Source organism: Erpetoichthys calabaricus, chromosome 2 (assembly GCF_900747795.2).
Source record: "Erpetoichthys calabaricus chromosome 2, fErpCal1.3, whole genome shotgun sequence".
Lineage (NCBI taxonomy): Eukaryota > Metazoa > Chordata > Cladistia > Polypteriformes > Polypteridae > Erpetoichthys > Erpetoichthys calabaricus.
In genome coordinates, this window is record NC_041395.2 from 135681683 (window position 1) to 135753771 (window position 72089).

At 37.1% G+C, this 72089-nt stretch overlaps 1 protein-coding gene across 1 annotated transcript; it reads left to right on the forward strand.

The window, feature by feature from the left end:
• The first annotated feature begins 26955 nt into the window (after positions 1–26955).
• On the forward strand, positions 26956–57493 carry LOC114645427 (immunoglobulin superfamily member 10-like). Its single transcript, XM_028793284.2, has 7 exons — positions 26956–27701; positions 32346–32598; positions 33089–33218; positions 37593–37983; positions 41256–45968; positions 46093–46987; positions 55460–57493. The coding sequence occupies exons 2-7, from the start codon at positions 32396–32398 to the stop codon at positions 57366–57368; spliced, it is 8241 nt and encodes a 2746-aa protein (XP_028649117.2). The 5' UTR covers positions 26956–27701; positions 32346–32395; the 3' UTR covers positions 57369–57493.
• The last annotated feature ends 14596 nt before the right edge of the window (positions 57494–72089 follow it).

Sequence of the window (72089 nt, forward strand, 5' to 3'; positions counted from 1 at the left end):
AATTCCTGCAGGTTGAGGTTGAGGATATGCTTACTCCATAATTTTGAGCTTAGAGTTTCATTTATAATTCCAATGTAATTGGCAAAGCAGGCCAAGTACTACCAGAGCAACCACAGCACAAATCTCATTAATTAACTAAATGTCTACATATAATAGAAAATTAGCCTGGTGATTTTTTTTGTTGTGTATTAGTTATCTTTTTAAATATTAATTGACAGGCAGGTGCCTGCAGAATTAATGCAGGAAAATGCCATCAACTCTAACCCTAATCCTCTCTTATTGTGTCAATGGTAAGAATTTTGCTTGATGCAAAATGCTATTTGTTTCAGTTTTGCACAAATCATTTCACTCATCACAAGGTTGCTTTTGACTGTCATGGTGTCTACCACAGAACCTGTTGATAAAGTAAGAGGAGCAGTAAGAGGAGCTGTCTATCTTAAAAATGAGGTTCTCCTTGCTATTTAGCAGGAGGGTCCCTAGATTTAACTGTGAGATAATAGCAGGCCCACTAGACAGTAGCTACTGTAGCAGCAAAGTGAAAGCTTGTGTGGGAGGAGTGTAAGAAGTTCTGTCAAATAATTTTACAACCAAGAAGTGGTGGACAGGTGTCATCACATTGACTTTTTCAAACATGATTGGGAAAAAGTCAACTTTAACTGGGCATATCATGAAGAGTTAGAACGGGTCATATCTGATTATGATGCAGATGGTATGAGAATTAGTTCCTCCAATTATAAGATCATGGTCCTTTTTCAGAAAATACTTTTTGTGTTTGGGTAAGGAGTGAGCAGCTGTCCTAGATGAATTTCAAGATACTCCTAGTCTAGTTTATAAGTGAGGTTATCATGAGGTAAAATTAAGCAATTGTTATGGATGTTCTTTCTGCACGATGGAACTTAACAGGAGGTTAAATTCTCAGACATATAATATCTTTTGAGTTACTAGTTAGTCTATATCCTCATCCTCACCTATTGTCACAAGCTCTGACTGAAAGAATGAGACAGTGAGTGCAAAAATCTGAAAGAGGCTCCAATTCAGTGTTACTGGCATCACTCTGCCTTAAAGGTAATATGAGAGGATCTTGTAGTAGAAACGCAGCTCCTCCAGATCAATCAGAACTAGCTTAGGAAGTCTGAGCATGTAGAGCAGTTAAGATGCCCCTGGGTGCCTCCCTCGAGACATTCACAAGGCACAACTCACTAGGAGAAGAGTCAGGGTCAGACTCAGGTCATGCTGGTTGTATTATATCTTTTAATTTCCCTGGAACTGTCTGGGCATTTCCCAGAAGGATATGAAAGAAGTTGCTGAGGTTAGGCTAGCCTTGTTTATGCCCAGCTCAGCATGTTGCTACATTGATCCCCAGCAGGATAACTGGTATAAAAATGAAGGTTTTTATGTACTCATTTGTTTTTACAATTGGTTCACAGGCAGATTAAATAACTTGCTCAGAATCACAGAGGCTGTAATTAAACTTCCTTATAATTTCTAACCTAAATAAAAGACAATTTGCCTGAACCACAAGAGGTGGGGATATTCTGATGTGTTAAAGTGGACCTACTGGGCCAGGTTTACGCCTCAGTGGTTGAAGTTTTCAATCGGACTAATCCCATGAGGGTAAATGGCATGTGGAAAATACTATTTGTTCACCTTACTTGAATAAATTGGCTAGTGGGTTATACTGTTCAATGGCTAAAAGTAATCATTGTAAACTGATTTTTTTGTTCACGTAGGTCATCACATTGTACATTGGGGCTAAATGTGTACAGAGAACTTTAACCATTTAAGTAGGATATGAACCACCAGTGGTGTTGCTTGAATGAGGATTTGGTGAAGTAGGTAGGACAGATGGAGGTCAAGAAAACAATGTACAGGAAAATATCAGTGATGCTTTTGCAATTGCAGTAGATGTCACTAACTCAGTTACTTTCATGGAAGTAGGGAGTTCCCTTAAGCACAACTAAATAAGCTGCCTCTTTTTGTGGCTAGCCTGTCCATGTGAAATGAGCGGTTTCTCCTAGTTACAGTCAGTAAGCTGATCCTTCAAATCAGGGAGAAGAACTTTAGAAGGAAATCTAAATATGAATGAGGCATAAACCATGTAAAGAGCTCAGCAAAATTAGAGTCAACGATTTAAGAACAAGAGAAAGCTCCACTGTAATTATGTTGTTGGACTTAAGTGCAGCATTTGACACCATCGACCATTCTATTTTACTGCACAGGCTAGAAAATGATGTTGGGCTTACAGGCCCTGTGCTCGCTTGGTTTAGTTCTTATTTATCAAATCGATTCCAATATGTACAGAAATGTGCTGACAGTACTCTATCATTATACACAGAAGTGAGATATGGTGTCCCGCAGGGCTCAGTACTGGGACCTTTACTGTTTTCACTTTACATGCTTCCACTGGGATCTCTCATTTGGAAACATAATGTTAATTTTCACTCGTATGCAGATGACACCCAGTTATACCTTTCATTTAAATCACATGAAGTTTCTCCGATGTTGTCTTTAATTAGTTGTGTTAGTGAATTAAAGGATTGGATGAGAATTGAATGAGAACTACTTGTCTTTAAACACAGATAAAACAGATGTTAATTGTTGGAGGGAATGACGCTGATCACAATAATATCTTGTCATCATTTAACTCAGTTGGAATCCCCATTAATTTTACTGAATCAGCCTGCAATCTAGGAATTATCTTTGACTCTAGCATGTCATTTAAAGCGCATATTACAAAGTTGTCCAAATCATGTTTCTTCCATCTTAAAAATGTTAGGAAATTAAGGCGCTTTCTAAATAAACAGGATTCTGAGATATTAATTCATGCATTTATTTCTAGTAGGATTGACTACTGCAATGCGGTGTTCGCTGGATGTTCAAACTGTTCTTTATACAGCCTCCAGTTAATCCAAAATGCGACTGCAAGAATTATTACAAGAACAAGAAAATACGAACACATAACTCCAGTTCTTAAATCCTTACACTTGGTCCCGGTTATGTTTAGGGCAGATTTCAAAATCACTCCTTTTAACATATAAAGCATTAAATGGTCAAGGTCCGGCTTACTTGTCTGAACTTATCATGACTTACAAACCAGAGTGCACATTGCAGTCATTATGGAAGCGGGAAATTTCCAAATACATAAAATAACACAGAGAGCAGGAATCAAAAGCCAAAAAAAATGCTGTAGCCTCAGCTGCTTCACCTGGTGGCCCCACCCCATTGGACTATATATAAAGGGGGCATTTCAGGAAACAAATCAAAACACTACCTAAATATTAACATAATTTAAAACAGCCACAATAATGAGAATTTTCATTATATTACATAAATACAGTATAGACAAAATAAATGGAAAACAGAATTAATAATATAACAGGAAAAATAACATTGAAAAAAGCAAAAATGTTAAACAAAGAATGACTGTTGTTAAGGGGAACCACCCTGGCTGAACCATACCAATTAGCACTGGTTAATGAAATAAATTAATACACAATTTTGGCCTTTCAGTAACACACTGTATAATGGATCACCAGAATACTACACCCTAAAATGTTTTTTTGTGTGTGTGTGTGTGTGTTTTACTTAACCACCGCAGTTTGTAGTGGTTGAGAAAAACTTTAAATGTAATGTTATTGTTGGGAACAAATATCACAGTTTCTGATACATTAGGTTTCAATGGAGGCCCTTCTTGAACAAACCTTAAGCTTTTTAATATAACATACCATTGTTAGTACTTATTGTTTTTGTATTACTTGTTAAGAACTCATTTTGTAATTTTTGCTAAATTTTCCTAGTTGTTCAACTGTTCCCAGTGTCAGCGGAGATACTTGGTCTTGCCAAATTGAATACCCAGAAAAAATCAGAAAATGCAAAAGCAAACTCAATATGCAAAAACAAATTTAATATGGAAAAACAAACCAGAAAATGCAAAAACAAACGAGAAAATGCAAATAAATGTTGAAAAAGTGGAATTGAATCATGATGAACATTTAGTTTTCGTTTTTGGCCTCGATTTGGGTTATGCACTACTCTTTTTGTTTTTATGCTTCTCAATTTGTTTGCACAGTCATTGTTTTGTTTGTATGCTGCTCCATTTGCATTTGTTTTTTCTGATTTGTTTTTGTGATTTCAGTTTGTTTTTGTGTTTTCTCTTTTGTTTTGTGTATTCAATTTGTTTTTGCAGTTTCTGATTTGTTTTTGTGTTTCCAATTTGATTTTGTGTTTTCTGATTTGGTTTTGTGCATTCTGATTTCTTTTGCATATTCAGTTTGTTTTTGTGTTTTCTCTTTTGTTTTGTATATTCAATTTGTTTTTGGATAGTCAATTTGTTTTATGCATTTTTAATTGTTTTGTGTATTCAATTTGTTTTTGCATTTTCATATTTGCTTTTGCATATTCAATTTGTTTTTGCAGTTTCTGATTTGTTTTTGCGTTTCCAGATTTGGTTTTGTGCATTCTGATTACTTTTGCATATTCGGTTTATTTTTGTATTTTCTGATTTGTTCCTGTATATTCAATTTGTTTCTGTGTTTTCTGCTTTGTGTTTGTGCTTCCAATTTGTTTTTGTGTTTTCTGATTTGTTTTTGCATGATTTAATTTGTTTTTGCGCATTGTACTTCTGGGCCACCATGCACTGTTATTGCTTATCAGAAAATACATTGTCCCAGTGCATCTTCAAAGCTAAAAGGGTTGGAGACCAGATAGGGAGAGGATGGCAGGAATCCTAGGGTGGTCTTCAAGAGAGTTCTTCTGGGTTGTTGTCCTCTTGACTGTGGAAGAGCCAAACAATCCAGTGAACGTTGGTGCAACCCACAAATTCTTGCCTGTTTATCACCCAATAGTCTTCTACACATGACTACACACGTGACTACCGAGTTCAATAGTTAATTGTACTGCTACTTATTTTTGAAATAATATTTATGGTTTACTATGAAAATCAAAAACCTAAAACCATTACATAATTAAATTGTTAAGCTGATGCATCTATCCACTGGCAATTCCTCAACTGTTTACAGATGTTCACACAGTGAGCCACAGGCAGTAACTAGTGACATCAGGTCTCCATTCAAAGGCTGTAAGAACAAGAGGACACAATAAGAAGGGTTAGGGCACCCATGGGCAAACCCAGCATAATTGTAATTTAAAAATTAGTAGAACACGATTAAGTGCATTAAGGAAATGTCTGGTTCTGTCTGCCTTGAAGATGGTGAAGCTTGTGTATTCCTGACAGGAAGAAGGCAGGCCTAGACCAGAAGTGTAGTGAATTTTAGGATAGCTGTCAATCTTCCAGTCTGTAGATGGAGGATAAGAAAAGGTGTTATCAAACAGCACCAACCCCTGGAGTGGCAGAGAATTACCACCGCCAGTGCCCTTAAACTATCTTCTATGCACACATGCATGAGAAGGCCTATTACCTGTTCAATCTCTTCTTCAAATACTTCTTCATGTTCTAGTTGTTGTTCATGAAATCTTCTAAGCTTTAATAAACACATTTAACACTGCTAAAGTGTGAATGTTAGAAAGCCACATCACATACAGTATTTATTTCTGATCAGATGAACAACACCCATCCTGCACTGAGGTATTCCCTCCTTATACACAGAAGCATCTTACCAGGAGCGACTTAGCAAAGTGGTAAGTAGCCTTAATGAGAATTCCACATTCAATTTTTTGTTGAGTATTTCAGGCAATCAAAGGCACATACCGTATCAGTATGCTGAGATTTAAGTACTAAACTCAAGGAACTGTAAAAATAAACTGGTGGATTTAATCAGCAAGCTGTCAATATAGCTCATGCACACATTTTCTGATTTATTTCTGGAATCCTGGTTCTTTATCAATGATCTGTGACATTTAACATTACCTCAAATGTTGTAACACTCCTGGCTAGGAGAAAAACATTTACCTATTACATTCTGCACTGCCAGTTGTCTAACATGGGTCTTCCGCCTACACCCCAAATGTAAATAGGAATTCTCAATCCTGTGTGGTAGTACACATAATGAAGTGTCTCACACCATGAGCCGTCACCGACAGTCAGCAAGTCTTGAGAAATGCTTCGCACTAAAGATAAAAACCCAGTCTTGTTTAAGAGAAGGTCAGACAAAAGAGGCTTTATGTGGTGACAGCGCTACAGATTTACAGCACAAATGAACTCTGAATTTTAAATATGTGGGAAAGTTATGTTCAAAAGGGCAGACGGTTCGCTTTTTAGAGCTATTGGGAAGCATCTGCATATGAAGAAATATTGAACAATTGTAGATGTTTTGTAACCTAGTCTTGCTTTCATCCCTCTCCATTCCTTAAAAACCTTTTTATTTTATTAATAATAATTATAACTAGGTCGTAGGGTCTATAAAAGATTAATCACCATTCAACACTCTTGCATTCCTTCCATATTACTGATATCCATTGAGAAATGACACGCAGCCAATAAAATTAAATACTCCTCAAGTGTAGCTTGAAACAGAAACATTTTTTAGTCTGTTTGCATTCACTTGGCAAAAAAGAGAATTTTTAATTGATCAATTTCCCAGAATTCAGTGGTGTGGACACTAGAAAGATCAAAGCTGTCTGACATTTCCTGTTCTCAGGTTACCTAGACTACATCGCGATGCTGACGCCACCATTCGCTTAGAGTAAGAAAAGGCAGATATTGCTGTATGAAAGTCAAAAACTGACAACATGCCATATGTATTTTTGCAACAGCAAATTCAGAAAGACAAGAAGAAGGTTTAAGGATCAAAATCTGCTAGACCATCACATTGAGACTTCAAAATAATAAGTGAAATACAGTGATACCATAGTGGAGGTATTGTAAATACTAGAAAATTTGATGACAAGGGGAGAGTTAAGGATGGCAGATTGCTTAGGAAAAATAACTTCTGACTCCCAGACTGCAGTGAAAACATTTGTGGTTTGTGGAATTATTGAGTTTTCACATTTAAAGACTGAAGTTAGGGTTGAATTTTGAAAATAATACTTTTATATAAAAGGAAAGAAATTCATCCTACAGTTGTATGAAGGCTGCATTAAATATTAAAAACAAAAACCTATTCTTTCATTATTATCATTTAATCCAATTGGGATTTCAGGGCACTGGTTCCAAGGTAATGGATATAAAGATTGTACCAAAGTAGATGACCAATTCACCAGAAACATGTTATATTAATAACGCTAATTATATTAGTATCAAAATGGACTTACCCTTAGTGCCACCTAAGGTCAAACTCCAGCTATCAATCACATGGGTAATGTAAAGAATAACCTTTATTAGTTACAGCCTGGTGTCACTGTTGCATCATAGTGGACTTCCATGTCAAACAAAGTGACTTACAGAATACTTATTTCAGTTCAAAGTTACAGCGAAGCTTAGTTTTGTTTTTTGGAACAAAAATGAAGGCTCGTGAAACCAGCCTAAGAGGTCTACCACATGACTAGAAGAATATTGAAGATCCTCTGTTGCTAGCATGATGTTTCTTCATCTTGATCCTTCTCTCTCCTTCATGAAGCCTTTCTCATTCATTTCCTGGTTTCTCAGATTCAAGGTCTTTCTTTTCAAAGGGTTTGCTAAGAACAGAGAGAGAGATAGGGTTAGACTTACAAATGTGAAACATATTAGCTTTCTGGTTGGTGACCCCGTCCCATGTAGTAAATTTAGGCCCAGTAAGACCAAACTGAAAGAACAATGGTAGTGCAGATATTGATTAGTTGCATATTCAGGGTTAAAATCCAATTCCACTCACCATCTGTCTGGATTTTGTATATTTTCTCTGGGTCCATTTGAATTTTCTACAGGTACATCAGTTTCCAGCAGGTTAGATAGGCTGGCCCAGTCTGAGTGAGTTTGGGTCTTGAGGGAGCATCTGCTGGTCTGAACTGGCACCTCATTCTGGGCCTGCTGCTGCTGCTTTGTCTCTGATGCTGCCAGGAAAGGACACAACCTTGTATTGAAATAAACTGGATTAAGCATGTTTGGAAAATGATTTAATGAGAGAACCAGTTATTTTATTATTACTTTAATTTGTCACATATATAATATATCTGGATGGCCTTCAACTTATGGAGAGTTTACTTCCATTTGTCCAGTTTTTTTCAACTTCTAATAATAATAATTCATTACATTTATATAGCGCTTTTCTCAGTACTCAAAGTGCTATCCACTGGTGCAAAAGAGAGTAGAAAAGCAGAAAACATTGTTAAAAGCTACAGCTTGTGTGGGCCCCTTTTGATTTATATTTGGTTTGCCATCTCTCCAAGCTCAAATAATAATCATGACCACCAAAGAAATTTGTCTCCATGGGGTCTTCGTATCCAGATTTGTGGTGCCATAAAGACCAATTGAACTAGTTATACTAATTATACTAGTGAACTAGTATACTGTACAGTGCAGTCAAAGTTTTCAACGGCATTCATTGTTATTGCTTTCACCAGTATCATTGCATCAGTATTGTATAATCTGGAGGATAATGTATTTGAAAGATAAACAAGCAAAGATACAAAACACAAAGGAAATAACAAACGTTTCCTAAACTAGAAATATGGGTCTTCAGTGAGAAATAAGTAAATGTTCTGAGCCTGTTTAAATAGTATTATAACTCAAAATGGCTAAATTAGTTTAAGTGGATGGGATGGCAAGATCATTTGATTTAATAAATGGTTGTAGGCTTTCACAAACTGAAAGTAATAATAGAATTTAAAATATTCCGGACTGTTTACGTGGCGTAACTATGAACTATGAGCAGAAGATCACTAACTAGGGGTCACATCATCAACAACCATTGCCAGTGCACTCTCAGCTTCTGTCTGGCACTTCTTGCTTCTCTCCCATCTTATGCTTTATTCAGTCTTTTTGTTTTAATAGCATCAATCCCAATTAGTCTCAGTTTTTGTCAGTTGTCCTGGGTAAGGAAAACATAGTTTTTAATTATGTCCCAAATGGCATCTATTCAGTTATAGTGTAAATGGACCTATCTTAAATATAAATGTCTATGCATGGAAGTGTGTGTGTCTGTCCGGCCCGGAAGTGAGATTTGGAGTCAGGGTAAGGGATCCACCTCCGAGGAAACAGAAAACTTGCTTAGCCACTAATAACACAAGCGAGGCCAGCACGTCAGCAAAACGAAACCTCCGAAGAAAGACAAAGTTGCTTAGCCGCTAGGAAAGAGAGATGCCCAGAGTAGTTCCTTTCAATTACCTGACATCTCTACATTTCAGTTTTTTTTCTGACAATTTCAATAGTTTCTAGGATCCTGGGCTTTTTACAACACGGGCTTACACAGCTAGTATTGTTATGTTAACCAAATTGAATTTTAATTTTATTTAGTTGGTATTTAACCTAATTTGTATGTTATTACACATGACCAATGTAACTCATTATAGTTGTTAAATTTAGCTTTTTTTTCAGCCATTTAGAGGTGAACTTGCTTTTATGCTTTAGATTATTGTCCTGCTGCATAACCAAATCGTACTTGTGCTTCAATTTTGGCAAGTCATACAGTCCTTGAAGCAGCTAAACATCCATACACCATTACACTACAACCACCATGTTTGACTGTGGACTTGATGTTCTTATAGTTGAAGGCTGTGTTAGCTTTATGCTAGATGTAATAGAACTTGTGTCTTCCAAAATGTTTCACTTTTCCATCCGCAGAACATTATCCGAAAGGTTTTGTAGATAATCATGGTGTTTTAGGGCAATTGTTAGACAAGACTTTATGTTCCTCTTGTTTAGCAGTGGTTTTCTCCATGAAACTCCTCCATTTATACCAGTTTTTCCCAGTTTCTTTCTAATGGTGGAATTATGAATGCTGACATTAAATGAGCAGAGAGAGGCCTGCACTTCCTTAGATGTTCATCTGGGTTCTCCTGTGACTTACCAGATTAAGTTTTTATTTGCTCTTGCAGTAGTTTTCCTAGGTTGGCCACTCTTGAGCATATTTACCACTGTTCTAAGTTTTCTCCATTTGGATTGGTTCACTGGAGTCCCAGGGTTTTAGAGATTGCTTTATAACCCTTTCCCGAATGATAGATTTCAGTAGCATTCTATCTCAAGTCTTCTTGAATTTCTTGTGATGGACATGGTTTACATATTGTTGAGACCTTTTAACTAACTTCACATTGCTGGAAAGGTTCTATTTAAGTGATTTTTATATTCAGTACGGCTGGCAGTAATCAAACTTGGGTGTGTCTAGTCTAATTTTACCTTTAAGCATTTAGATTTGTTTGACTGAATGACCAAGGGGGCAGTTACTTTTTCACATGGGTGATATAGATGCTAGTGATGTTTTTTCCTTCAATACATCAAATGATCATTTAAAAACTGTGTATTGTGTTTACTCAGGTTTTCTTTTGTATCATAAATTTGTTTGGAGATCAGAAGCAAGTATTATTAAGCAAAAATAGAGCACATCAGGCAGAAACAAATGCTTTTTTGATGTATATACTTCACAGGGCAGTCTGAATCTCACACATATTAATCTTGACAATGATAGAAAAAAATTTAACCTGAACAAAAAACAGGTCTAAGACATAGATCGGTGGTTGGACATTTAGCACATATAATAGCCATTGATTGATCAGCATCCACTGGTGTAGTATAAGGCAGGGGTAGGCAACGTCGGTCCTGGAGTGCCACAGTATGTGCAGGTTTTTGTTCCAACCCAGTTCCTTAACGAGAACTCAATTATTGCTGATGAAGCACATATTGCTTAAGTGACATTTTAATGCTTCATTTTAGTGGTCTCGCTTGTTAAGGTTCTCCAACCTTAATTGCTTATTTCAATCTTAAACTGCTGCATTCAGTGTTTTAATTGCTCCTTATTAGCAATAAGATGTAAAACAGGGGTAGGCAATGTCGGTCCTGGTGAGCCGCAGTGGCTACAGGTTTTCATTCAACCCAATTGCTTAATTAGAAACCAATCATTGCCAATCTCAGACCTTATTTAATTTTATGGTTTGTTAGTCTGTGCAATGTAAGGCTTTTATATCGTAGATTTTTTTCCTTTCCAAGGATATCATCCAAATGATTTGAAGCCTAAAACAGATCATTTTCAGTCTGTCACATTTTTCTATTAAGTGTTTTATTAAATCAAACCGTGCATTATGAACACACACAGATGTAATTGGAAAAAAGCTAGCTGGAGAACTGCTGGCTGCTTTGTCTTTTACATCTTATTGCTAATAAGGAGCAATTAAAACACTGAATGCAGCAGTTTAAGATTGAAATAAGCAATTAAGGTTGGAGAACCTTAACAAGCGAGACCACTAAAATGAAGCATCAAAATGTCACTTAAGCAATATGTGCTTCATCAGCAATAATTGAGTTCTCGTTAAGGAACTGGGTTGGAACAAAAACCTGCACATACTGTGGCACTCCAGGACCGACGTTGCCTACCCCTGGTATAAGGTCTGGGAGAACAAACCAGTGCCAAGGAAGTCAAGCAGACATCTGATGTGATGCCAATAAATCAACAGCAAGCAGAACAAAGTTATAGTTTTGCAGCTGTATGGTTATTTACTCTTAAAAATGCTGCTGTAATTTATTGTTTTATGTCATGTTTAAAATGCTTATAATACAGTGCATATAAAAAGTAATCACCCCTTGGAAGTGTTCACATTTTATTGTTATACAACATTGAGTCACAATTTACCTTGGCTTTTTTGTCATTTTTCAACACAAACGACACTTTAGTGTCAAAGTGAATGCAGATCACAACAAAGTGACATAAGTTAATCATTAATAAAAAGATGCAAAATAATTAATTGCATTAAGTATTTACACCCCTTAATGTGGCACCAGTAAATCATCACTGGTGTAGCCAATTGGTTTTTGAAATCACCTAATTAGTTCAATGGAGATCACCTGTCTGGAGTCAAGGGGTTTAAGTTGACTGCAATGTAAATTCACCTACTCTGGAAGGTCCAACTTGTGGTGAGTTAGCAAGCATTGTGACCTGACGTACACAATGAAGACAAAGAACAATGCAGGCAACTTCATGAAAAGGTGATTAAAAAGCACAGGTCAGGGGATGGATACAAGAAAATATTTCAATCACCGAACATCCCTTGAAGTCCAGTTAAACCACTCATTAAGAAATGAAAAATGTATGGCACAGGTATAAATCAGTCTAGAGCAGACCATCCACAAAAACTGCGTGAGTGAGCATGTTCAAAGAAGACCACTGATGGAGGCCACCAAGAAACCTAGGATAACTGAGAAGGTGTTACAGTCTGCAGTAGCTGAGACTGGAGAGACTGTGTAGGCAGCAACTTATGCTTTATGAGAGAGTGGCAAAGAGAAAAGCACTGTTAAAAAAAACACACACATTACTACTCGGCTGGAGTTGGCCAGAAGGCACATGGGAGACTCTGAAGTCAGCTGGAAGAAGGGTCTAATGAGACCAAAATTGAGCTTTTTGGTCATCACACTCAGCGGCATGTTTGGTTTAAGGCAAACACTACACATTATCAAAAATACACCATCCTTACTGTGAAGCCAGATTGTGGGCATGGTACTCTGCAGCAGGCCCTGGAAGGTTTGTGACTACACAGGAAAAATGAATAGATAGATAGATAGATAGATACTTTACTGCATAATACGGGAAAATAATAGAGGAAAGTTTGTTGCAGTCTGCAAGAATCCTGGGAGAAGATTTGTTTTCCGGCAAGACAAAGGCCTCAAGTATAAAACCAAACCTACGCAGGAACAGCTTGAAAACAATAATGTTAATAATCTTGAAGAGGCAGAGTCAGAGTGCAGATTTCAATCCTATTGACAATTTGTGGCTACACTTGAAAATGACAGAGCTCTAATAGTTTTGTAAATAGAAATTGGGGAGAATAGCAGTGTCCAGATGTGCAAAGTGGGTAGAGACCTGTCACAAAGACTTCAAGGCTGTCATGGCTGTGAAAGGTGCATCTACTGGATACTGACTTGAAGAGGGTAATTAACTAAGCCATCAGTTATTTTGTGTTTTATATTTGTGGTTAATTTAGACTACTTTGCAGAGATCTGCTTTCACTTTGACATTAAACAGTGCTTTTCTGTTGATTAGTATAAAAACACCAAAATTAATTTCAATGTGCAGGGCAAGGCCATCTAAACAGCATCATGCGCTGGGGCCCCTACTTTGATAGCGAAACAGAAACATACATAGGCATCAGAAACATCGTGGGGCCCTATGGTCCTGGAGCCCATTGTGCACATACGTTAAATCGGCCCTCATTCAGTGTTGTGAAATGAGAAAACATCCAAAAGGGTGAATACTTTTAGTAGGCACCATATGTTTAATAACACACAGATTGTTTATGGCTGCATAAAATGGACTCCTAAAGCAAAGTGTATCCATAACTGCCCTGTACCCAGTAATAATAACTTAACTATGTGTAAATGTGTGATATAAAGTATAATATGAATTTCAGAAGTGATATTTGCTTTAACTAATTGGTGCACTAATAATAAACTATTTAAAACTGATAGATGCAAATGTGTGACATGTGTCATTAGAAGTTCAACAGCAAGTTTGTGCTTTCTTCTGACCCTTAGCCCCTCTGTAAATGCAGGCATGTAGATAAGGCCCTACCCTTTAATCCCATTGACTGCTGGTTCAATTTGCACCTCACCTATGTGACCCTAATCGAGTTACTTAATCTGCCTGTTCAAGCACATTTGTAAACTGTGATAACATATCCTGATCTTGTAAGATGCCTTTGATAAGGGCGTCAGCTAAACACAGAGTGGTAATACAGAGGTGGGCAAAAATAGGCTGGAAATTTGAGCACTTATGAGATTGTACCTAAGTGCATAGTGCCATTGTGACATTCATTTGAGTTAATGCGGTTAATAAAGCTATTGTTATAATCATAACCTGCATGTCTATTTCCATATTAACAACTGTAAACCTACTTTTGCCCACCCTGTATATATAAAAATCAAATTCACCATGGAAACTAACTGGTTAAAGTTGTTCTGTTTGGCCAATCTGGTTTTGGCCCCTTTAATTAAGATGCACTAATTCTCTATCTGGTTTTAATAGCTGTGACAGCCAGGACAGCAAACCATGAAACACTATATGTTTGTAGTTCCCATCATCTGGATAACATTATGTGCAAGGAAGAAAATGGACTTTCAAGGGGGAAAACTACAAAGCAGCATGACTTGGGTGACTGAAAAGCAAACCTTGATCACAGCTTGCAAAAGCATCCCAGGAAACACACGCGTTTCATGAACTGTCTGCTATGGATTCAAGCAAAGTCGTGTTAAGTAGGAAATGTTTAATTATGCTCTTCCGTGTTGCTTTCATATATTGCTTTGCTGGGCTTCCCCTAAAATACATTGTATTCTTTAAAAATAAATCAGTGATATATGTTAACCATTTTAGGAGGTATTTGTCTAGCATTTAAGTTGAATAAACAGTGACTGGGAAAAATCCATTATGTATTGTTTGTCACTTGATATTAGATTTACTGGTTAGTTAGCTACAGTACTGCTGAAGAACTAGATGATGTTTAGTTATGTTTATGTAAAGCCACAGAATTGAAAGGGACGCTATTTACTTTTCACCTGACTGTCAGGTCAGGTTAGGTTAGGGAGCATGCACTGGTACAGCACGTTGCCGCAGTGAAACTTTCACTTTGCAAAAAAAAAAAATAGCAAAATTAGCACATATATTTTCATCTCATCTGCAACCTTTTTCTATGTTTAAAAGCATGAGAAAATGTATTCCGGTGAGGAGCATGGAAAGGGAGATGTAGAAGGTGATCACTTACTTGCAGGTACTTCCAAGGTGGCTCTCTGCTGTTAAAATCCATTGGCCTGGGTGTGTGGCTGACGGTGAGCCTCCAGAAACATCATGGCTTCTTAGATCAATTGAGGAGGTTGGGGAAAGGGAGTTTAGATGGTCTTATGTCTGACCCCACATGAGTGGTATGACACAGACAGTGTACAAGGCAGATTGAGAGTGCGTAGAGCCTCATGGAAGGAGCCGTGGTAGATCAAGGAGGCACTGGAGGGCAGCAGTAATTTTTGGTGATAGAATAACCCTTAGCGAGCAATATTCCTTGGTCTTCCATCCCCAAAAATGTATTTTACTGAGTTTGGCATTTTACGTTCCCAAAGTTGTATGCAAAATTAATTTTAGGGGCAAATTTACAAAACAGATTTGCTCTTCACTACCAATTAATTAAAACTCACAGGTCTGAGATATGAGAAGAAAACTGGAGTACCTAGAGAAATTTCTATTGAAACATGGGCAGAACATATCAGACTCTTCATATATAATGTACAGAAATTAATTTAAATCCAGGGCACTGTAGCTGTGAGGCAACATGCTTGCTATTTATTGATTCCTCTGCTTCCATTATCATCAGAAGCAGTATTTTAAAAAGTATGACTATTACAGCATAATATACTTAGGCCCACTTAATCCAATTCAGGATCATGTTGTGGCAGAGCCTATCCTGGCAGCAAAGGTCACAAAGCAGGAAACAGCACAGGAGCGGGCACCAGTCCATGTCGGGGCCAACTCACAGACAAGGGGCATTTTGGAATGACATTGGGGATGTGGGAGGAATACCAGAGTAGTTGAAAAGAAATAGGCCTCAAACCCAGGAGAATGCTGGCTCCACAAAGATACAGCATTAACAACTGTGCCACCCTATTATTATTATTATTATTAATAATAATAATAATAATAATAATAATAACAGCAACAATATTTTTTGTAAAAACAGCAGTTGTACTAGTAGTAATAGTAGTAGTAGTAATACTAGAAGAAGAACAAGAAAAAAAATATTAATTAGTCAAAATACTCTTTTGTGAATTTGACATCAAACCTCTAAAGATCTGAATGTGGAAACTGGAGCCTTTTTAAAAATATTACATATTTACAGAATCTAATTGGATAGCCAAATAATGCTGTAATGTTTATCCAGTTAAACATTTGCAGTTCGAAAATCCATTCTATTTTCCATTTCCACAAAATTTAAAAAAGGGAAAGTAAGTTGTATTTTGTGGATCATCTTTTAATTTCAGCAAAAGCACTCCTCATGCAGTAAATCTCGACGCTCGGGTTTTTCTCAGTGGCAAAGCCTCACTTTCAGTAAGGGGCCTACAGTTCGTTCTGGTTATTGGGTAGCACATTTCGTTTGTTTGCTTTACAATCTGTCCGTCAATCTCACTACGAGATGCTTTGCTTACACCTTGATTATAATTGACTCCAGATGTCCAGAGGCTGAGCAAATCAGAGTACAATTTAAATCTTTGCGCATATTTCTGACTGCTGATGAAAGTGCACGGAAGGAAGTCTGTCTGGGAGACCACACACCATCTGCCATGTTAAACTAATGTAACTCTATCTTCTTTGCAAATCGTAATGCAGCTTGCAGAGAACCACTGGCAAGATGAGACTGTTCAATGAAACCCTGACATTTATTAAACAGAACCAATGGTTTCTTATAAAGCATATGTTAGTCACTTACTGTTTAACAAAAGCTTTGAGCTGAAAACAATACACAACTAACAAAATGTCCTGTACTAGTCCCTTAAAGCCCCATTCTATTATACTGCATATATTATTCATTTTATGAAAAGTATAACTTAGATTGCTTGATGATTCAAGATAATTAATTGTCGCGAGTAACATGATATCTTGCATGTGGAAAATATTTATTCTTATAATCCTCCAACATTCCCAAATAAATATCCAGCCATCCATTGTCCTAATCACCTTAACCAGGGCAGGGTCAAGGAACAGCTACTGTAGAGCTGACCCCCAGCAATCACTGGGCACAAAGCAGGAGCAACACCTGCACAGGGCATCCATTGCAAGGTAAACACACACACTCACATGCACACTCTAATGCAAATTTAGCATTGCCAATGAACCAAACTCACATGTCTTTGGACTGTGGAAGGAAACTAGAGCACCTCAAGGAAGCCTGCATGAACACAGAGAGCAAATTCGATGCGGAGAACACTCAGAACACAAACCCCTGGGTCCTTACTATAGGGCGGCAGTACAATCACCGGGGCACCATACTGTACATCCTGAAATAAGTATAACATTATAAATTTTGTTCTGAGTTGTGTAAATTTGATGGCAATGGCTTTGCACTGCCTAAGGGGGTTGAATAGATGGACACAATCTTAGTGGTTTGGTGGCTCTAAAGTAGTAAAAGCATTACCTGTACTTACCATTTCCATGCATCAGTTCTTCAAGTCAGTAGAGACAGAGACTGTACTGGCAATAGGAATAAGATGTCAGTTCACCTTCCCATAATAATTAACCACTGCTTTAAATGTAACACCATTCATACAGATTATTATCAAACTAATGGACGGAATAAATTCTCTAATCAGATTGGAAAATGGGATTTTTTTTTGACTCCATCTGAATATTTCCTTTGTTGTAAAGTGCATTGTTAGGCCTTGTTTACCAGCTAGGTCATTTCTACAGTGAATTTTGCATACTCTAACTATGTGGTAATGTGGCTTTTCTGTACTTTTTAATGTATTCCCCCATGTCCTAAAAATGTATGATTTAGGTTGATTAACCAAAAAAGGAGAAGTACAGTATGGGAGTGTGAGTGAATGTGTGGACGGACATCTCACTCATGCATGCATTTCAACTCCATACTATGAGACAAGGCAGACAAGAAGTGAAAGGACACTGTCAGATCTGGAGTACTCTTAATCTGATGGCTGTAGGAAAAAAAGATTTATTGTGTTTTTTTTAGATAGATAGAATAGATAGAGTCACACACGCGTGTTTAGGGCACAACCAAAGGACCTGAATAAATGCAGTTCCATGCCGGACCAGGGGGTGGTGAGGTGCGCTAATTCTCTCCCTTAATTCCTTGCAGACCATTCTTGGGAAATCCCACCTTGTTTTGAGGTAGCCAATGACGTCACTTCTAGTTCCAGTCCTGATGACATCACTCCCCCTCCCACACCCCTATGAGGGTTTAAAAGCTGCCATCTTCAAGAAGATACTCAGTTCTGTTTTGGACTCAGTTCTATGAACATGTCTTTATCATTTGACAGATTTTGCAGCCAAGAAATATTATACAGGTGGCTGCCCCAAACCTTCCCAATGTCGCTTGGCTATTTTTGTGACATAGATAGATAGATAGATAGATAGATAGATAGATAGATAGATAGATAGATAGATAGATAGATAGATAGATAGATAGATAGATAGATAGATAGATAGATAGATAGATTGCAATAATGATTGCAATGATCAAACTATGAAATTGTTTTCACATTGTAAAAAAATCATTTTAACATTACAGTAAGTTTTTCAATCTATTTTCTTTATAATAGTAGTCCAAAGTGTGGTGACAGGGTGTAGGAGCCTATCAGGCTTACTTCAGGCACAAGGCAGAAATCAGCCTAGACAGGATGCCAGTCTGTCAAAGGGCACACACACTGCCATTCTAAAGCCCACTTATGCAGGGGGAAAGTATAATCCACTCTTAATACTCAGATATTCAAGGGAAGTACAGTACATAGATTAATTTGAACATGAATTAGCAGCAATATTTATTACTATGGCATCTTATATTTTTTTATAATACTGTAAGTGGTGCTTGCATTATCTATCTATCTATCTATCTATCTATCTATCTATCTATCTATCTATCTATCTATCTATCTATCTATCTATCTATCTATGATTTAAATTTCTATAAAAAGCCAACTACCCTCAATTTAAACATTCACTGCCATCCAAAAGAATTTTGCTGCATTAGAAACTGGCAAAAATAAAATCTAATTTATGTGCAAAACCCTCTCCAACAGCCCATTTTAAAGCCTCTTTGATTTACAGCATGGGGCTCAAGTTTTGTTTATTTTCTTTTCCTGTTGTTCTGCACAATATATTACAGACTGCCTTGAAAGGGAATTTCAGAAATATTCACTAATGTCAACAGGTAAGCCAAATCGATGCTGTCACTCCTCACCAAAAAGTTTTATGTACTGTAGTAAAAGCACACACATGCTTGGGTGAGCTGTTATCTCAACAAAATAAAGAATTAGAATAAGAATTCTAGTTTATAAATGCTTATGTTAATTTTACTGGGCTAAGCAGCTCCAGACTGTATCTCCATCTTGCACAAAAGCTTTTCAAGCATAGAATCGTGCTGGGCGATGTTTTCCAGAAAGTGGTGAGTTGCACATGGTTTAATTTACCTTCCAATGTGGATTTAATTAAACAAATAATACCGTGGAGAGAGGCTGGTAGCCAGACAGAATCCCCCTCATCTCTGACTTATGCTAAGGTGAGTAGTGCAGAATGATCAAGTCATACTATGCTGTATGAAGCAAATTTAGTTTTGGAAGATTTATTAAACTTGTTAGACAGCATTGAATTGACTGACTAAAAATATTAATAAAGAGGATAGCAAATGTGAAAGCCTACCGAGGTAACAGGAGCTATAATGGGTAATAATAGGGAATGACAGATGTTTATTACTTTATCACTTTATTAGCCATGAGAAAAAGCCTATAAAACCTACTGACTGATTGTCCCTGGACAATGGGGCCTGTCAAAAGAGTAGAAAGGAAAAATGTTTTAGTTGTAATTAGTGAGTTTAATTTAAATTGAAATAAAAATTGGTATTAAAACAAAATGTAACCTTACATTAAAATTGAATGCACCCTGACAATACACAATCATGCACTAGAAAAAAAAAGAAAAAATTAAAAATATGATATATTTTTGGAAAAATTGACCTAAAATGTGGCCTTGACTCTCATATATTTGGGTTGAATAAAGTGAAATGGCTTGATTATTGCTGCGTCGACAGCAACATTTTATTACAATTAGTGACTTTCGTTTGATGATATTTAAAATGTGTACTGTATATGGTTTAGATTACACTTATGAGTAATTGTGCAGTAACAAGTGTTTGGTATTAATATTAAAATATTTCATTCTACCTGCATTTTGAAGATTTTTTGATCTCATGTCTAATACTAGCCCAACAACACCCCAATAAACACAAAAAAGCAAGTGACAGAGAATAGAATATGAGGGTGAATCAAAACATAAAGACAATTTGAAAATTAAGTGATAACTACACCAGATGGAAACACGTTCGTGATGGCTTATGGGTAGTGCTCTGTCGTTAGTCTTCTTCACTCCAAGGTCAAATGAACATGGACGCTGCGCTGCAAGATTGGACTATTATTGAACAATGTGCCATAATGAGATTTCTTTGGGCAGACAGGCTAAAAACCTGCTGGAATTCACTGAAGTATATTAGATTGTGCAACTCAGTAAGCTGTCCAAATGTGCAGCAAAAGCAAACAACGGAATCCGTTGGTCTTCTTTGATGAAAGCATTCGCCAGGTTGATGTGGGCTTGTGTGTGCAAAGACGATGGTCGACCAGATCGATCTTCATTGGATACACTTGTACTTCATGCTTTAAATCTTTCTACACATTCCTACACTATTCATGCTATTGAGCCACGCTGTGTTCACTTCTGTACCGAGCCAACATCTGTTGATGAATTTCAGTAGGTTTTACTCCTTCTGCCCAAAGAAATCTCAATACAGTGTGTTGTTCAACAATGGTGCAATCCTGAGTGTCCATATTCATTTCACTTTTGTTTCAACTAGACTGACGGCAGAGCGCTGTGCTGTGCATGTTCAAATTACCCTTAGGCCATTGTGAAAATGTTGCAACAGATAAAAAGCACTTAGCTTAACTTTTAGTATTGATTGACTTTCTTTAAAGGAACAGTGGTAAAATAAATGCATCTTTATCGTCAAATAAGAGTCTCTCATAGAGAAGGATCACGGGCAAGTTTCTTATGAGAGGCTCACCTTCTTTTTCTCCACTTGTGTCCAAGTCATTTGGTTCAGAGAAAAGGTCCAAAGGCTGAATGGTCTGATGTTTTCAACAAGAGAGCATTTAGATGTTAAACCAATGCAGACATCACATACAGCACATCACTGCATTTAGTACCATCCCTCTTTTATCATTTTTTTCAAGTACTAGGGGGTTCGCCCCCTGCTCGCTTTGCTTGCCAAAATCCGCCCACACCCCCCCCCCCCCCCCCCCAGCCTGTGATACGTGCCAGCCACTTCGCATTTCTACCGCAAGGAAATGCGGTTGCTCCTCCGAAAACCCCTCTTAAACGGTGATACAATGGGAAACAAATAGTTTTTTCTTTTACCTCCTCTTTACTCAATCAGCTGCTGGCTTGCTGCTGCTGCCGTGCCGCATGATCTGCATCTTGCGCGGCGCTTCGAAGATTTAAAAGCCTGTACAGCAGCTGTCCTACTCTTTGCCTTTTAATTCTGGCCCCGGGTGTGGTTAAATCTCTTGGCACAAAGTGTCGTCTCGCGGGACGTCAGTTCTTGATATTTTTTAGTTTATAATTTAAAAATGAAATAAGAATCTGAAAATTGAACAACATCACATTAAAGTTTGATAAATTCTGAAAAGATTGATACCAAACATACACGTGAATGTTTTAAAATAAGTCTAATTTAAAGTGTGACAAAAAACGTAACATAAAAACATCACATAAAATCATTGCACTTTTAGGCTTAGGATTTTATATATAGAGAGTAGATTAACTACTGCATTTGCCAATAAGTGATCAGAGTTCATATGCACTCCTCTTTCCCACAGTTTTTCTTGGTACCCAGAATAGTCTGGTAATTTGTACTAGCAACTATAATATTGCTTTCTGTTTTCTCTTTGAGTGTGTAAACCTTAAAAGGAACATCATTCTGCAACCCATATAGTGTCTCATATTCTTAGTACAACTTAAAATACTTTTATTACTATGCATAAACAGCACATCTATTTTCAGTATAAGGGGATAAACAGAAGTGATGTAAAATGGGGTATGTGAGGTAGTCAGTCACAACTAAGGGGGATCAGAAAGCTGCATAAGATGCAGACATATTTGTAATGGGATATGGGCTGTCGTGTGTGAAATACTATATTTATGAGGATTGATTTGAACAAAACACAAGGTGAAGAATGCGAGAGGTCCACTGTGTCTCACATACCTGTCTGTTTCCTCCTCATATTGGAAACTAATAGCCCAGATTCAGAAAAGTAACTTGCCTGAAACTCGGCTCTCTATTTCTCCTCTTCCTGCCTGCAATACCTGAATTTAGAAAGATTGGATAGGAAACAACTTGACTAAAAATAAGACTGCTGATGGCAACACTGGTGTTCTCAGACACTATATTTTCCCACCTTCCAGCAATAAACGGTTTACTGGCTGGTACCCCAACTCTTCCAAGCTGATGTTGTTGTACTTTCATTACAGTGCATTCATCCCCTCTGGAATTCTCTGGTTTTTAAAAATGCCTTTAACTCACAAATATGCAAACTCTAAATTTTTTGTGTGCCTTTCAGCACCATGGCTTCTCATTTGTTACTTTTGCTCTGCTTGCTGCTGCTAGTCAGATGTTCTCCCCACTACAGTATCTTATTACAAATGCTACTGTGCATTTAAGGTAAGCCGTCCATAATTAAAACAAATTGGCCCGAGGACAGTGTTAAGTTTGCTTAATTTGTACAATAAATTAAGCTGTCCATAATTAGAACAAATTGACCTGACGACAGTATTAAATTAGCTTAATTTGTAAAATAAAATTTTAGAAGGTTTATAAAAAAGATGTCTGTTGTTAGCTGAAGATCTCTATTTACTGTATGATAAACTTTACAAGAGGCCAACCCCAAAATTGTTCCCACTTCATATTCTTTTTTTAATCCCAGTCTTTAGGGCATTTGCTTTGAATGAGTACTTTTGAGATTTTTTTTAATAAATCTGGATTAAAGAGTGTGTTTGTAACTGTACAAGTCCATTCCATAATGGCCTGCCTCAGGTCTACTATTACTCAGCTTGCTGTGTCTTAATATGTTTCATAAGAGCAGATGAAAACCTTGGACCTGTGAGCCAAATACCAATGGATTTGCATTAAGTTCTTTTATTTAGTTCAGCATGGTGGGGGGCCATGAGAACGCTTAGATTGATTAGATGGTACAAAGTGGGGGGTGGGAAAGGATCAGGGGTGGGAATGGAAGCTGAAGGCAAAATCTCCAATGGAGAGATGAAATCTGTATTTTAATATAAGGGCTGCATTTCTTTTCTTTTTGATTTTTTTTTCTCTTTTTTCTTTTAATCATATTCACATTTACATTTGCTGCAGCCTAGTAAGACTTTGGGAATAAGCTAAGATTTATATGCCTCTGCCTACATGCTTGTGGGATTTCTCCTAGGATTCCAGTATCCTTCCATTAGATGAAGACGCAGCTCTGTGTTATCCTAGGGTACATGGTAGCGTGCGCCCGCCCTGAAGCTTACCTGAACTCGTCCAGCAGGTCCAAGAAACTGAATGGCAGCTAGACTGTCATTCCTTGACAAGAAAAAGCCTACCTGACGTACTGTAGACTGGCCTACTGAAACTACAATGCAATAGTAACACATAATAATGTGTCCCATTTACTGTACATGCTTTTAGCAAAAACGACAATAAATTGTTTCAAGTATGGGATTTCATGTATGCTCCATCACTAGGCGTGTGACTTTCTTTACTTATTTTGTGGCGGTATCAATGGAAGTGTTTAGGTACAGTAGGCAGGGAGTGGTTAATTTTTAGATCCCAAGCTCAGTATTCTGGAAGTCTGATTCTTTAATTCAACTTTGGCTTCAGCTTTTTACTTTAAATCTTATGTTTAAGTTTTTAACCATCGCTCATTTACTGTCCTCAAACAGAAAGTAAGACAAGTGAACTAGATGCAAAATTCTTGAGAAAGACAGTGTTGCAATTATTGTTTCTTTTTTTTTGTATTGCCTTCATTATTTTCAACTATTTTAAACATTTGGCTTTCTATTTTCGTTTTTGTTGTTTTCCTGAGACACCAATTTTTTTCCTGTTTTGACATGTGGCATTGCAGTTTTACAGTTTATTAACACCAGTTGCCATTCCACGACAGCCAGAAGTCGCACCAAATTACATCAGCATGCTTATACAATATAAACTAGCATTGTGTCAAATTTGGTGTCCAAGTTTCAAGATAAATATGAAAACAATTTTGTGACTAGCTACTGCTGGAGGATTGTGGGATTGTTACATTATTGAATTGTGTTTCTTTTGGAGACTCTCGAGTGCCTTGAATGCACCGCAGTTTGCTGCATTTGTTATAGGGTCTGGTGCCAAGGTTTGTCACCTGCAGGCAATCGTATTGGTGGGTTTAAATAGCCGTCCCCCTCACCGTGTCTTCATCCGAGCTGTGGATAACACCTTTGCTAAACCTATCACAATACTTTTTTGTTTTTTAATTTAATCTCTTTGGTTGCTTACTTTTGTTTTGCCCTTCTGACCTCGATTTTCATCTTGCTCTTTGGCTTTGTTATTTTGACACTTTTGTGATCTCTCATTTTGACCCTTTTCCATTTCATGTCTCTCTCTTGATTTGTCTGATAAGAATCTTCTTGAATTACCAACACAACAGAGATTTATACCTTTTTGTTGTTATTCCAATTAAGATTTTTGATTAGTGTTTGGACTCAGTTTCTTTTGTCTTTTTGTCTTCTGCCCCCAGCATGTTTTTTGACTTTGAGTATTGTTTTTTTTAAATATCTGTCTTCAACAATCTGGCAGTACAGAGAGTGCCTGTTCATCACTGCAGGTAGCAAAAAAATCCTACAAGGCAACCACAGCTTCAGTTGATTTAGAGGGTGTCAGGAACACATCAAGGTGCATCTCCAAAGCACATCAGACATTATCGTCCTTTTTCTTCAGAACTACCCTCTGGTCTTGGACGTTAACACACCATCTTGATCACCCCCTTTTCTAACCTTGCCCTTATTCATTCCCTCTTATCCCCCACACACCTCCTCTTTGTTTGTACCCCTCTTGTTCCTCACAGTCTTCTAATTTCTTTGTTTTTTTTTTTACTTTTTTTGTAGATGTCAAATTTGTTTCTTCATTGTGTTTATTTTTAAAGAAGATACAGCTGGCTACTTTGTGTTCTCACTACAGAAATGGACAGCTCCTTGGCAGATGACATTTGGGCTAACATAACCAAAACTATTAATCAGAATTAGATCTAGAACTCGCGGCCCAGGTTGGCAGTTTACTATTCTGTGACACATTTTAAAACAGAAATAAATAGAAAAAATAAATATGATTTACAGTATATAGCTTATTTTATATCACACTTTACAGACCACACACGACTGTAATTCAAAGCAGCATAACATAATAATATAACACACAAGATAATTTGCAGGGGAATACTGCAATATTGAAAAGAGTCTGCAAATATGGCAGGATTAGGTCAAAGAAAGAAAGAAAGCAAGAAAAAAAGAAAGAAAGAAATAAAGAAAAAATGAACTGACCTGCATGTACACAAGAGCAGTTTAACTGTAGGTGTGATGGACATAGATAGATAGATAGATAGATAGATAGATAGATAGATAGATAGATAGATAGATAGATAGATAGATAGATAGATAGATAGATAGATAGATAGATAGATAGATAGATACTTTATTAATCCCAAGGGGAAATTCACATACTCCAGCAGCAGCATACTGATAAAGAACAATATTAAATTAAAGAGTGATAACAATGCAGGTATACAGACAGACAATAACTTTGTATAATTTTAACGTTCAACCCCCCATGGGTGGAATTGAAGAGTCGCATAGTGTGGGGGAGGAACGATCTCCTCAGTCTGTCAGTGGAGCAGGACATTGACACATCCAAGGTTTGAGTCTGTTGTTCCACATCACACAAACATAATTGGTGTTTCATGTAAACTAGTTTTCAATCACCTGATTAAACTCAGATTGCACCACTTTTAAAATAAGTTTGGATTTTTTGTTTTAAATAACTGACTACAAATACCTTCATCTTCATTCACTTGTGTAGTAACATTTGACTTTGCGTACTTGAAGAACCGCAGCCATAAAATCAAATGTGGTCCACAAACACAGTAATACAGAAACACAAATCACTGTGCCACCATGCAGCCCAGTCTCCATCCATTCTCTACACTTATACTGTAATTACTGTATTTTGAACAGTCACATCTTAGTTTCAGTGCTGCTACCACTTACCTTGAGATGCCATGTGCTTCAATATTTTATGATTTTGTTTACTTTATAATTAATGACATTGTTAATTGTGAAAGATGCCAGATAAATAAAGCCTGAGCGTGATTAAAAGATTTCTTCATTTACAATCTTTTACTGAAAACATGAAGTCATTGAGCCCTAGAATGAGACTGACAGCTTTTCTGTTATCAGAGAGAGCAAAACTTTAACCATATGTTAGGTTTTCTTTTTTGCATTTCTTCTGGTATTCATATTTCCTCTGTTTTAATTGTTCATAGATGCTATGCAGAAGGAGGGGACTACATGGGTGCACAAATAGATTACTTTTATGTAGGTAGACCATAACAAAACTCTTTATTTGGTCTCAGTAACAAGCTTTCGAGAGCACCAACATATGGCGACCTGTAAAGCATACTGTATTTGTCTCTTACTGCTATATTACAAGACCTTAACAAAGGCAATGTGAAATACAGTATTAAGTGACTCCTGGATGTATTATAACAAGACCCTAAAGTTCTTAAGTTTGAAGTGTTACTCAAATAATAAAATAGTCAGTGCAAAAAATGCCTTTCTATCCCACTCAGGTAAACAGGCAGTCAGTAAGGTGCTGTGGCTAAAGCGCTTGAATCAAAATTAAACGTTTTGCCACCCTGCGCACGTCACTTAGCCGCTTGTCCTCCAATTGTTAAAGATGCGTGTAAACGAATTAGGTTTGATCGAGTTTAGTCAAACCTTTATATTAAAGCGTTAGCCGATTATAAAACTGGTAGGGCGTGTTTCTCCCAGGATTTGGTGGGAAGGCATTTCTTTAAGTTCTCCTGTGCGTCCAGCAGTTGAACGCGCACTCAGTTTTGCACTCTGACTGGAGATACCGCGCGTGTGCGTGTGAAAAAGATCGGAACAACGCAAAGCAGAACCGTGAGAACAAGTACGGTTAGCACAGTGTGCAGATGGATGTGTAATTGACAAAAGATGAACATTAGAGGAGTACATTATAATAAATACATAGCACATTCGGGCACACACGCACGCATGCAGAATCAGTTTACTAGAATCATCACATCTCATTAAGGATCACATTGCTGATGCTGAGAGACGAGAAAAATGACCAGAGATGCTATGAAGTCGGCGGGTCAACTTGTAAGAACTTCAGGCAGATAATAATGAATTGGAGGCGACATAAAGCAGGAGTGGGTGGGAACTAAGTGCCAGTAAAGTCTGGATCACATCTTTAAGCGTTTTACTGCTGGTTGCACTTGAAATGAGAAGCCTGGACTAACACAGAGGAGCGTTTTTATTTCGCCAAGCGGCTCCGTGAGGATCCTTTTTTGGAAACAACCGGACTGGAATGATGCTGCGATTGTTAGCCACTCATCTTTGACTGTGACTGTCGCCTCTTGTGCGATCTGTTCCCTGACGTCTGTCCAATTGTTCTCGCTGGACGGTAGGAGATTTATATCTTTCCAGTATAAGAGGGCACTTTATCTGAAAGCCTGGAGAAAGACGGTGGCTTACTTGCCTGCCCAAAGAAGGTCTGAGAACAATATATGACTTTTGGGTCGCCTGTGTTAGGCACAACGGACTGAGTTTGAAAGTGCGGTGAGTGATATCCGAATTGGCAGTAATGCGGGCGAGCATCTGAACCTGTGGATTTGCTCTTTTAATGATTTAGATAGATAGATAGATAGATAGATAGATAGATAGATAGATAGATAGATAGATAGATAGATAGATAGATAGATAGATAGATAGATAGATGTCAAAAAGGTCGAACAGTGCATTGTCTTCATGTTTCGAATAATCGTTTTAACATTAAAGTATTTTTTCAAACTGTTTCTTTATAATAGCAGTCTAGTGTGTGGTGACGGGGTGTAGGAGCCTATCCCGCATACTTCAGGAGTAAGGCAGTAATCAGCATTAGACGGGATGCCAGTCTGCCACAGGGAACACACATTGACACTCTGAAGCCCATTCTTGTGCTGCGGGGAGTAAAATTCACACTTAATACAGAGATATTCAAGGAAGCCGATCTACACAAGGAAAACCTACAAGGATAGGGGGCACATGTGGAAAAAAACACCGGAACAATAGTAGAGATTCGAATGCGAAACAGAAACGTTGTTTAGTACTGCAGCACCTTATCTATCTATCTATCTATCTATCTATTATTCTGACAAAATTAGCATTCTCCAAATTCAAATGTGGGGCTAAAATTGGCACTATCATAACTATAATTGTTTGACACCATTCAAAATAATAAACACAGTACTGGAATGGTAATCAGCATATCGGATTTTTAATTGCAAAGGTATTGTGTTTCATGTAGACTTTACCTTGAGTAGGTGTGCTTCTAGAAAGAAAGAATGTTTAACTTTATATATAACACCAGAGTTTGAAATGAAAACTTGAGTGGACTTTTTAGTATGAAAGGTAACACCATGACCATTTATTTAATTATGGATCATGGATATCCGGAAGGGAATTGTAGACACCAAAGGGGAATCACGGTAACCAGCCCTTGAAGGGGAGCCAGTCACAAACACACTCACACCCGGCCTCTTCAGTCTTCCCATTTAACGTGACATCAGGTAATTAGACATACTGTACATTATCCTTCCGCAGTGGCTGTGGCTGATGATACCGGGGTGTATAAGAGGTGTGCCCAGAAGCAAAACACAGAGTGGGCGGAGTTATACAAGCAAAGACACACCCATTTGCCAGCCAGTGACTAAGAAAAGTTACACATGAAAAAAAAAATACGTATAAAAAATATGTATACTTTGTATATATATATATATATATATATATATATATAGTACAGGTTAAGTGAGTTGCTTATAGCTTCATAGTGAGCACTGAGACTATTAGTAACATGGGAAGCCCAGTAGTCCAGAGTCCTAGCCTCTACACTATCCTGCATACAAAATGTAACAACCGGATGCTGTCATTTTGATTGACATGTTCTAGACAAATGAGCAGACTCCACAAAGCAGTTCCAAACAGATAACCATAAATGGATCCAAACAATATATGTCTATTAAAACAATTGAACTATGGCCAATAGACGGTGTAGGAGAGGAAAATAAACACCCCAGTCAGCAGCATCCCTGGAGAAAATAAAGCTCCAGAGGGTTCATGGCCAGTTATAACAGACAAAACCAAAGAGAAAATTAGGTACAGTCAGAGTCCTGGAGACCTCAGACAACTGACCACCCACCCCTCTTGGTCATCCTGTGCTAGGCTGTCTAATGTGACAACAGAATCTTTTCAATATTTCCAAATGAGGGCATCATAGCAAAAGGGTTATGATACATAACAAACACTATGTATAAAAAGTTATAAAAAAAACTCAAAAATCTACAGTAATCAATCCAATAAATCACAGAAAAACTGTATCCTGTTTGAGGTGATTCCTTCATTGCGCCCAGTATGGCACAGGCTGTAGCCAGCTGCCTCCGGAATTAGTTTAAATAGGTGTGAAAATAGATGACTGACTGTAGTGTAGTTCTGTGTGTGGTAAGAAGTTAGACAGTGCACTAGTGGACAGTCACATTCTTTTAATTACTTTAGATAAATAAATAAATTAACTTCAAATTAATCTGTGCTGATAAAGTAAAGTGGCCTATTGGGTAGCAGTGTTTTGGTTTCATATCCTGACCAGATTTACTGACTGTATGGAATTTGCATGTTCTCCTTGTTCCTGTGTGGGTTTTCTCCAGAAACACTGCTTTTCTTCCCAAATCTCAAGCAAATGCAGCTCAAGTGAACTGGAAACTTTAAATTGTTCAATTACATAAGTGAGCCTCTGTGTGTTGTGCAATGGACAGGCATCTAAAGAGAGTTGTGTTCCTCATTTACACCATGAGATGAATTAGAGTAATTTCCCAGCTAAGATGGATTAAACAGGTTCAGCAATGGATAGATGGACCGCTGCTAGATAAGAAGACCCTTTCATTTCAATTTCCAAAGGACATCTGTATTTTGTTTAATTTATAGTGCCATTTTGCTTGTGTTGAGGCAGGCTGTAATGTTTGAAATAGAAAAAGGTGAGAATTGATGGGTGAATGGATGAATGAATCCTATTAGAAATACACAAAACTTAAATAATTTGGTGAATGAGATAAATATAAACCTAATATAGATTCATTTGTTGTTACTGTTTTGTGAAATGTAGTGAATAATAATTTGAGTTACCAAAGATTAACTTATACACAATACTGTGAGTATTACTGGTCTTGTTTTGGCGGTGACTGGATACAATTATTTTCATGAGACATTATTTTTGCTCTGATCCTTTCTAATGAAATGTATAATATGCAAGATTAGGTTGATTTGGTTTGAATCGTATATGCATAAGTAGCATTTGGTTACATATAATACCAGCAATCTGACCTTGATCACTTACATTTCATTGACTAATATAACATTCTCAAGCCCACCTTATCCAATTCAGGGTCATGGGAGTAGGAGCATTTCTCAGTGACATTTGGTGCAGTTCAGGAACTGACCCAAGATAAGAAGCCAAGTCCATAGCTGGGCCCACACATCCTCATAGAGCGGCAGTTTAGCATCACAAATGACCATAACCTCCCTACCAGGGTAAAAATAACTAATTTTTATCTCACAAAAAGATTTTTTTTAATGTTATAACATGACGTACTCACTTTTTTTGGCATGTAAGCTTTTTCAAATATTATTCTACTTTAAATTATTTCCTTTAATATGCACCAGTGCCTTGTTAGGTCAACACAGTAAGTATGGCAGCTCTCTACTGTAAACTGCTGTTGAATAGTGCTTATGATTAGTGGCAAAGACTGCTTATTTAATAGTTCTGCAGTAATATGCTACTACTCATCCATTTCCAGTCACACCTAAACCACTAAAGGGTCATAAGGGCTGTTCTTGCAGCATCAGACACCAATAAGGCAAATAGTCTTGGACAACTTTATAGACAGTTCATCACTAGGCACACATACACACCCAAACACTCATTCAGACCAGGCCATCTTAGAGTTGCAAATTAGCCTAAAATGCAGATTTTTGAAGTGTAGGTGGAAGTTGAATAACCACAGAAAAATTCACATGGAACACTTCAACTCAATACAAATAGCGACTAGGTTGGTAATCTAATCAGGACTGTAGGTTTCGAAGTAGACTACGGCTCTGTAAATACAGGGTGGCACAGGGAAATGGGAAATTTTCAATTGACATTCAATGCACAAATAAAAACATTACAAAATACATTTAATGATAAAATGTATTGTACAGGATGTGCAATTAATGATGGTAATCAATATTCATTCATTATTCATTTTATGTTTTGAAGTAAACATCATGAAGGTGTTGTCCATTTTTCCGTACACATTCTGACAACCTGTTCTGCATTGTTCAGCATAACATGTCAAGAGGAATGCAAGCGATTTCCTCTTCAGTCCTCCTTTTTAGTTCAGCAATGGTTGCAGGACGTGTACAGTACACTTGAATTTTAAGATGTCCCCACAGAAAAAAATCACAAACAGTGAAATGTGGGGATCTCGGAGGCCATAGAATGAAGTGGCGCACCTTCCAAACAATTGTTGAATAGCTGCCATCGATTGTCAGGCAGTATGTGAAGTGGCTCCGTGTGGGAATTTCTTTTTTAAGGCTGAACCTGTTTCTACCAAATTACATACGCATGTTGTAATCACACGAGCAGACAGGACACAATCATGACATCGTAACTGGTAATGACGCCGAAATTCCCTTAGCGCAGCAGTCACACTATCACCATTCTTATATAAGGCTTTCACAGCAAACGCTCGTTGCACACCACTCCACTGCTCCATTATAACTAATGCCAAGGGATTCTAAATGAGGTCACATTGGTCCCAAACAACTGCCGACGCCCCAGAGTCACCAACACCTAGTTCCAAAATTTCCCGTTTCCCTGCACCACCCTGTATTACACTGAATGCAGATTGTTAAGGCTTCTTTGATCAAATGTAACTCTAATTAATCACTAGTCGGGTATTTTACACATTATGCCTGGTGGTCCTTCTTAAATCTCTTTGTAGCTTCTCCCTTTACTAAGAGTCATTTGTACTATCCTGTGTGGTGTTTTCCCTTATTTACATGGGTCACATATGGTATTCTGTGAGAAATTTCCTCCATTTCTAAGGGTCAGTTGCACTGCTGCTCTCATTTCAGTGGGTCATTTTTGCTATGATTTGAGTTGTTTTCCATTTTTTGTCATTGTACTGTCAGAACCGCAATATGAATTCCTGGTGATGGTTATCTGAAGAGCTTACTGCAAGATGAAAGCGATCGGCCGAGCAGCTCTGTTCTTACACTGGAGGTTCCTGGCACTCCTGTGTTTGTACCTGAAGGACATCCCAATAAGCAGTGCTTGCCCCAAATCCTGTGCCTGCTATGCAGAGAAAGAAGTTCACTGTACTTTCAGGTACTTTACCTCTGTGCCTCAAGGGATTCAGCCGACTGTGGAGAGGATTAATTTAGGGTAGGTGTTCTTCTTTTTTTTGTAAGGCGTGAATGTTAATGTTAACTATTAATGTGTTTCTTGCTGTTCACTAGTTGAAATTATCCTTTGAAGTTTTGTACTCATGCTGAGGTTCTCTGTAACAAACTGAAAAACAGTTTTAATGCTTGGTGTTAGTGTCTTCTACCAACTCATCCTTTGCTCATTAAGAGATAATTAAAATAAGCCCGTCTCCTGCCTAATAAGCTCAAATACCATCTGGGAAGGAAGAAGGCTGGAACACTGGGGCTGTTTTTTAGTCTCCCAGGTAATAGTTTCAACACACACAGTGTAAAGAATGAAAATGATTTTATTTTGGAAACAAGAGGTGAAGTAATGAGTACAAAGAGGAAATTTGATACAGATTTTATTAGACCTTCAGAAAAGCAATGAATGTGTGGAATGGTTTATAGTCATTATTTACTGATGTGTTAATGTCTAATGGCTAAGCAGTATGAATGCTTTCTTCTAGGTATAACAGTTTAAGTAAAATTAAAGAAAATGAGTTTTCTGGATTACATTCCCTGGAATTGTTAATGTTGCACAGCAATGCAATTGAAACAATTGAGGACAAGGCGTTCAGCGATTTGCAGTCTTTACAGGTGAGCCATTTAAAATTACCCAATTACTGCAATTCAGATATCCCTACCACTGAGTCTGGAGAGTTACCATGCAAAAGTGGTATAACTTATTCTTAAAAAATTTTGTGTTTAAATATTATTATTGTTAATCACAGTTCAATTAAGAGAATTTTAATCTACACTTGTCATTTATGTCTCGATCCTAACTTTGTCAGCAATGGGAACTTTTATTCCTCAGTATGCTATTTCTCATCTTTCTACTGTGCAGGATGGCTACTCACTGTGAATTCAAATTGTTCGGTTGCATGACAAGGTTGCACTATGAATTCAAATAGAATGATTAAATCATTCAAATATTCTTTGTAAGAGTAAGTGTTGAGCCATTTTATGAGAATCATTCTGGAACTTCCTAATGAATAACTTATAAGTGACAATACCAGAACTGGATAAATGTTACCAGTCTTTATGAGTAAATAGTGCAGCCCATAAGACATTAGGAAGAGGGACTCTCCAGGCCATGGTTTAGTGATACCTGTTTTGTTTTGAGCAAATTTGTGTCATGCTAAAATGTACTTTGTATATAAACTACATCTTCAAAGAGCTATAATGATAGGTGCTAAAATGTAGCTGCTTCCTGAATATGGTGCCATCAGCAGAATCTGTCCAGGGAAGTTAGGAAGTCAAATGTGACTTGGGGGTAGGAATTCTAAACAGGAAAATAACTTTCCAGATGAGTTATTTTCACCCATGATTTATGGTCCTGCAGCCTGCTTCAACTTTAAATACTGTACATGCTAGTCTTCCAAAGAAGTATCTCCTAATGCTGGTGTGGTGCTACCAGTCCTTCCGCTTCAGGATTTCTCAAAATCTTAAAATCATTACTCTACAGTAATAAGGGCTTACAGTATATTTGTTGTTCATATTAGATTAAATTAAATAGATAAACTTTATTAATCCCAATGGGAAATTCAGATGCATAGGGCAGCAGAAACACAAAAAAACAAGGATGCTGACTCACAGGAAAAATAATATAGCCAATAAATCAATTGATAAATAAGTAAATAAAAATAAACAAATGTATATTGAGCAGATATTTCAAAATGAGCTCAACAAGTACATCAGGATGAATAATTGAATTGCCTGATAGCAATTGGCAGAAAAGACCTCCAGAGGCACTTCTTAGTGAGCTTGTGACTAAAAGTGCTCCAAGACAGTGCTTCCTGTAGGGGATGGAGGGGATTTTTCATGATAGCATCCAATTTTGCCACCATCCTGTTTTGCACAACAGCTTCCAGTGCGTCCAATGTTTGAGATGTGATGGAACATTTATATAAGTAAATAACTAAACATATAAATAAAATTGTAAACAAATAGATGTACTGTATATTGTGAATCTTACAGACTGTTACTTTATTATTGATTTATTAACAGTAAGTCTGACATCATCAGTTTTTTGGTGCTCCAGGACAGTCATTCACTTTAACCAATCAGCTTTAAAGTGAATGTCTGACATCATAAAGAGAGAGCGGTGAACACGAAGGAGCAGGATTTCACTTCCTTTAGTAATGTTTTACAATGTTCTACATACTTTTGGAATTTCAGTGATGGCAGATTTTATTCCACCAAGTTTGGAGGATTTAGCATATGTAACTGTGAAGAACAAAGATTGGAGCCTTTTTAATTGAAGGGCAAGGCATGGCTTTTCATGCAGTTCTTACTTTATGATGTGAGAGGCTAACTGTAAAGCTGATTGGTTGAAAATAAATAACTGCCCTGGAACTATAATTTTGATGTTAAATTAGAATCATTATTTTTTTTAACTTCCAAAACAGATTTTCACAGTTGTGAAGAACTGCTATACAGCACCTGCCTTCTAATCTATTGGCAATATGCACATTAATTCAGCTGAATGGTAACAAAGAGGTTGCTGTTAGTGTTTCTAACATACAACCTTTTGTATTTTATATGTTTTATATAGGGCGGCACGGTGGCGCGTTGCATAGCGCTGCTGCCTTGCAGTTAGGAGACCCGGGTTCACTTCTCGGGTCCTCCCTGCGTGGAGTTTGCATGTTCTCCCCGTGTGTGTGTGGGTTTCCTCCGGGTACTCCGGTTTCCACCCACAGTCCAAAGACATGCAGGTTAGGTGCATTGGCAATCCTAAATTGTGCTTGGGGTGTGTTTGTGCATGCTGGCGCCCTGCCCGGAGTTTGTTTCCTGCCTTGCGCCCTGTGTTGGCTGCGATTGGCTCCAGCGGACCCCCGTAACCCTGTAGTTAGGATATAGCGGGTTGGATAATGGATGGATGGATGTTTTGTATACACATCCTTTTGAATGTAGAATTTTTAGTGGTGCTTGAAGTTATTTTGTTAGGAAGCATATTGCATTTAAATTAGTACAAATAATTTAATACAATAATTTTCTCAGCACTGCTGCTTCATGGATCCAGCATTCTCAATCTGAGGCCCACACTGGGTCATTGTCTATTTGGACGTTTGCACTTTCTCTCCAGGTCTGTGTAGGTTTTCTTCCCACCTACCAAAAGTATATGCCTTATGTTAATGAAAATTCTAAATTAGCCCTGTGTGAATATGTATGTTGACCTTGCAATGGACTGCTGCCTTATTGTATGCCAAATGCTACCTGGAGAAGCTCCAACTGCAGGCAACCCTAAACTGGGATCCACCAGGCTTAAGACTGTTCTGTTATATTAAAATGAAATTTGAAATACTTGTAAGGAACAAATCAAAATATCTTCTATTAAAGTGCATGCATAGCAGGAGATTATATTTTAAGTGTTTACAAATGAAAAAAAAGACATTGCATTTATATAGCACTTTTCAAGACACTCAAAGTCCTTTATATAGGGAGGGGGGAGCCACTTCCACCACCACCAATGTGCAGCAAGCACCTGGATGATGCAAATGCAGACATTTAGCGCCAGTACGCTCACTACACATTAGTTATTCAGCAGTGAAGGGGTGAGATGAGGGACAATGAGGGACAGAGGATGATTAGGGTGCAGGAATGACCGGGCCATAATGGAAAATTTAGCCAGGACATTGGGGTACACACTTCTTTTTACAAAAGATGCCTAGGGATCTTTTATGACCAAACAGAGTCAGGACTGTGTTTTAACATCTCATTCAAAGGATGTACAGTATGTTAGTAAAATAAGAAATGTAAGCACCTTGAGCATAGGGAAGGCACTATATAAACAAAACACATTATTATTTTTATATTCTAAACATTAGGGAACCAGATCATTTATCAAAATACACTTTATATTGAATGATTAATAAAGAAATGTTCATTTAAAAATATTTCTAAATCCATTTATTCAAATATGGGTTGATTGGGAGGTTCTTCTGGTTGTATTTTACATCCAGTATGGCTAAAGACAGGCTGATACTGACATATTTCCATTGCAGGAAACACTATACACACATTCTTACACAAAGAAATAAACAGATTACCTAACATGCACGTCTTTGAGAATTGGAATTTAATCAGGAGTATCCAAAGACTGACAGTTCAAACAAAGCTAGAAAGGCTCAATGTGTGAGTAGGTTTATGTGGTGGTAAAGTAGCAGCACTAACCACTGCACCACCACCATACCTTTTAAATAAACATAAAAGGTGTCTATTACAATTTTGTTTTCCAGAAGTGGTTTAAATTTAAAATGCAAATCCCCCTGCCTTAAACCAAGGTCTGTGCATTACTGATGTCTGTAAAAGATGCTGAATTTTCCGTGTATCAATTTCTTGAAACTGCTTAATCAATTTACAGAACTCATTGAAACCAGAATCATAGGAGCATTGAGCACAAGGCACATTGTCATTATATTATAGGGCAGACTTTAGTCGAAGTTATGCCAGATAAAATTGCAAGTGACAACAGCCAAAAAGTTTACAAGTGTGTAGTCCATATCATTGTGCACTCCTTGTCACTCTCCATAGTTTAATCAGAAATGATTATTAGCCAAATATAAACCTTACTTTGAAGCCCCTGGATTGTTCTTTTTCCAAATGGCAATTTCCAAATAAAACTGACAGTAAGAAGATATTGTGTATTTTAAACACCTTTAAAATATTGTACAAACCTCAAATCACACTCACATATGTTACCAAAATTTAGCATCCATGTCTTAGAGAGATGGGAGGTTGCCCAGAGAAAACCCGCTTAGGTACTGAGAGATGGTGCATATGGCACACTGGCAGTGCCTGGAGCACTGGTTTTTCAAGAACCACTGAAAAAAAATATTGACACTTTTAATATTTTGAAGTAATATGTGAACCCCCCTGAACAATGTAATAACTCTAAGTAATGAATCTTCATTTTGAAGTGTCTATAAATTGAAAATTATTCTAATGAACCTCTTTTCTTCAATATTTTAGGTGTTGAAGATGAGCTACAACAAAGTGCGAGAACTTAATAAGAACACATTTTATGGTCTTAAAAACATAGTCCGTCTTCACATGGATCACAACAAAATTGAATTCATTAACCCTGAAACATTTTATGGATTAATGGACTTAAAACTTGTTCATTTGGAAGGAAACATGATTCAGCAGCTTCACCCAGATACATTCGTTACTATGCGCTACATGCAGAATTTTAAAGCATCATCCATTAAAAATATTTACCTTTCTGACAATGCTTTGAGAGACTTACCTTCAGAAATCTTTGCTCCTACTTCTCAGCTGGAAAGCATCTATCTTCATGGAAATCCTTGGTCTTGTGATTGTACAATGGAATGGTTTGTGAAATGGATAGCAGAAAATGAAGGTAAGGGAATCTTGTAATAACTGAAATGTTTTCATCCTGTACATCTGGAGCTATCATGTTATGGTTGAATAGAGGCATGTTAAAAGGCTGGTTGGTCCCCTGATATTTGTGCTTCCAAAACACATATTAAAAGTCACTTATTCCTCATACATACTTTGCTAGCATGGAACAATAGTCATAGGGCTGAATAATACCACTGGTCTGCTTTGGTCATCAGTGGCATGTTCAGTTCCCAGAAAAAAATCGTTTCAAATCCCAGCCTGGTCACTGTTAGTGTTCACAAGTTCTTGCATACATTTTTTCAGATATTCCAGTTTTGATTCCAGACATAAAGATGCATAAGCAAGGTTAACTGGAAAACCTAAACTACCCCTGTATGAATACATGAGTGTTCTCCATGATGGAGTGGTGTCCCACCAGAGATAGTTTCTGATGGCCATGACTACAAAGTTTACCTGTTGCTTGAGTGGTTGCTACCACATGCAACATGCAGAGCTTCATACCCTTTGGATACACTGCAAACCTTTTATTTATTTTGGTTAGAAGTCTCATCTTTGATAGCTCAGTTTTGGAATTTTGTACAGTTTCGGTTGTCACCAATCTGTCTTTTTGAGTTTTGGTTTTTTTTTTTTTGCATTGGTCCTCACTAGTTTTCTTGTAAATGAACCATTTGCTTAATTCTTGCCAATAATTTTCTTGATCTTAGTCTTCCTAAAGTAATTGTCACATTCCGTTTGTCTGTCAGTCTTTTACTAACAAATTCCATCTGGACTCGTTCTCTTCTATCAATTACTTTATATGTTTATTTGTGTCTGTTTTATCTGTTAAAAGGGGGTAGCATACTAGCAGGATTATAAGGAAAGTTTCAGTTCCCGATCTCATGACACCCTCTAGCAGCCAACTAAGATTAACTAAGGTTAAATTAAATTATTAAATGAAATTGTAAGGTTAAATTTAAGGTTAGTTAAATCTCAAGTAGAAAGTGAAACTTTCGGAGGGAGGGAATGCTTATCAAGAAAAGTGGAAAGTGGCATAGCTACCTACTGCAGTTAGGTGATGTGTCTGAATTTAATAGCATGACAGATAGTTAAGATAAGTCACCATCAATGACGAGCAAAACGATTTGCAAAAATTAAATTTGCAGTGAAACGTAGAAAGGTGTTTACATAAGAAATTTGTTTAGCTAAATAGCTAAGCTGTCCCAATATCTCATCTAGATTCTTCTTAAAGGTTTCTACTTCAACTACATGTCTTGCTAGTTTGTGCCAAAGTCCACAACTCTTTGTGTAAAGAAGTGCTTCCTGGTTTCAGTTTTCATGTTCTTGAGTATGTGAATTACGCTTCAGCTGAAAGAATGTTGCTGTATCTATTTTATCAATACCTTTAATGATTTGAAACACTTGGAGTAGGTCCCCATGCAGTTTCCTCTGCTCAAAACTAAATAGGTTTAATTCTATGAATCTCTCAGAAAAGGACATGTCCTTAAGTCTTAGAATGCACTTGGTTGCTCTCCACTGTACAGCTTCACCTGCTGCTATATCTTTCTTGTACCTTGGTGACCAGAACTGCATACAATACACCAGATTTTGTCTTACAAGTGCATTTATTATGCATTCTAAGCACAATGTCCCTTGACTTCAATTTAACAGTTTTTATACATGTAGTGAGAAGTCAAGCAAAATGACACCTTTTATTGGCTAACTAAAAAGATTACAATATGCAAGCTTTCGAGGCAACTCAGGCCCCTTGTTCAGGCAAATTTGTTTGCCCTTTTAATTGCTCACTACATTGCTTAGTTGATGAAAATTCTGCGTCAACATACAGTATATCACTTATTCCATTTCAGAGGTTGATTCCTGTATGACAGTGTCTCCCATCTTGTATTTTATTCCTATTGCCCACGTGTAGCACTTTTGCACTTTTCAACTTTAAACTGCATTTTCCAGGTGTTTGCCAATTTCTGAAGAAGTTGTGAATTTCACAAGTTTACTAACTGTATTAACTATATCAGAATCAATGTCCTTAATATAAATCAGAAAAAGTAAAGATCCAAGGACAGACCACAAATACACTGATGACCTTGTTCCATGTGGAGCGTTCTCCTCTTATCTGTACTCTTTGTCTCTTACCGGTTAACCAACTAGAGATCCAGTTCTGTAGGTACCTCTGTTGCCCACACCTTCTAGTTTCTTTGGCGTGGGACTGTATCAAAGGCTTAGATCATGGCAGGAAGTGTTTTCATGTATTTTTCTGAATTTTCTCTACCTGACATTTAGTATTTAAATACAAATCTCTAGTAAATACAAAGTGTGCTAATCCTCAACCAGGATAAGACAGTTACTAGGTAATGGAAGGGGTAGTGTGCAGCAACGACCTTCTGTGTACTGAGTTTTCCTTTGGAGAAACACATTAATGCACTTTTTAAAAAAACATACTACATCCCCCATGGCAATGTGAACCGACTTTAAACACAGAATTGATTTTACTTGTGTGATGTAGATAGCATGCTTTATGCAACAGTGAGAAACAGTACAGGTAAAGATGGAAGTATGAACGAGGCTTTAGAGAGTTTTCCACCCAAAAAAACTTTAAAACCCCAAAAAACTCTTTAATGAGTTTCAAATTTCACAATTGTAAAATCAATTGCAATATAAAGTTTAGTGTCAGTTTAAAAATTATGTGAATCAATACTTATTTTGCTTATCACTAGTAATCATGTATTTACTTCAGAACTTTATGTATTCTTACTTTCACATATTGTTAAGAATTCTATCATTATATACAGTATGTTTTTGATTATGTTAATTGTGTCTAGATAAAAATATTTAAGTAATGTACATTGACAACACTGTGGTGGGTTGGCACCCTGCCCGCGATTGGTTCCTGCCTTGTGCCCTGTGTTGGCTGGGATTGGCTCCAGCAAACCCTGTGACCCTGTGTTCGGATTCAGCGGGTTGGATAATGGATGGATGGATGGACATTGACAACATGATCTGATTTTACAAAATATTTTTTTGTTTTTGATTTGAAATTAATACTATCTTAAATGTTTTATTGTAAAGATATTTTGGTGCCAGGGCAGTCTGAAAGAGATGAAATAAATAAAGAGATGCATCCGGCTCTCTCTGTATATTTATTTAGGAATAGTATGTCCACGTACATTAGTATTAGATTATTAGAAAGCATGGGAACTGAATGTATTCAGGACATCTTGAACATGGTAGAGCACTACACAAATAAAGGAACTGAAAAATATTTTTTGTTTCTTTTAGGAATACTAAAATGCAAAAGGGACAGAAAATATGCCAATGGACAACTGTGTCCTATGTGTGAAACACCTCATACATCTAAAAACAAAGATGTCACACAGCTTGCTTCGACAGAATTAGCTTGTTTCAAGCCAAGGATTTATGATCACCTTAAGCAAAAGAATATTACTGTGGATGAAGGAGACTTCAGTCCAGTCTCTTCTAAGAATTTCATTGCACCTATTGGATCGATGGTCCTAAATATGACAGATCAGTCAGAAATTGATGCAAGTGTGGCCTGCAGTGTCCAAAGGCCACATGCCATAAACGGTGTCACAGTAGAAGAGAACAATGGTGTTACTGTGCTAAGTGCATCATTATCAACATATTTAGTCTGTAATATTGATTATGAACATATTCAGCAACTTTGGAAAATACTTGCTACTTACAGTGATGTACCCATGAAGCTGGAAAGAGGTTTATTATTAACAAAAACCCCATACTTATCTTATAAATATAAACAAAAGGAAAATGATGAAGATGTCTACAGTGGTATAGAAGCAGAGGTCAGAGCTGATCCTCCTTGGCTGATGCAAGAAGAGTTCACTTTGCAGCTAGACAGAGCAACAACAACATTCACAACACTGAATATTAAATATCTATCTGACATTCGCATAAGTGTTGATGTTAATATGCAGAAGTCTCTAAAGTACACCTGGACACTTATCCAAAGAGATAATACTACGAAAACCGAACATACAGCTCTAATTGGTGGCACGGTAGAATTGAATTGTCAAGCATCTGGAGACCCCAGTCCTGCAATTGAATGGATTTTTCCTGATGGTAGTAAAGTTCGAGCCCCATACACCAGTGAAGACAGAAAGATTTTAATCTCTCCTTCTGGTAAATTTATATTAAGAGGAGCAGATATTCCTGATGCAGGACTCTATCGCTGTATAGCAACTAATTACCTTGATGCGGATGTACTTGCCTTTAGGATTACAGTTTTAAACCCAGATGTTGAGGATTCAGAAATCAATGGAATTCATCAATCAAAAGTAATTGGTGATACTTTCTTCCTTGCTTGTGGATCTGTAGCAAACCCTGAAGCAACTTTTAACTGGGTACTACCAGATCAAACAGTGCTTGATAAGTCACATGGGAATAAGATTCTTTACCAAAATGGTACACTGGGCATCCAGGGGCTCACTGAGAGAGACCGTGGATTTTACAGATGTCTTGCTGCAAATCATTACGGAGCTGACATTTTAACTTCACAGATATTGTTGGATAGTACTGCCATAAATAATGCACCTTCACAAGCAGTTGTTAAGCATCTCTTAGAAGAAGATGAAGCATCAGGAGATGAGGAGGAACCCACCCTGGAAGTTTCTAAAACAGATTTTAAGGAGCTTGTGCCAGTTGCCTCTAATAAGCACAGACAAGAGTCAAGGACAGTAACTACAAATAAATCATATCCTACAAAAACTAGAGGTTTTAAAGGTTCATCTCACAGGACAAATGGCGTTGCAAGTAAGAGAAGGCTTGGAGGAAACAGACGAAATGAACAATTCTCACAGAAAATAGATACTCAACGCAGGGCAGAATTATTGCACAAGATAAGAAAAAATAATCATTCTCGGAATAAAATGTCAAAAGATGCAAACAAAATTCAAACACAAAATCTATCACGCCTTTCAGAAGATGATAATGAACATTCAGGGGAATTGTTGACAGAGGATGAACTTTTGATAATGACAACAACCATGGCCAGCAATGTTTTGACTGCATCCAGAAGTACTATTGAGACATCTACTGATTTCACAACAGAAACTGCCACACCAATGGAAACAGAAAGCAAAACCTTTAGAGCACAAAGAAATGTGTCAAAGGCAGATATATATGTTACAGAATCACCCTTAAGCCAACCATTTACAGTGCTTCCTGAAATAGCAGCTGAGTCAAGTTCTGAGATACAGTTAACATTTTCAGGAGAAGTTGATGATAATCTTAAGGATGTCACCACTATTCCTTCATTACCTTCAACTGCAAGGCCTGACAGCACTTTACCAAAGACTGACTATATGCCAGAAATTGTAAATCTGGAAAAGAAAGACTCCACTCAGCAGCCATCAGTCTCAACAATCACAACTACTGAGGGAGACAAAGACGAGATAACTTTTCATACAACACAGAAGATTACCTCACCTCGACTTCCTTCAGGGTCTACTATTATTTCTCACCAACAAATTCAGATAATTAGAGATGATACGTCACAGCAAACTGCAAATAAGTCTCGTCAAGGCAAAAAAAGAAAATTGACAGGCAGGAGAAGAATTATTAGACCCAACAGAATTCCAGATATACAAGAATTTTTATATAAAATTGTCAAACCTAACAAAAGTCCAACAACTCAGGAAAATGAGAATGTGACAATGTCAGCATCCATAGAAATTACTACAAAATGCGAGTGTCATTTGACTGATGTGCCCTTGGAGACTTCTGAACCGGAGACCAGGCAAAATGCTACTAAAACAAAGGGAAAAGAGAAGGACAGCATTATTACAGGTTCAATAAATGAAACCAATGAACACTCCAGTAATTTAGCAAGCCAATCATCTGTGCAAGACCAGATTCCACCTAAGACCACCACTTCATTAAAGGTGGCTAAAGATACAACTTTTACAGAAGAAGTGCAAACATCTTTAATTAAAACTACAACATCAAGTTCTCCTGTAACAACAAGATCTAAAATCAGTATGCAAAGTTCCCTTACTACATCTACTCTTGTAAAACCAACCCAAACTAAAGAAACCCTAGGGAGAGTGACCAGTAAAGCCAAAGCTGAGACATCTACAACAAGTACCACTAAAACAACTACAACCTCCAAGGTTATCCATGGTAAAATTCCATGGCACAAACTTTTTGGAAATAAGCATACTCAAAAGGAACTGCTGAAAAGGCTCAAAAAGCCAGCCATTCCACTCCTTCCTCCTAAACCTACACCATCTAAAACTACCACTACATTGATGATGACACCAAGGCCTATTACTGCTACTGCAACTATTGCTGCTACAACTATTCTTCCATCTAATAAAGAATTTGCATCCCCTTTAGTAACACCAGTTGAAATTACAACTCAGACAGGCATTGTTCATTTTTCAAGTGCCTCAATAGATTTTTCCTCAGGGTCATCATTCACCACTGAAGTTCCATCACTAGTAAATGTTTTATCATCTCCTGCAAGTACTTTGGCAACAGTAATTGACAGGAGTCCTGAAGTGCTTTCTTCAGCAAAGGTTCTTGAATCATCTACAACTGAAGGTCCATCAGTTACCAAAGTGCTAGCATTGCCCTTCACAAGTAAACCAAGATTGGCAGGAGGAACAGCAGATATGGAAACTTCAGCTTTGCCAGATGAACTTGCTTCTGGCTCTTTGTCAACCACTTTGCAGTCTTCAATCAAAGATATTTTTACCTCTACAATCTCTGTTCCTTCAAATAGTGTTGTGATTACATCTCAGATAGCCAGCACTATGCCAGAAACTACAATGACAATGCGTACCACCACCACCACAACCGTAAAGCCACTAGTATCTTTTAGAAGAAATGGGTTCAGGCGCAGACGACCAAGTAAAAAAATCACAACCACACAAAGTACAATGTCTGCACCTGCAAAGAAAACTGTGCACAATACCACAGTCAATGGAATAGCAAGTCAGCCTGCATTTCTGACAACCAGACCTCACATTTTAGCAGCACCCATTCATACATTCTCCACAATAATAGTTCAACAAGGGACACCAGGCGTTAAAATAAATGCAGGAGCTCCAGTTGTGAAGATTCCAGCCAAAGAAATGAGTACTAAAAGAACTCCTGAAACAAGCAAGGAGGATAATAGGAGAAAAGACATCATTACTACTACTGTGAGAACAAACCTATGGACATCCAGATCTCCAGCTACAACTCTCAGACCTCCCAAAGTGCAGTTAGAGCCCATCATGCCCATAAAGAAATCTCCAGTTACTTTTACACCTAAAATTACTCTTAAGGATAAAATTACTTTGAAATTGACGTCAACTGCAAGCAGTTACATTTCCTCCAGCACTGATGTTCTCAAAAAATCAACCATCAGCTCCAGAAATGATTCTAGAAGTACAATTAATCTTGTCCAGACAGTTTTACCAATTCCACCTACAAAATCAACAAGGTCTGTAGTTCCACATGTTAATGTTTATAATAGCAAACAAAATGAATATTTTACTACTACTGAAACTGACAGAAAACCTCTTGATGGGAGTGGAAGTTATTTAACAAAGCCAGATATAGAAGAGCCTACAGTTTCGCCATCAAGAACCACATCAAAAGCAAAGGAGAACTCTCATTGGCAAAGTCAGTCCTGGCAGGAACTCTACCCTGAAGCTACAGATCAAGTAAACACTTTAACAATGAATGCCTTGACAGTATTACAAGAGCCAGAGAAGGGTCACACAAAGCCTCCAGCTATCTATAACAATGACATGGAAAATGCTATAAGTAATGGGTATGGAAGATTGACATTCACAACTTCTAAAATTGTTAATTTTGAACCTTGGACAGAAGAATTACCTTCAAAACCCAAAATAGTTGGAGGAAATGCAGCCAGCTATACAGTTCTTTCTAACTCTGATGCATTTTTACCATGTGAAGCTTCCGGAAATCCTCCACCAGTAATAAGCTGGACCAAAGTATCGACAGGTAAGGAGTAACATTTCTAATTTTACTAAATTTAGTTTCCTATTGTTAATGAAAGTAAATAATTGATAATGACAATAAGATTTTTTTAATCTAGAAAATCTTCACTCTCTATGTTCTTTTTTAGGAACTACAGTAACAATGAAGGCCAAGAGAGGTAACAAATTTGAACTTTTCAAAAATGGCACACTATCCATCCAAAATGTGCACATGCAGGACCGTGGACAGTACCTTTGCATCGCAGAAAACCAGCATGGGTTAGACAAGCTTGTTGTCACATTGTCTGTAGTGGCTTATCCTTCCAGAATCCTCGAGCCAAAACTAAGGGATATCAAATCACATTCAGGAAACACCATAGAAATGAGTTGCAAAGCAGAAGGAAGGCCAACTCCTATTATTTCTTGGATCCTTGCTAACAGGACACTTGTTCGAGTGTCCAGTGGCAGAGTATCAGTGGGGTCAGATGGAGCTCTAACAATTAAAGATGTGACACTATATGACCGAGGCCATTATAAATGCATAGCTAGCAATCCAGCCGGAGCAGATACAGTGACTGTCAGACTGCAAGTGGTAGCCGCTCCACCAGTTATCTTAGAAGAAAAGAGGCAATATGTGAAGGCTGAAATAGGACATGATTTGAAACTGCCTTGTACGGCCAAAGGGGACCCTCGACCAACAGTACACTGGGTTTTGTTTGATGGAACTGAAGCCAGACCTTTACAGTACATCAACGAAAAGTTGTTTGTATTTTCAAATGGAACACTTTATATCAAAAATGCAGCTATTTCTGATAGTGGAAACTATGAATGTATCGCTACAAGCACAACAGGATCAGAAAGGCGCGTAGTAAATATGATTGTGGAAGCCAAAGATACAGTGCCAAGAATTGTAACAGCGTCAGACAGAAGAACCAGCTTAAACTATGGGGACAGGTTATTGCTAAACTGCTCTGCTGTTGGAGAGCCCAAACCTCGGATCATTTGGAGACTACCGTCAAAGGCTATCGTAGACCAGTGGCACAGGTAAAGTAATATTTCAAACAAAACTTGTAAAATTAGGAATATTTCCAGACATCTTATACCTGGTACTGATTATGTTGGTTTGTGGATTTTCATTATGCTCAGTAGCATTACGCATGGGCCTAATCTTGATCTCAGACCCCTCAATCCACAGTGAACCTGCCCCTGATCACACCTATCTACTTGTTTTATTCAGCAACACTAAACATCCATCCATCCATTTTCCAACCCACTGAATCTGAACACAGGGTCACGGGGGTCTGCTGGAGCCAATCCCAGCCAACCCACCGCAGGACACACACAAACACACCCACACACCCAGCACACACTAGGGCCAATTTAGAATCGCCAGTCCACCTAACCTGCATGTCTTTGGACTGTGGGAGGAAACCGGATTGCCCGGAGGAAACCCACGCAGACACGGGGAGAACATGCAAACTCCACGCAGGGAGGACCCGGGAAGCGAACCCAGGTCCAACACTAAACATTCAGCAGTTAAATGACAGGAATTACAGGATATAAATAAGGAAGCACACCTCAGAGAAGTTCCTATAACCTCATTTAAGGTTCTGTGAGGAAACATTGTCTTTAAAGTGCAATGTTTCTAGAGTTTTGGATTGTTGTTTATATTTCTTTAGATTGTGTGCATTTGTGACTAGATTTTTGTCAGTGAGTAGTTTTCCGACATCTTCACTTATTTTTAACAATCTGTCATCTGTTTTTATTGTTAGCCCCCTTGCTTTGACCACTCCACTGCACTCCAATCAAATAAACAATTATTGACCTTTTGTTAGTCTTTACTCTTGTTATGCATCCTTTGCATGGTTAACTCATAGGTGTCTACTTAAATCCACCTCCTCAAAAGGTTAAAGGGTCATTTAACATTAAAGTTACTTGTTACAACAGGAAATGTGATAAATAATCATCAAATAACAGGCTTTTAATTGTAGCTCAAAGCACATTTAAAATGGGACACCTGCCAAGCATACCACAAAATCGATAGTGAAACAAATATAAAGAGACAAACTCCAAGTGTCTTGCAACAATTTGGTGTGACATTGAGATGTGTATTTAAATGAACCAATGACATAAATCAAAAGAACTAACTGATTCAAGTTCTCCACAAGGCTACTTTTATGCTTTATCATATTTATAACAAGCCCAAAATTTGAAAGAAATAAAGAACATTTAGAGGTCACACCATTTACCAGTTTTATGTCATTTCAACAAAACAGCAGACAACTGTTCCAAACTTGTAGGTCCACAATATTAGCAATGTCCTTGATGAAGCTGGAATATTTTTGTGATCGCTTGCAATCAGTCGAAGAATAAACCGTTTCTTTTCTTTGTCCTTTGTCAGTATGTCAGTGTAGTTTTCGATAAGACTTACTCCTCTTTTAGCTGTGTTGTTCTCTACTTTCATGCAAAATTCATTGATGATTGGATCATCCGTCAGTTGTTCCGGAGATTTCTTTGCCTTTTTCCATAAAGACATCCAGCTGTTCAGATTTTTTTGTCAGCTTAAAATGTTGAGGAATGTCTGTTAATGGTGGCCGTTGCAGGCTTTGCACCATCTAATCCTTGGCTTCTATCAAGACTCTGTCATCAAAAAAAGATAAAATAGAAACTCCTACTTTCTCAAAAAAAGCTGTAGTACTAGGGTGCTGTACCGTGTTAGCCATTATGAATGTAGAGAAAAGCCAAGCAAAATGACACCTTTTATTGGCTAACTAGAAAGATTACAATATGCAAGCTTTCGAGGCAACTCAGGCCCCTTCTTCAGGCAAGATGTAAACACACTTACATCTTGCCTGAAGAAGGGGCCTGAGTTGCCTCGAAAGCTTGCATATTGTAATCTTTCTAGTTAGCCAATAAAAGGTGTCATTTTGCTTGGCTTTTCTCTACATTCAAAAAAAGCTAAAATTTTTGAAATTTTAAAAATTTTTTAAAACTCTTACTCTCTACTAGAATGTTCTTGAAAATCCTACTTACTAATAGAATGTTCTGGAAACTTCCACTTGCTCCTTTAATGTTCTGGAAACTTCACGTTAGTAGTAGAATTTTCTCTGTTTCATTTTATTTATTATTAACTAATCACTTAGCCAGTTAAGAACCTTACACAAGAACAGGTACGTAGTAACAATATAAATGAAATGTTTAGAGTGGAGTGACCTGTAAATGTTTCATAATGCAGGAGAAAATTTTACAGGTAAGCAAGCAGTGGAGAAAAATAAACCATGTGGAGAAATGATTCTACAAACATCAACTGTTAGCATTGGTTTGTGGACCACCCTACTGTACCTGTATACTTTTTTCTTATAGCCGCAGCCTCCATCAGAATTTAGTTATAGTCTAATTAAATTAGGAGCTAGCTGAATGAATAAATGAATGAACTAATTTTTTTTATCAAACTGAAGGTTTTAAGTTTAGTTATGCAGTGAAACTAACCATAATTATAAAATATACAATTTATTTTAATATTAGATGTACTAAATAGGGCGGCACGGTGGCGCAGTGGTAGCGCTGCTGCCTCGCAGTTAGGAGACCGCTTCCCGGGTCTCCCTGCTTGGAGTTTGCATGTTCTCCCCGTGTCTGCGTGGGTTTTCTCCGGGCGCTCCGGTTTCCTCCCACAGTCCAAAGACATGCAGGTTAGGTGGATTGGCGATTCTAAATTGCCCCTAGTGTGTGCTTGGTGTGTGAGTGTGTTTGTGTGTGTCCTGCGGTGGGTTGGCACCCTGCCCAGGATTGGTTCCTGCCTTGTGCCCTGTGTTGGCTGGGATTGGATCCAGCAGACCCCCATTACCCTGTGTTCGAATTCAGCGGGTTGGAAAATGGATGGATGGATGTACTAAATAACTAGTGTAGCATATGTTTAACTAAAGACTAAATGTCACTCTTGTCATGATCTCCTGCTGAGCAAATGTTTTTATATGTAATAACATTCTTCAAAAATAGGAGACTCCAAATTGGCCCTAATGTAAAGTGAATGTTGATGTGCCCATTCAGGTGCTCTGGTGCCCTGTCCAGTGCTGGCTTTTGCTTTCTGTTGAATGCCAGGTTAGGTTTTGGCTTCACTTGCCCATATAAATAACTTATGCAGATTTCAGATTGGATTGAAGGATATCTACTAATTTCTTTGTGTTCCTTTGCCTGTCCGGCCTTATTTTTACAACATATATTTATTATGGTGAATTTACATAACACATTAGTCCTTCTTCCTTTCTCACTCTTATTTTAGCCCTTTGTGAACAGGTTAAGTTAAATGAGACTCTGGAAGGACTGAGTGTCTGGCACTTCTACATAATATCACCAGCTCCACTCACTGAATTAAATAACTGTAACACTTAAAAAACATTATGAAAAGAGAGCCGTAGTATTAATATGCTCTTATACCTATGTATTTATTAATGCAACATTGAACTAGTACCACAAAAATGCATGTTCCTGATTTTCAACTTAATAGACAAGCTTTGGCTCTCCTCAGGTCTGATATGGTAAGTGAAAATGAAAATGGAAGAATGGAAAATTCACAGTGAATTGAATTAACAAAGTAAACCTTCAGTAAGAGCAAAATAAGAATGGAAGTTTTTATTTGATCAATTAGAACACTAAAAACATTGTGACAAGAACAGGCCATTTAGCCCAACAAGCTCATCCATTTTATTCGCCTAGATTGTCCAAAATAACATCAAGTTCTGATTTGAAGATCCCTATAGTCCTACTTTCCACAACATTACTTGATAAATAATTCCATGTGTCAATGATTCATTCTGTGAACTTTTCCACTGTGTCCTTGTATTCATGTTGCACAATTTATTTAACATTAACAACTGGGATCTACCGTACTAATTAATTTCATAATTTCAAACACTTCTGTCATGTCCCCTCTTAACCTCCATTTGCTTAAAATGAAAAGATTCATCTCCTTCAATCTCTCCCCATAGCTCATACATCTTAGCTCCTGAATTAGCCTAGTTGTTCATCTATGGACTTTCTATACTGCTGGGTCTTTTTTGTATCCTGGAGACGAAAACTGAAAACAGTACTCCAGGTGAGGACACACTAGTGTGTTATATAACTTAAGCACAACTTCTCTTGACTTGTAGTTCACACATTGTAGTATATAACTTAACACCCTATTAGCTTTTTTGATCACTTCTATAGAGTATGGATGTCAGGAACAGATCTACCATTAGGGAGTTCTGAAATGACCAGGGGGTTTTGAGTCTAGTGCCAAAATCAAGAGTTAGAAATGCTGTGATGCTTTAATCGACCCATTATCGCTGTGCTGCATTGTAAGAGTATGATCAGCTTTCTGTTGAAGACTTAAATCACCCAGAGGCCTGTGGGTTTCTTCATCTGGTCTTCCTGAATTAATGAATATAGTGACGAGTCCAGTATGACTCCTAGGTCATACTAAGTTTCATTGTGTATTCAAATCTAAAATTTTTACTTTTTTACATGTAATACTTTATATTTACTCATATTAAATTTCATCTGCCTAAACCTGTATGCTATCAAAATCATTCTGTAACAATTTGGCTCAAACTACATTATCTGTCCTTCCACTTAGTTAGATATCATTTGTAAACTTAACCAGCTTATTAATTATTTTCTTTTCCAGGTCATTTATGTATATTCAAAAGAGCAGTGGCCCAAGCAATGACTGATCCCTGAGGGACACCACTTTTATCATTAGCTAGCCTCTAGTCTGTAGGACTTTTACGATTGAGCGGAGATTATTAAAAAATGTGGGCCAAGGGTTATAAAATACACCTCACTGACCTCCTTAAGAACTACAGGATGAATATTATCTGGTCCTGGTGATTTGTTTGATTTAAGCCTATTAAATCTAAGCAGTACTTCAACCGCTACAAATTTCCAGACTACTAAGTACCCCTTTGGTATTCATTATTACTCTTGGGAGGTTAGTGACTTCTTCACATGTATATCTATACTAATAAAAGGCAAAGCCCTCACTGACTGACTGACTGACTAACTGACTCACTCACTCACTCACTCACTCACTCACTCACTCACTCACTCACTCACTCACTCACTCACTCACTCACTCACTCACTCACTCACTCACTCACTAATTCTCCAACTTCCCGTGTAGGTAGAAGGCTGAAATTTGGCATGCTCATTCCTTACAGCTTACTTACAAAAGTTAGGCAGGTTTCATTTCGAAATTCTACGCGTAATGGTCATAACTGGAACCTCTTTTTTGTCCATGTACTGGAACGGAATGCAGCTCGATGGCCGTGAGAGGCGGAGTTGCGTGTCGCGTCATCACGCCTCCTACGTAATCACGTGAACTGAAAACAAGGAACAGCCCCAAAGAGTGTTGAAGAAAACATTCATTACACAATTGAGAAAGCACGGTGTAAACCATAAGTTTAAATTAAGTTTATAGAAATGCTCCCCCTGCCGTTTGCAATGCCATATTCGTGAGATACAAGTTTAATGAGAAGACACGAGGTATAAACGAGACTTTGAATCACTTTGTAACGGAGATAAAATTGCTGTAGCGAGAAACTTTTAAGTGCCGGGTCTTAACTAACATTAAACAAAGCCGTGGACATCGCAACATCACACAAGAGAGCGGCTCACGTGAACTGACTGAACTTTGAGGCAAGATTGCTTTTCTCCTGTACAACTATACGTTGCATTCTCAAGAGTGTGCTTGCACGGCTTGGTCATATTACAACCGGAGTGCTGAACTGACAACGTGGTATACAAACAGAACTATAACAACCGTAATAAACGAACAAAAAAACAGCGGACAACCTGTGGATTAAATAAAAAGGCTGCTTCCATTGGTGAAGCAACGAAAAAGGAAGACCTTATATGGCGTTCGTTTATAAAACAGCGGAGAGACTGTGTGAAGTCAGCTTCACAAAAAAACAGATCCTTAACAAATTGTTATTGGTATATTTTCCCTCAATTTAAAAAAGTTTTCTTTTCTTCTTAATAAAAATTTAAAAGCAGTACTTTCGCCGGTGTGAAGCGCAGGGATTTCAGCGACTGACGCATACAGATATATTCATGAGTGCAGGTACTATGGAAACAGAGCACCGTGTAAACCTAAAGTTTAAATTAAGTTCATAGACCTACAAAAGGTTGCCATTGATTTGAGGCAAGATTGCTTTTCTCCTGTACAACTATACGTTGCATTCTTAACAGTAAGCTTGCACGGCTTGGTCATATTCCAACCAGAGTGCTGAACTGACAACGTTGTATACAAACAGAACAATCGTAAAAACAGCGGAGAGGCTGTGTGAAGTCAGCTTCACAAAAAAACAGATCCTTAACAAATTGTTATTGGTATATTTTCCCTCAATTTAAAAAGGTTTTCTTCTTAATAAAAATTTAAAAGTAGTACTTCGCCACTGCGAAGCACGGGGATGTGTGTATATATATATATATATATATATATATATATATATATATATATATATATATATATATATATATAAGATAGATAGATAGATAGATATATATATATATATATATATATATATAGATAGATAGATAGATAGATAGATAGATAGATAGATAGATAGATAGATAGATAGATAGATAGATAGATAGATATAGATATATGTGTATGTATGTAGATATGTATATATGTGTATATATATGTAGATATGTAAATATGTATATGTATATATATGTGTCTGTATGTGTATATATATATATATATGTGTATGTATATATGTGTGTATATGTATGTGTATATATATGTTGATATATGTATATATATGTGGATGTGTATATGTATATATATATATATATGTATATATGTAGATATGTGTATATGTAGATATGTATATATAAGTATATATGTTTATGTATATATATGTTTACATAACCTCTTTAACACACTACTTCTCCGCTGCGAAGTGCGGGTATTTTGCTAGTACTTCAATAAAGTGTAAGTTCAAAGTATTTTCGATTTCACTGTCTATATGTTTTAGCTCGCCTTTAATATGTAATACTCTTCATCTACTCCTTGACCGCACTTTTGCTACTAAATTATTGAAAAACCTCTTTGGGTCTTCTTTCACCTGTTCTGCAATATTTATCCCCAAGTGCCTTTTATCTTTCCTAATATCCTTTTCACTGTTGCTCTCAGGTTCTCAGATGTCTTCAGTTAGCACTGGTGTTACTAGTCTTATATGCCTTATACAGTTGTTTTTTTCCTTTATAATTTCCATTTTGTCTACTAATTTATCCAACCCAGAATTTTCTTTAATTTCTTACTGCTTCTAAACGTTGGGATAAATCTGTCCTGGATTATACATAAAACAATTTTAATCCTGTCCCACATCTCCTCTGCTGTCTGCAGCTTGAGAGCTTTTCCCACTTTTTCTTATTTAGGTTTTGCTGCATCTGCTCAAAGTTTGCCCTTCTAAAATTAAATGTAATTGTTTTGTTTCGGCAAAATCTATTATATCATGGTCACCAGATCCTAATGGTTCTATCACCTTTACTCCTTCAGTTCTATACTAATTATTACAGAATACTAAATATTGACAGGACTCCACCCCTCTTTGGTAGTTTAACATACTATGTTAAAAAATACTAATGTAGTCTATCTAAAAGCCTGGAAAGTTAAAATTGTACAGAAGCTTATTCCCACTACTAAAAAAAAGACAATTATTGTGTTATTTTGCAAAATAATTGCAACATTTCACAAAAGAATTGTTATTTTTCAAACAGCATTGTGTTATTTTGTAATAATTATTAATTATTTCTCAAACTTGTTGTGTTATTACGCAAAAGATATTGCCTGGTGTGATCGGTATCATTATGCAGGTGCATGAGCATTCTATGATGGCTAGTGAGGGATACATTTAAAGGATATGCACACGTGCAGTCAAGTGACAAGAAGTGAACAAAAGTCACAGGTATACTTTTAATTGTTCCTGTGCCGAGGGATAAATTTCATCCACACAGTTTAGAGTGTAAGGGAAGCCAGAGATTATCACAAGAGCATCTTTTTTGTGAGTGGCAGGAATAAGCTTTAAAATAGAGTATTTAGTGCAAATGGAAGTAAATTTTCCTTTTGTCTTTTTTACTTTTAGTACCATTAGAAGTGTCTGAAACATATTTAACAATTTTATTCATAATCAATATAATGTAAGTTTTGTAGCTGACTTAATTTATAAAATTTTATTTAGCACAGAAAATCAATTTGGAAACATTGCAGTGCTGTGATGCTGATTTTGGCTTCAGCCTTTCAGTTAATACATTAATATGAATTATGGAGGGACAGATTATAAGGACTTGTTTATATTTTTTGTCAAATATGAATCTTTAAGATAAATCTGGAAATGCACAGATAGTAAATACTTAGGTCTGAATGATGCTGGAAGTAAACCTGCTTTGATGCTTTCCTATTCTGCTAGATGCAGGCTATAATTAATATTCTGTGTCTAATCATGATAACTCTGATCATTGTTGTTTCAGGATGGGAAACAGAATTCTTGTGCTGCCTAATGGAACTTTAATTATTGATGCTGTCAGTGAGAAAGATGGTGGAGACTACCTTTGTGTTGCCAGAAACAAAATTGGAGATGACCTGTTGCTAATGAAAGTCATTGTTGCTATGAAGCCAGCAAAAATAGAATATAAACAGTATGTCCAAAAACAGGTGCCATTTGGAAAAGACCTTAAAGTTGACTGCAGAGCTTCAGGAGCACCTGAGCCAGAAATCACCTGGGGCTTACCTGATGGTACAGTGGTCAACAGTGTTCTGCAGGCTGATGACAGTGGTAGCAGAAGTCGAAGATATGTCCTCTTTGACAACGGAACACTTTACTTGAACAAGGTCGGGATGACAGAAGAGGGAGACTACACTTGTTACGCTGAAAATACACTTGGAAAAGATGAGATGACAGTTCACATCACTGTTGTGACTGCCGCTCCTCGCATCAGAAGGCCTTCTGCCATGTTTCTGAAACTCAAAGCTGGTGGCAATGTGATGGTTGAGTGTGAAGCGACTGGAGAACCAAAGCCTAAAATCATGTGGCTCCTCCCTTCTAATGATATGATTGCAGCTTCGAGTGACAGATATTTGGTGCACGTGAATGGATCACTAACCATCAAGAATGTGAAACTGTCAGATTCTGGGGAATATTTGTGCATTGCACGCAACAGTGCTGGAGATGATACCAAAGTATTCAAGCTAGTCGTTGATGGCAATCCTCCCATTATAAATGGAAAATATAGAAACAAAACTGTTGTTCAAGATAATGCTGTAAAGCATTCAAGGAAGCTTATTGACTGCAAAGCTGAAGGTTCACCTCCTCCCCAAATTATGTGGATTATGCCAGACAATGTTTATTTAACTGCCCCATACTATGGTAGTCGAGTTGTAGTACACAAGAATGGAACATTTGAAATTCGCAATGTGAGAGCCACAGATTCAGGAGAATTTGTCTGTGTGGCACGGAATGATGGTGGCGAGACTGTCATGGTGGTTCAGCTAGAAGTAATTAATGTGTTGAGAAGACCAATGTTCAAGAACCCATTTAATGAAAAAATTTTAACCAGTATTGGAAAGACCACCATCTTGAATTGCTCCGTGACTGGTTACCCACCACCTGAGATTATCTGGCTTTTACCCAATGGGACAAGGTTTACCAACAGTCAAAGAATGTCTCGATATCACATGGGGAGTGAAGGCACACTAATCATATACAGTTCCAACAAGGATGATGCTGGCAAGTACCGATGTGCTGCCCGAAACAAAGTGGGTTATATTGAAAAACTGATCATTCTAGAGGTGGGCCAGAAACCTTACATTCTTACTCAACCAAAAGGACTGATTAGAAGTATTAGTGGGGAGACACTTTTCCTTCACTGTCTTTCTGATGGAATCCCTAAACCCATTGTTACCTGGTCAGTCCCTGGTGGCTATGTATTGTCGAGACCCCAGGTAAATGGGAAATATATCCTTTATGACAATGGAACTCTTATCGTTCGAGAAACTAGCATTCATGACAGAGGGAATTATCTTTGTAGAGCACAGAATGAAGGTGGAGAAGCTTCAATAACAGTGCCTGTGATAATTATTGCATATCCTCCACGTATCACTCATGGTCCTCCTCAGAGTGTCCGCACAAGGGTAGGGTCATCTGTTCATCTTAACTGCATAGCCATTGGCATACCAAAACCTGAAATCTCTTGGGAATTGCCTGATCATTCAGTGCTGTCAACATCTGGCAAGGGCCAACCCACTGGCAGTGAACTTCTTCACCCACAGGGAACATTGGTAATACAGAAATTGTCCATTTTGGACTCTGGCACATATAAGTGCTTTGCCAAGAATCACCTTGGCAGTGACTCAAGAATAACACATATACAAGTTGGTTAATGACTATGTCATCTGAAATTGGAATTCATCAAAAACAAATGCATGTTTTCAAAAATGAATCTGAATGTGGAATTTACTTGCCATTTTTTACAATTACTGTACATTTGGACTGTATATATTCAAAAATGCCTGCGGTGGGTTGGCACCCTGCCCGGGATTGGTTCCTGCCTTGTGCCCTGTGTTTGCTGGGATTCCCTCCAGCAGACCCCCGTGACCCTGTGTTCGGATTCAGCGGGTTGGGAAATGGATGGATGGATGGATATTCAAAAATGTCTTCCTATATAAGCAGTAGTAGACATAACAGGGATCCCTTCTTGGAAAATTACACAGCAGCCGGGAAACGAACACTGCTTTCTTAGTGGGTGAGGAATGCTTGAAAACCCGCAGTACAAATGTTTCTCATTTAATGCATTTTAGTAAATTTAATTCAACTTGGAACAGAAATAAGAGAAAGTGAGGCAACACATACATGAACACTGATGAACAGGCAGTTTCAAAGCTAAAGGAAACTTCTGGAAACGTTAACGTGGACAAGCTCACTTGAATAACAGCTCCCCAAGGTGGATTATTAAAAATGTTTGAATTTATACATAAAAAGAAGCAGAGATTAACTGTTGAACAATTTTACCAACATATGAAAGCCATCAATTGTTTTATTTGTAAAGCTTTTGCAGTATTCAAATACTCAAATATAGACATCAAAAATGTGCTTTGGAATATTTTTGTACAATGATTTTTTATTTTTTTTTTACAAATACTACACTGGATTGTTTATTTTATCATTAAATGTCATGCCAGAAGTGTTACCTTAATAACATCTACGATTATTTGCAAAAAAAATCAGTTATATAAAACTGCAATTTCTAGGTTTATGAGTATGCCTAAATAATAAAAGAAACATAAGTGTTTATATAAATTGTATACTACAGGTGTAATATAATTCTATTTGTTGATGTATTTTTCAAACTTGTTAATAAATACAATTTTATAATTAAGCAATCTTGTTCTGGATTTAACAACACTGTGATGATCATCTTACAGTGCACAGCAATATTTGTATTTTGAAAAATTAAAATTATGCTCACATTGTATTAATGTGAGCACATGCAATTCAGGATACTATGCTACAAAAAAAAACAACCAACGCTTTAGCAATTCTCCAGAGAAGACCCCCCCACACACCCACACACACCCAAACATACATCAGAACTAAACAGCATTTCCTTCTCTGAAAGGCTAAGTAATGAGCAGAGAAGGTTGAATGATGTTATAATAATAATAATACATTTTATTTATATACCGCCTTTCGTATACTCAAGACGCTTATGAATGCATGAATTTGGAATCTGATTTTTCTCTCATTTTTAATACATTTTGTATATTATATAATTTTTTTGTTTTCTTGGAGTCATGGAATCCTTAGCTTGACTTTTGATTGACATAATTTTGTATGCAAGTTATTTCTAATTATTATTTTTCAGCATTTTTTTCCTAAACTGCCATTTTATTTTTATCATTGTTGTCACCAATTTTGTGCTGCTACTGAAATGACGCAACAGATGGCAGCAAATAGGCAGTTACCAAAAGTCATGCTGAGTGACATCATCAATACAGTGGTATTTAATCTGGCGTTGTACTGAAGGTAAGCACCCAGGATTGTGGATAAAAAAATGAAGACTTGCTCAGATGTTATGGTTGAAGTAAATCTTTTCAGAGCATTGACTTTCACATGTTTTTTCTGACGTGCAGCTTTGTTTTGGCTTAGTTATTTCTGAAAATTCAGTCTCCTGTTTTGACCTTCGCACTCCATATCAACTCCGATTTAGTCTCACCTGTTTACATATACTTTGGTCTGCCAAATTCCATTGTGGCGAAATATATGGACATCAAATCTAGGTCTTTATAATTCTCAAAGGCGATAAAAAAATGTATCCAGCAGAATTATTTTAGTCAAATAATGTAGCGTTCATGTAGTCAAGAAGAGTGGCAACAAATAATGGGAAGTTTATTTAAGACAAAAGCCAGGAAGCATCCTTAACATAAAGGGTTATGGGAATCAAACAACTGAGTCACATAGTAAAAGTCAAAACCTTGTCAACGTTTAAGAGTATCTGAATGAGATTCTGTTCTTCTTCTTCTTTTTTCGGCTGCTCCCATTAGGGGTTGCTACAGTGGATCATCTTCTTCCATATCTTTCTGTCCTCTGCATCTTATTCTGTTACACCCATCACCTGCATGTCCTCTCTCACCACATCCATAAACCTTCTCTTAGGCCTTCTTCTTTTCCTCTTCCTTGGCAGCTCTATCCTTAGCACCCTTTTCCCAATATACTCAGCATCTCTCCCCTGCACATGTCCAAACCAACGCAATCTCGCCTCTCTGACTTTGTCTCCCAACCGTCCAACTTGAGCTGACCATCTAATGTACTCATTTCTAATCCTATCCATCCTCGTCACACCAAGTGTAAATCTTATCATCTTTAACTCTGCTACCTCCAGCTCTGTCTCCTGCTTTCTGGTCAGTGCCACCGTCTCCAACCCATATAACATAGCTGGTCTCACTACCGTCCTGTAGACCTTCCCTTTCACTCTTGCTGATACCCGTCTGTCACAAATCACTCCTGACACTCTTCTCCACCCATTCCACCCTGCCTGCACTCTCTTTTTCATCTCTCTTCCACAATCCCCATTACTCTGTACTGTTGATCCCAAGTATTTAAATTCATCCACCTTCGCCAACTCTACTCCCAGCATCATCACCATTCCACTGACCTCCCTCTCATTTACACACATGCATTCTGTCTTGTTCGTACTGACCTTCATTCCTCTCCTCTCTACAGCATATCTCCACCTCTCCAGGGTCTCCTCAACCTGCTCCCTACTATCGCTACAGATCACAATATCATCAGCAAACATCATAGTCCACGGGGACTCCTGTCTAATCTTGTCTGTCAACCTGTCCATCACCATTGCAAATAAGAAAGGGCTCAGAGTCGATCCCTGGTGTAATCCCACCTCCAACTTGAATGCCTCTGTCACTCCTACTGCAGACCTCACCACTGTCACACTTCCCTTGTACATATCCTGTACAACTCTTACATACTTCTCTGCCACTCCTGACTTCTTCATACAATACCACAGTTCCTCTCGAGGCACCCTGTCAAATGCTTTCTCCAGGTCCACAAAGATGCAATGCAACTCCTCGCCTTCTCTAAACTTCTCCATCAACATCCTCAGAGCAAACATTGCATCTGTGGTGCTCTTTCTTGACATGAAACCATACTGCTGCTCACTAATCATCACCTCACTTCTTAACCTAGCTTCCACTACTCTTTCCCATAACTTCATGCTGTGGCTCATCAATTTTATTCCCCTGTAGTTACTACAGTCCTGCACATCCCCCTTATTCTTAAATATCGGCACCAGTACACTTCTTCTCCACTCCTCAGGCATCCTCTCACTTTCCAAGATTCCATTAAGCAATCTGGTTAAAAACTCCACTGCCATCTCTCCTAAACACCTCTATGCTTCCATAGGTATGTCATCTGGACCAACGGCCTTTCCATTTTTCATCCTCTTCATAGCTGTCCTTACTTCCTCCTTGCTAATCCATTGCACTTCCTGATTCACTATCTCCACATCATCCAACCTCTTCTCTCTCTCGTTCTCTTATTTATTATTTTTATATCATATTTATTATCTAATTACAGGACTGAATGACCTGGGTTCGCTTCCCGGGTCCTCCCTGCGAGGAGTTTGCATGTTCTCCCCATGTCTGTGAGTGTTTCCTCCGGGTGCAGGTTAGGTGCATTGGTGATTCTAAATTGTCCCTAGTGTGTGCTTGGTGTGTGGGTGTGTGTGTGTCCTGCGGTGTGTCATGCCTTGTGCCCTGTGTTGGCTGAGACTGGCTTCAGCAGACCCCCGTGAACCTGTGTTAGGATATAGTGGGTTGGATAATGGATGGATGGACTGAATGGTGTGACTGTAACTCCTGCCCACCCTGGGATGCCAAAGAAGTATGTGGGGATACAGAATCAATTAATTTATTATCAGCTTTGCCTTTGGCAATGGCAAAAATCAGCTTAGCATTTTGCCAAGACTTCTACTTTTTTTTTAACCTTTCTCTGTAGATGGGTAAAGCAGATTTGTTTTTCTTTTAGAAACAGAATAATATAATTTATTGAAATACAGGAAGATTATAGAAATACAACTGCTTATATATCAATGTTTCAGAAAGGAGGCAAAACAGACAAATGTGCAGCATAGAAAAGGTGGGTCCTGTTTTGTTAAGATTTGTTCTGAAATCTCTTGACATTACAAGCTTTTGCCTTTAGTGTTATGTACTTAGTTTTAAGCCTGAAAGTTGACTTATCATTGCTGTGATGCCTAGCCATGAGAGAGAGAGGGCTAAAGCTTTATGGTGCGACTCAAGGCTCTTTTGTTTCCAAAATAATTTAATTCCTGTAAAAACATAGAAGTATACCGACTAAATGAGTTTTTTATGACATTTTTACCCAATAACAATTAGAAATGACAAAGCAAGTCATTGGCTGATTACCAGCTGCTTAGAGGTCTAATTTATCTTGACAAATGTAAAGAAGTTCTTCAATACTAAGTCATTAAAAAAGATGTCTCAGGACTCTGATGAGGTCCTGGACTCGTGGAGTTGTTTTTGCTACATGGTCCCTTGAGTGTGTCTGTGGTGTGATGTTGTCCTTCTTGGCTTGCTTTGAGTGTTATGCTGTTTTCTGTATCGTCTGCAGCTTCATAGGTGAAAGTATGATTCTTTCTGGCACAAGAGTAGGGGACCTGAAGTAAGGGATCTTCCGCCAACAGTGGCTCAGTTGTTAAAATAAAGCTTGGCTTTGGAAAAGATAATCTTAGAGTTAGTGGCTTTACCAGGACATTCAGAGAGAGAATTTCAGAATGTCCTTCTCCAAGAGCTCTAAAGTGAGAAAAACTTGGTCTCAAATTGAAGGAAGAGATTCATGTATCTAATTTGTATGGGATGGTGTTCCCTTCATTTGCAGTTAAAGTTCCATGCCAGTTTATAAGTGAACGACTTTGTCGGTCAGAAAAACTACTCTAGTTAGCAGATCAGATTGGGAAAGGAAGGTGGTCAAATGTTAGCTAACAGTAGAGCTGCAGAAGAGCTCAGCCATTCAAAATAACGGGGAGAAGTGCAACTGGCTTTCTGCTATCCTGTTAATGTATTACAGTATGTGCAGAAGTGCTATTTTTCCTACAGGGGTCTTGTTTTGTTTTCTTATGATGTTTTGTAACATGTGATTGAAGAAATGAATCGTGTCAGTTTTAAAGATCAGTAGGATGGTTGACAACTCAGACTTTGTCTAGTATGGATGTGTGTGCCGTTCAGTGGAGTAGTATTTCATTAACATGATGTGATGAATCCTCACTTTGGCAATCATTGAAACTTTGGACCATTTACATGGATTCATTTTACTCTTTATTTTATTGTTATCATAATGATGTCCCCGTGGAGTTATTTTGTGTTTTTTAAAAAAAGTGGCTGTCATTTTGCAAGTTTTGTTTTTGACAGTCACATGTCATGGAGGTCACATGACATATTGAGTCATGATTCCCCACCTATTTAAGATGGCAGCACTCTGAAGTTGGTATCAAACTACAAAACACAAACTATGAATGTCTGCAATAGACAGAGGAAATTATAAGTTAGCCTGAAGACTCATTTGTACAAATGTGTTGGCTATGATTTTAGTTTAGTATGCTGGTTTTTGTTGCTTGGTTACTTTTTTCTGTATTTTGTTTGCAGCCTGTTTTCTAAAAACATTACTGTGCAAACCTAACCCTCCTTGATTTCTCTTTATCCCCATTATATTTTTAGCCTTTATTAATCAACGCTAAGTCCTTAGTGATGATGACAATGGGATCCTGTGGAGTTAGGCTCATGTGTACGCGACTTTTACTAGAATAACAAGACGAGAACACGGCAGTCTTTAGTTGAATAACATGTACAGAAAATGGCAGCCTTCAGTTGACAGAAACTAATGAACATCATGTTAGACTATAAGACTATAAAAATATGTTAAAAAATGATGAATTCATCAATTCTAAAAGCACCACTATTTTACCACCCTCACAGCACTCTGGCCCTGATTTCATTTGCGGTAGGAAGGTCTTTACTTCAAAAACTTGATCTCATTTGAGTTTCACTGATCCTGGGAATGGTTTATTTAATAAAATTTCAGAAATATTACATGACTGGATGTTTGGTACATTTGACTGATTACATGACATTTGAAGTATGAAACACAAATAATTTGCATTTTTTTTCATGGATGTTTTTGTAATGTTTACAAAACTCAAGGTAAACTGTATCAGGAATTCTGTTATCTTTGCCCTCAATTAATTTTTTTTTTGATCATCTCTTCCAAACACACAGTGTGTAGCAGATACAAAAATTATCGTTCTTCTGGAATAGCTTTCCAATAGGAATTCGCCAGGCTAATACAGTGGAGCACTTTAAAACACTGCTGAAACCACATTACTTTAACATGGCTTTCTCATAGCTTCATTTTAGTTTAATCCTGGCGCTCTGTATATTCAATTATCATTATTATTCATGGTGGCACCAAAATCCATACTAACCCCTACTCTCTCTTCTGTTCTTTTTCCGGTTTTCTGTGGTGGCGATCTGCGCCACCATCACCTAATCAAAGCACCGTGATGTCCCTACATTGATGGATTAAAGACCAGAAGTCCACGTGACCGTCATCATCAAGTTCTTCCATGAGAACCCTGACTACAATGAGGACTGATTGAGGTCATTTATGTTAGTTAGAATGCCTAGAGGGGGCTGGGTGGTCTCGTGGCCTGGAACCCCTGCAGATTTTATTTTTGGAGTTTTTTTTGTTTTTTCTGTCCTCCCTGGCCATCCGACCTTACTTTTATTCTATGTTAATTGGTGTTCTCTTATTTTAATTCTTATTTTGACTTTTTTTCTCTTTCTTCATTATGTAAAGCACTTTGAGCTACATTATTTGTATGAAAATGTGCTATATAAATAAATGTTGTTGTTGTTTACTAATATAACCAAAAATATGCAATCTATGCAAAATCCTGTTGGCTCTTTAACCTACATGCCTATAGCTCACATTGTATCTCCACATTTTATCACTTAATAAAAGCCTTTTACTTTTTCATATGATAAAAACAGTTTACATTGACATTTTATACCTTATACCCTAATTTAATGGAATTTTTGACAGATTTTTATATATTGTAAGAATATTTGCAAAGTATTTTTATAGAGGTGCTTTATGATCAATTCTGACTCTTTTGTAAATGTATTAAATGAATCATATATTATGTCAACAAAACTAATTAAGCAAACCTTCCTAAAAACTATTATGCAGTATACAGTATAATAGCACCACAGTAAAACTAAGATGAAAATGTCACCTTCAGTTGGATACTTCTGCGATAAATGGGTGCCAGGAAAAGACAGGCTTTATTTTCTAATCCAAATATGACAAATAATATGCATCTGCACATATGCAAAAACTAGACTATTTTAAAAAATACTCATTAAACATTATAATGAAATAATTCCCTTGGTATATTCTGACGCCACTGCTCATTTTGTTCACAGTATGGTAAAATGTTGTGTATTTAAGTGTCCAAAAATAATGCAATAAAATATTAGCTCCAATCATTACACTATTGCTTATACTTTTTATTATGCCGGGTAATGGGCATTGCCTGCATACATATTTTTAACAAACCATTTATCACTGCTTATACTAAATTCTTCTACCTTTCTGACCCTAGTGGATGATATAAACACTATGTTAAAATAGGAATGTCCAAGATTTATTATGTGTGTTTTTAATAATACACTCATATTCCAAACATTATACACACTAATATATCTATTCAATGCATACAGGCACTTCAGACATCCAAAAACAAGCTAGGGGTGTTTGAAGCATGTTCTTTATTTTCCTGTTCCGTTTTGTAAAACCATTTTTGATTTAACTACTTCCTTTTTTAAAAACCTCATACTACTTAAAGTTAAAAGGAAATTAATTAGACATAACATATTAGGTTGGGCATAATTTTTACCCAGGTGGTCTGCATGTTCTCATCCGTAGGGAGAAATAATTTTACCTTATTAAAAGCTCCGATGCCAGACACTTCCAGCATAAGGCCATTAGGCCTCTTTGAATATGCAGTAACTGGTGCAGCCTGAAGCTGCGTTTTTGCCTTTGTCATGGTTCTGTACTTTATACCAACTTCTTTATTATTCACTCTGGAGACATCACAGCATGTGCCCTGCATTTTATCCCAATAGTCGCTATTTGTTATGGCCATAGGTAATGACACTACTCTAACTTCTCTGGAGTATGGTTCTGCTGCCCATGATGCCAACAATGTTATTTAAACTGACAGTTGGACCTTAGTCAAAGCATGATGGTTGAATATGCTACTGAGTTCCACACTCTAGAAGTAAATAATGGAACTCCCTTCTACATATGTGTTATCCATAATGCACTGTTAGCAGAAATTAATGATGAAGCAGATTGTAATTGGGCTCTGATACAAAATCTCTCAATGAAGTGAGCATGACGCTTAGAAGTGGTGCAAGGGAGAAACAATAAGAGAGTTGTAGGATAAAGCCTTTCCTGTTGACTCTGAACTTTCAGGCTAACATATATTATCTAAAGGAAATTAATGGCTATGGTGCTTCAGCATATCTAGGTTCAGTGGTTGTGAGGTTTTCCCAGTAACACTTTTAACACTTTTATAACTTTAAGATGATATTGTTTTAACACAATAAACCAGGAAAGTTCATGAAAGTAAGAACATAACTACAATAATATAAAAAATATGTATATATATAATTTTCATTAGTGCTCACATAGACTTTCATTTGTGAATTTCATTAGTGCCTACATGTTAAACTAGTATGTGTTACTATCAAGAAATGATGTAGGCCCGAATAGCCATCTGAACAAATCTGAACCCACTGAGTAGGCTTCATTACCTCAGGAGTTCTTAACCCAGACTCAAAGGGTAGGCTTATGGTCTGCACAGGCCCAAAATGGAACATAAATATCTAAAGGAAAAAATGGGCCCAAAATGGAGCATAAACATTTATATGAAAAATGGCCAAAAATGGAGGAGAGAAAAACCATAAAAGTGTGGTCTAAATACAAAACTAAATAGAGTTCAACTACATTTAAAAATTCATTCAATGAAAATCTGAACAAGAAATGCATAGTAGGGACATGAAAACAAACACATCAAAGCAATTACACACTAGAAACAGTGCCGTTAAATAACAGCGGGGTCAAAGCCCAGAAATGCAAACATCAAGAAGAAGCACAATTCAAAAAACAGGAATAAAAATCAATGGCCACAACAACTACTTTTTATATAATAATAATAGTAATAACAATAATAATAATTATAATAATGCATTTTATTTATATAGAACCTTTACAATGTACTTTCTGGGGGCAGCTTCACAGATGTATTATTAGGTGCCCCCTCCTCCTTGGACTCCACATACAAGAGACATGGCGGAGACCAAAAACATACATTAATAATATAGAAATAGAAATATTTAAAACAGAATACAATATTCAGTAAATAAATGCTTAAAGACTGTAATCAATAACACCAAATCCAAAATAATACAATTTGTACTTAAAACGACAACCAAAAGATTAAATAAACAAAAATCACATTTTAGTCAGGGATAGAAACCCTAGCTGAAATATCACAACCTGCAGCTTTTACCAAGACCTGTTCAGGGAGTGAGATCTTGCCACTGAAACTATTTTTGTGCCTGATTTCCTCAAGACAATACCACCCCAGCTAACACTTTCAATTAAATGAGCTCCAATTCAAAAAGACTAAATACTCTCATTCTAGTGAACATCTGCATCTGAGTCACTTTTGGAAGAAGAAGCTGATGCATACATTGCGGCGTCCCCAAAAGCCAAAATCCTCTAGTAGCTCTTAGATTCCCTACAGCATTGTTTGCTGGTTTCAAGTTGTAATTTAAAAATGTAGAGCTATTTTTGAGGTACCATTCTTTAAAAGATTATTCCATATAATTATTGTAGGGGAATCAGGATATAATGTCCTGATCTCTCTGATGTTCTATATAAATACAGACAAAATCTTTAATTTTTTAGTTTTTTTCAATGTGTTGTACATAATATGCTAAAAGTTCCTGGTCAATGATTGTGCAAAATGGGACCACAACCTTAAGTTGAATATTGTGGAAAAACCCATTCCAGATCTAACTCACTCCCCCCGGACATCTCAGTTTGACTCATTCACTCTATCAGTGTTGTGTGGGCTTTTTTTTCATTATGCCCACCCCTTTTGCTTTTGGATGAGGTATATGCAAAAATTTTAGGCAAATATTTAAAAATATCTGAAAAGTGCAGAGGCTTTCAAAAATGACTAAATGTTTGTAAGTATCAGAAAAATGAAAATAAAGAATAGTAAACAGAAAAAAACTAAATCAGATCAATATTTGGTGTGGCCACCCTTTGCTCTTTAATCTGCATCAGTTCTCTTGTCATGTAGTTTTATAGGAAAATTGGTTGGCAATTTGTTCCAAGCACCTTGAGGATGTGGATAGCAGGGCTCTGTGACTTCCACACGAGCTGCCACTGAACATTTTGTTCCTATTTTTGCTGAAGATAATTCTTTATTACTTTGAACACATGCTTGATGCATTTCATTGGCCTGTTTCCAAGTGAAGCTGGAACCAATCAGATGTCTTCCTGATGGTATTGCACAGTCCATGAGAATCTGCCTGAATGTCGCAGATTATTTCTGATCAGCTCCCTGACTCTGTTTTCAATATGCATTCATCTTCCATTGTGATTCATTGTTGGCTGCATCACGTATCCTTGTGGCACACTCCAGATCTTCTACAGACAAACTGACTTGTATTTCAGCCAACAATGTCCAGTTTTCACTTGTCAGTCTAGAGCGCTTGCTGTTATTTTCACTGCTTGTACTTTTATGCAATTGTGAGTCTTCCAAGTCTGTTTCAACATCAGAAGAATGGCTTTTTGATAGCAACTCTTTCATGAGGACCACTTCTGACAAAACTTTTCTGGACTATAGTGCGGTGTAATTGGGTTCCAATAGTTTTTATAAGTTCAGAGCTGACAGCAGTGCTTGATTTCTTTCTGATTTTGAAGGGATGAAAATTTGACCTATTTCTTGTTAACAGACAACAAAGTGCAACAGACAGAAGCTGTTGCACTCAACTTCTATGTATGACCACTGCGTTTCCGCAGCCTTGCTTGTTTCCTTTTATTTATTCATTAGAGCTTGACTGACTGACTGATTGCCGTGAAAATTCTACTTGGGGGAGACCTTGCTGTTGCAGGATGGCCACGTTGTGCCCTATTCCCATGCTACTGTATCTCTTACTGAGTCATAAGAATTGAAAGGTTAAATGATCACATGTGCCACATCCTCATCTTTTAGTTTGATTCCTTCCACAAAAGTTTACTGTTTCACATTATCAGTTTGGTTCACTCGACTCAAAATGCTGTTGATCATCAGCACTTGTTTCTATGTTAGCTTAATCATGCACTCGGCTATCTGCATAAAAAGAAATCAAATCTTTCATCTGAAAAGCAAGCTATTATTTAATATGTTATGTTATTTAATGAAATATAAAAATATTCTCTGTATCATTTTTTTTTTTTTTGAAAATGTAATGCTTTGAAATCTGAATTTTCCTCTTTTCTACTTATACACTATCATATAAAACAAAAAAATATATTAGACAAAGGTTATATTAAAAATTGAGGGACTTTTGCACAGTATATAAGAGGTGCATACTGTCCTTTTTGTAAATTTATGTAGTTTATGGCAGTAATATTTAATTATACAATAATGAAACATATTGGTTTGATTTTATATACATACTGAACTCTTGACTTGTTAACAGTGATATTGTATATGTGCCAGAAATTCCTTTGAGGCCCAGAATTATAGAATTTAGTTCAAGTGCTAAAACCAAGTTCTGCCAAGTTACAGTCTGTTTTCTTTGGCCAAAGTGTTTAACTGTTGCCTACTGTCAGCCACAAGAGAATAATTTACAATATTTACACCCTGTTGATTTTCTAAATATTCCTATATCATAAAACTAAAATGACTATAGTAGTGCCAGTTAAGCCCCTTTTCAGCTTGGCTGTACATTTTGCATAAATATCAACTACAGTGACATCATCCCTCAATAAACTGGAATGCTTATTTTTCACACAGCATTAAAATAGTACAAGTGACTAGTATCAGTAAAAACTAGGGATGCAAGGAAAAAGCATTTTCAATGACTTGGCTTAAAAATAGTCATCCTGATTTGTACCATTATACCTGATATTGTATTTAATTGGTTAAAAAAGGATTGGTTTGGTAATTGATTGGACTTGGCACAAAACAACCGTCTGAGAGTGACGTCTAAAAGCATCTGGAGTCAATCAGAGAGATTGGTCAAAAGCAGCTATACATCTAAGTAAAAGTCAACGCATTTGCATGTTTGTTCTGTTGTTGGAATAATCAATAACAACAATAACACATAACAAGGGGGAAATTCAACCAAATCTCTTAATTATTGGCATATGGTACAACATCTTATTCAAGAAGCAGAACAAATTGGTAAATCCAAAGACCTATAAACTTAAGTGAGCAGGAGCATTACCACAAAAATAGTGCCATGCATTACTGCAGCAATGAGGTCAACAATAATCCAGCTACGTGCTGGCTCTTCCTGATTTAACATTCAGTTATGAAACAATCAACTTGACAGAAACTCAAAGACAAAAACATCAACACTGAACACATTTATATAAACTGGGCTTTAAATGAATAGATACCAGGAAATGAAAATCAAAGACTGATTTGTCATGACATTTACAAGTACTGGAAAAGGAAAATTTAGATCATAAAATCAATAAAAGACAAGAAAATAAAAAAATAGAAGGAATTAGACTGAAGAGTAACATTAACTTAGAATGGGAGCACTTAAACCACACTGAGGCTATCAGCCAAAACTAAGGATGTCATTCAAGGAAACACATAACAAAAATGGCTTTAAAAATGATGAGAAATAGGAAACGAAATGATCAAGGATATCCATTTGCATCGCTCTGAAAGTTAGTGAAGGTGTCACTTGTTGTTGCTACTCAGAATCAGGCACCAGCAACTAACTATTGAAAAGACTTTAAGAAAACCTTAAAATACCTAATTTCCAGTTGATTGATATTTGTAAGACAAGAATATGCAGAAAGAATATGCTCTTTACTATGTGCAAATTTATAGCATTCACGTTACCAACAAATATTGTTAATGTCAATTTATTTATAGAGCACATTTAAAACAACATCAGTAATGCTGTATCCAAAGTGCTTTACAATAAAATATATACTATAAACATACATAAAATAAGATACAATAAAAACCAGCAGTAAATTGAAAGAAAACAAATTACTAAGAGGAAAGAACCATCAGTGTAACTGAAGCTCACTGAAAGCTGGAGAATAGAAATGCGTCTTCAATGTCGTTTAAAACAGTTCAATTGAAGGGGACTCTTTAATGTAATTGGGTAGAGAATTCCACAGATGAGGTGCAGCAGCTGCATAACACTAAAAGTATTAGGAATATCAATGATTTTATGCTAATATGGAATTCAAGAATACACACAAGTCAGATATAGTGATAAAAGACAAAAGCAGCAAATGATATGCTACATAACACATGTTGACATCTCAGTGGATGAAAGCATGGAAAAGAAAGAATGCAAAGAATTGCTTAAAACTAAAGATTTTAAAAGAGAATCATGCAGGATGTGGTATTTTTAAACTAAAGTTGTGGCAACTTTAGCTGGAACCATTGGAGAGATTCATAAGCCACTTTTAGAAACTATTCAACATAACCAAGCTGAGGCCAGTATACAACAGCTACAGCAACCTGTAACTTTTGGTCCAGCTGACATTCACAGAAAATTACAGTCAGCCTTCAGTAAGTTCTAGTAGTTAACAGACTCTGCTACAGTGACTTTATTTGCTTCATGACATATCAAGACAACCATAAAAAGTAATGGTGACAGTAGTTGAAGTCAATTTATTTTTTAAAATATAATTCCACATTTAAGCTCAACATTCTGTACATAAACTACAAATACATATCACAAAAACACAGTACAGTACATAATGCTAAAACATACCACCACACAGGAAGTACGCACAAATAAATATATATCAGAATATAAGCTTTTATACACAAATAAGATGTGAGGGAACACATTTTTGAATTTATATGTCAAAACAAGTTAATAAAATCTTCTCAAAATGGTTTTGTAACTCAGTTTAGTAATGTAAAACAAGTCCTTGCTACCATGAGACGAATTAGCTGCACTAGCACAAATACAAATAAAAAAGAAATGCCAGCATCTAATGCAAAATTATATCTAACTGCATACAAGAACACTGCCCTCAAACATTTGTTAAAACAGTTTGAAAAGTATGGAGTCTAAAAATGAAAACAGTGCCTGACGAGTCAATCTGACTTGTCAAGATTGGGTAGTAGAAATATCTGATTACCACAATTAAAAACTGCATAAATCTAAAATCAAAATGAGAACAGCATTTCCTTCATCACAGGAAATTAAACTACTTGCGATATGATTTATGTTTGTATC

Coding starts and splice junctions, on each gene's coding strand:
- LOC114645427 (XM_028793284.2), top strand. CDS start 32,396: ATGAAAGCGATCGGCCGAGCAGCTCTGTTCTTACACTGGAGGTTCCTG. Junction 33,219..37,592: donor GCGATTTGCAGTCTTTACAG/GTGAGCCATTTA, acceptor TCAATATTTTAG/GTGTTGAAGATGAGCTACAA. Junction 37,984..41,255: donor ATGGATAGCAGAAAATGAAG/GTAAGGGAATCT, acceptor TGTTTCTTTTAG/GAATACTAAAATGCAAAAGG.